The sequence below is a fragment of the Cervus elaphus genome, chromosome 11 (genome assembly GCF_910594005.1).
Source record: "Cervus elaphus chromosome 11, mCerEla1.1, whole genome shotgun sequence".
In the NCBI taxonomy this organism is placed as follows: domain Eukaryota; kingdom Metazoa; phylum Chordata; class Mammalia; order Artiodactyla; family Cervidae; genus Cervus; species Cervus elaphus.
The window spans coordinates 61,749,795-61,821,883 of NC_057825.1; positions in this window are offsets into that span (position 1 = coordinate 61,749,795).

Below are 72,089 nucleotides of genomic sequence, written 5' to 3' on the forward strand. Positions count from 1 at the left end.
GTATATATTTCAGTCTGTGATCTGTGAATGTAATTTCAGGAGTCAAGCTTTAGTCACGTTAGCAATCCTTGTATCTAACATGGAACTTTACATATAGTAGGTATTCCAACGTGTTTCTTCAAAACATAATTTTTTCTGCTCTGAAGCTAACTTAATGAGTGACTTTGGGTAGTTGCTTCACTTGCTTGGGCCCCTTTCACTCCTCTATAAGAAAAAGGAATTGAACTAGAGGGTCTCAAATTTCTGTGGTTCTGTTCTGGCATCTCTTGGATTTTGGAGCTGCCTAAGAAGCCACTAGGGAACATATAGATGAAGCTTATATCAAAAGTTCATTGAAGCATTGCATAGGAGCAACTTGTAGGCAAAACAAGGAGGAGGTAAGGCTAGTGAAAGGGAAGATAAAATGAGAAAAGCCTTAAGGAAGAAAGAATAAGAAAGGTGTCCGTGCTGATCCTCACACCTTCAGAATCTTGTAGTTCTAAAGTAAGCTTTTCTGATGTATCTGCTGTGTGGAAGCCATAGTCCTATTTGCTGTGAGGAGCACAGTACAAATTTAAGATGCGATCATTGCTGTTAGTGAGATTGTGCTTTAGTAAAGACTGTAGATATATAAGATTATGATTACAAGGATATCTAAGGTGAGAAAGAACACAGTCTTTTGAGGACAGATAGACATGGCAGTCAGTAGCATACGTAGTCCCCTTGCGTGGATTAAAAAATGATGCCCTTCCCCTCACTTGGATAATGGAGTGTAGACTGGATTTCCCATCCCCACTCCCCACTGACCAGACCTGTCCAGGGCAAAACCCGCAAAACTCTGTGGAGGTGCTACTCCTAGCTTTCCTCTCCAGGAAAGGCCCAAGGCAAGGCCTTAGAGAGGATGTAACAAGAGCCATTGACACAGTAATGGCCAGATGCTCCTTGAGGATGACTGGTCCAGGGGTTGGCCTCCGTGACCCTGATTTAATCATCCTGGGCTGGCCAAGCCTGTGCAAAGGTCACTGGGAGCTTGGTTCAGTTTCTTTTTGACTTTTCCTTCTTGCCTCTCTCAGGTGAGTCGTAGGACTTGTTGATTTCAGGCAGCAGTCTTATGCCAAAGAGGGGTGATGCTGGTAATGGAACCCTCCTCCCTACTACCCCTCCCCTCTATAAATTTGCTCTGCCTGACTTACGTTGGCCTGCCTAGGACCCTACTGCTGCTGCAGTGGTGGTGGGGCACATCCAGAAAAGGTCCAGGGGCTGGACCATGCCTTTTGCCCTGCTGGACACTCTGGCAGGCCTGGAGCTGGCCAAGGGAGGATCCACTGAGTGGTCAGTGATGGGAAGGAAGTCCAGGGATCAATGTCTTTGCTGTCTGCTGTGGTTTCTGGCAGGTAGGAGAAAGCCTGTGAGCGACGTGAAGGGCCTTCCAGTGGCCTCAGTGACCCTTCTGGGCTGCCAGGCCTCTGTTCTTTCCTCTTCCATCGCTCATTCCTCTCTTTCCTCTCAACTTCATTCCCTGGTGGGCTGGCTGGGAATCAGCGGAGGGAAAAAGTAATTGAAGTGCTTAAGAGAAATTGTTTGGAGGGAGGAGGCGGCAGGGTCAAAAGGAGAACAATTAAGAAGCTATGTGATACAACTGTGCGGGGAAGAATTTAGTATGAATATAATGATCAATTTCCTAATAATTAGATCTCTTAGACGGCGGAATAGTTCCCCAAGAGGCAGTGGTGGGAACCCCATTGCTTGGTCATTTCTAATTAGACTGGAGAAGCATTCACAGAAAATGCTGAGAGAAAATCCCTCATGCAGGAAAGGGTGGGGTGGGGGTGGGTGGGCAGGTGACCCAGGGGGGTGCCTCTGTTATCTCTCATTTCTGTGATTCATTGATGAGCACATAATTCACTGATTAGTTAGGCAGTCAGACTCTAAGGGGTTTATTGGTTTCTCACCTCTGGCCCTTTTAAATTGACCAGGTCTATTATCTTCAAGGGCTTCCCTTGTGGCTCAGCTGGTAAAGAATCTGCCTGCAGTGTGGGAGACCTGGGTTTGATCCCTGGGTTGGGAAGATCTCCTGGAGAAGGGAAAGGCTACTCATTCCAATATCCTGACCTGGAGAATTCCATGGACTGTATGGGGTCACAAAGAGTGGGACACAACTGAGCAACTTTCACTTTCACTATTATCTTCAAAGAGAAGATCCAGGACAGGCAGTGACCTGGCCAGGGCTGCCTCCTTTCTATCAAATAATTTGAAACTGGAAACACCAGCCCCATTCTTTATCGGCTCTGCAGTGGGTGTGAACAGATCAAGGTTTTACCTGGTGGTGTTTCCCTCTCCTTAAGAGCCTGCAGGGTTCTTAGGAGTTTTGCGTAGAGAAGGGATATTCTTCACTAGCATCCATTTGGTAATCAGGTGCCTTAACTAGAGCCAAGACAGTGGGCCATTAAGTGCAGCAGCTCTGGGGCCAGCCTATCCAGGCCTGGTACTGGCTCGGTTCTTTGCTACGTGACCTTGGGTCAGTTACTAAGCTTTCCATGCCTATTTCACCTATCTGTAGTATGGCACCCACAATCACAGATGCCTCATTTAGTTCTTGTAAAAATGAAACAGGTTGATATTGGGAAAGTACATACATAGGATTGTACCTGTAGAGTACTTTGAACCAGTGGTGTCTTGGTTGTTGGTGGCCATTATTATTACTAAATTACCATTACTGTTGGGGAGCATGTCCTCTTTTAGAGCTCTGGACAGTATTAGTGTCCTGTTTACCATATGCTGATAGGAGAAAAGTGACTGTTATCTTGGGTGTCCTTATACATCTGAGCATGTGCCTCAGCAGGTATTAATTGAGCTTACTGGGTGCAAAGGGAGAGAGTCCCTGCTCTCAAAGGGCAAATGATTGTATTTATTTGTTTTGGCTATAATGGGTCTTCACTGTACCTGCGGGCTTTCTCTAGTTGCAGTGAGCGGGGGCTACTTTTAATTTCAGTGTGTTGGCTTCTCATTGCAGTGGCTTCTCTTGTTGCCAAGCACAGGCTGTAGGTGCACGGACTTCAGTAGTTGGGGCTCTAGGGCTTGGAGTTCAGTAGTTGTTCAGCATGAGCTTAGTTGCTCCATGGCATGTGTGATCTTCCTGGACCAAGGATTGAACCCATGTCCCTTGCATTGACAGGTAGATTTTTAACCACTGGACCAACAGGGAGTCCAGAGCAAATGATCTTGTGTGTATGTTTGTATGCATGTGTGTGTTTGGGGTAAAGGAGAGTAAGAATACAGATAACTATCCTAAAAATTTTGTGGAGTTCTAGGAGAGACTTTCTCCTGTGGGAATAGCAAGGACACAGTCATCCCATCTGGTTGGAGTGAAGCTGGTGGTCAGGGAGAAAGTATTAGGAGGTAGAGAAGAGGGTGGCGGGGAGTACTTTGGTTGATGTGGCTCTATGCGTTTGACTGCTTTTGGGGGTTCACAGAGGAGAGGCTGGTTAGACCCATGTGATGATGTTGCAGAGGGTCCCCCATATCAGATGGAGAGCTACTGTTTCCTTTGGTGGGTCACAGGGATGGTGGGAAGATTTCTGAGTGAGGGAGAGCCAGGAGCAGAATAGTGCTCTCCAAAGGCCCATCCTGCAGGGGTGTGGAGAAGGCAGAGCCTGGGTCAGGTCAGACAGGGGGCTGAGCATGGCCCACAGCACTTCATGTGCTTCAGGGCCCCAGGCCTTTGCCTCTTTTGTGTCCTGTCCTTGGCGCCTTCCCTGGGGCTCCCAACCTGCCGAGTGACAGGGACCTGGCCAGAGTGTACATGACTGCCTTTGCGACAGTCTAGAAATCATGAGAATGTGACATTTTGTCTCTTCCTTCCAGGTTTGTAGAGGCAGTGTGATGGGGTGGTCCCAGAGTTGTGGTGCGGCTTTATGGAAATGATTCAGGCATACCCCATCTCTTCTGCCTCCCCCACTTAAGGTAGCAAAAGCTGTTTCCTGTAAGAATCTGACCCAAATATTATTATTTTGGGACAACTGGATACGTTTTTTTGTGTCCAGTAGAAGATAAAAACTCTGTTATAAAGTTCTTGGAGAGAAGAGGTAGCTAAAGTAGTTTACCATTAGAATGAAGGAAATGAAGAAGGAAGGAAGAGGAAGGAAACATTAATTGGACCCCTATTATGTCCCCAGATACCTTGCCATGCATATAGACTTTTGTTTTCTCATTTGCCTCATCGTAACTTGGCCAAGTAAGAATCTACCCATATTGAGGAAGAAAAACTGAGGCTTATATGAATGAACTAACTCCCAAGCCTATATTTCTCTGTCCCATGATGGTTCCTTGCTAGGTGGCTGTGTATCAGAAGAAGATGCCCAGCCAGTGCAGAGAAGGTGGTCCCAGCTTAAGACTAGCCCCCCTGCTCTGTTCTGTCCACTGTGATTCCAATCAGGGTAGCAGAACATGGTGCCAAAGGGTGATGGGTAAGGTCAACCTCACTCCCAGGCATGGTCCCAGGCAGCCCTTGTCTCAGGGTGTGGCCCCCTTCCCCCAACTCCACTTAAGGAAGGAAGGAAAGCCTGCTTCCTCCATTGATTTTCACTGCCAATGGTCTTTGAGGTGCAGGGTGGGAGGGGCATCCTCACCCGAATCTCAGCACCACCTCTCCAGAGAAACCTGAGCCTCCAGTTTGCAGTCTGCAGGATGAAGAGCCCCACGATGCTGCTTTCTTCTCTCTGTACCAGGATGAACCTGTCCAATGTAGGGGCATGACTCTCAAATGTCCTCCAGGAGGCAGACAGACACTGTTGCCCCACCTCCGAGACACTGAGCAGAAATTCGGGCAGCCTCTGCCTGGAAGAGGAATCAGGAGGCTCTAGTCCCCAGTGTGACATTTCCTTTTTTTTTCTTTTTAACTACTTTTAAATTCCAAGATTTTCACTAGCTGTTTTCCTCCCCATTTGCCTGAGATAGAAGTGTTCTTGAAAATTCTCTCTAGTGAGCATCCTGGAGCCCCACACCTTTCTCATGGTTGCCTTTCCCATGCCCCTAAAGCATCACAATACTCACCCTGCCTTTCTCAACATAGGGATGTGGGGCAAGATTCCCCCATGGCTCTAATAAGGTTCAGGTCCTTCTCTTTTATTGCAGAGTTTGTGTGTGTGTGTGTGTGTGTGTGTGTGTGTGTGTGTGGTGAGGCTGAACAGGAGGCCCACTTGGAGGGGAGTGAAAGGTTCTGGTGCTAATTGAGGCCATGCGTTTTGTACTTGGGTGCCGGCTGGTGAGGCAGATTTAGAGGACTATCGGGAATCTTAGATTAAATACCATTAAAGCCAACTTCTTATACCCCTGCTGTTCAGTGCGCACATGGGGAGAACGAAGATCGGATGTTCAGGATTCTTGTTTGGGAAAACCATATGGAAAAACCACACAGCAGTAAGTCTATAATCAGGGCTTACAGCATGTGGTCTGTTGGGTGCCAGGAGTGTTACTGCTCCCCCCACCAGAAGGTACATGGGATTGGTCCTCTGATGAGGAAACTGAGCCCAAGAAAGGAGGTCTTGTTTCCCCACCGAGAGTGAGAGCACACCTCCCCTGTAGTTCTCAGAAGTAGAGTTCTCAAATGTTTTTCCTGTAGTTATTGAAGTTACTGTTCTCAAAAATGTGTTTATACTTGTTACACTGATCCTTATAATGATCCTACTGGAAATAGAGAGTCTCATGTGTCTCTTTCCAGCAGAGAAGGCACCCTCTCTTTGAGAGAGGGGTTTGGTGAACTGGCCCCACAACTAGGGGTTGGCGCAGGGTAAGCGAAGGTGAATGGCCACCAGGATGAGAAAGGCCTGAAATCTGCCTTGTGATCCGCCACTGAGCTGTGTGCTGGCTGTGTCAGCCGGAAGAAAGGGGTATCCTTTTCGGATACCACACAGGCTCGGCGTGGATGAACCAAGCTGGCCCCTGCTCCCGATGGACTAGGCATGTTCTGCTGCATCACACTGCCTCTCCTTTGTCCCTGATTATATTTTGTGGTCCCCAAGGCCTTGGCATTTTCATACTCAGGCTCAGAGCAGCTTTGTTAATTCCATGCTATCAGTGGGATAATTTTTCTTACTAGCCAGGATGGGACTGTGTGGTTGAGCGATGTTCCAGCTCAAGAGGGGCTTATAAGTGGAACTAAAATAAATATAGGGTATTTATCTTAGAGAATATGTGATAACTCAAGTTTAAGGTTTACAACAGCATCTTTACAGTATGCAGACACTTCTGGAAGTAATGAGTTCATTCCTGCTATGCAGAAGACCTGTGCATTCATTTGGTAAACATGAATTGAGGCACTTGACGACCCCTACATCTACTGCAGACATAGTGATAAATAAAAAAGCCCCCGGGCCTACTCTCAGGGAACTTCCAGTCTGATGTGAGAGTTAGAAGGAACATAATGGTTCCAGCAAAAGTACATTAATTGAGAAGGTGGCACCCCTGCTGTATGAGGGCTGTATGATGGTGGCCAGGTGAGAAAGGGCAGGAGTTGAAGCAGTGATACTTGAACAGCCTGGGGCTCAGACAGGTTGCAGAAAAGGCATAAAGCAGAGGTGCAGTGAGAGAATGGGAGGGATAAAGTGGTCTGGGCTGGGTGGGCCCTGGCGAGCTTGCACTTTCTCAAATGGGCAGTGGCTGATCCACAAAGGGCTTGAAGTGGCAAAGCTAGGGGACTATTTTTATGGCTTAGCAGGGAGACCACTCTGGCTGCAGTGTGGAGTGTGAACTGCTTGCAGGACAGCCAGCTCAGGGGCAGGAAGGTTGCTGCGGGGATCAGAGGAGAAAGGCTCAGGATCTGAAGGGATGAGGAGGCAGCGCAGCCCTGTTAATAATTTTTAGGTCAAGTTTTTGAATGTCTGCCAAGTGATAGCATCCATTTCTCATTTCCACCAACTCCCTTGGAATGGATGGACAGACAAGTCAGCACACTTGAGCAGAGGTGAGTGGAGGGAGGGGGGCAGGAGAGAAGAAGAGGGGATGTGACGAGGGAAGGATGGGGGAGCCTCCTGGAAGGGGTGCTTCCTTTTGTGCTGTTCGTAGAGACATTTTTTGTTTTCTTTCCTCCTCCCCTTTGAAAGAAGGGTAAAGACCAAATGAAATATCTGCAAATGGCATAAAAGCAGAAATGGGATTTTTAAACAGAGCACATTAACAACATTAAAAGCTTTTGTCTGCATGACAGCCAAATGAACATATAGGGTTGTGGACTGGAACAGTTTATATTGTAATGGCTTACAATACCCCCTGCAATGAGAGAATGCATCATTTTTAGAACTATTTGATTCACTTAATATACAGGCTGATGCAAACTGTATATAAAAAAACATGTAAAACAGCATCAATGAATTTCAAAGCGAGCGGCAGATTTTTTCTTTGCACAAACCCCTGTCTTCTATGAAAGACTGGTTTTAAAAAATGAACTGTGTTAATGACACGTGTAAGCTTGATGCATACAAAATATTTTTTCTTTTTTTTTTAATGGCCTGCAGAATAAATTTGAGCATCAACACAATGCTTCACAGGCTTAACATTTCTCAGCTGCTATGAATCATCAGCGCTAATGTATTCACAACAGACGAGGACCAACTGCTGCTATCAAAGGACTTGCTTGAATAACTGTAATAACTGGAAAATTATTTTGATAGCCTGAAACAATCTTATATATCACAGAACTTTATTAAAATAATATCAAATCAAATTAGCCTGTATCCCCATAATGAATTAAGTAACAGGTTATGCTGATATTAATCTCAGCTAGCTTGCAGGCATTGCAGTAGGAACATTTAATAAGTTGGTCCCTGTTGCTCTGAACTAGCAGAAATCCTCGAATACCCATGCTTATTCAGAGAAAATACATCAAAAGACTCTCTCTAAATAATGTGCCCATTTTTTTTGTGCCTTTGGTGAAATTATTCATAAGGAGGGAAAAAAAAAAAAATCTTTGGAAAATCTCCTGAGAATTCTGATTAGCTGTTGACCTGTAGAAGAAGCTGTTTTTCATAATCCCCTAAACACTGTCTAATTCTTGCCTCAATCAGCTCTGGAAATGCTGGCTTTACCTTAAAATAATGTGATAATGTTTCCTTATCATCTTTAAGTGAGACAGGCAGTGGCAAGATGGTTCTATCACTTTATTTTCCATATCCCACAGCATCGCTCCAGTTTAAGTCCTGATCTTTGATCCTCAGCCATTTCTGGATGTGCTGGTATGTGGGCAAAGGGGCGGGGAGGGTGAGGCTGTGAGCCTGGGCATGCTCGCTTCATACAGACATTGGTGAAGAAGAGCCTCTGTGTTTGGTCCATCCCTGTCTTGCCCGTCCTGGAAACTTTTCCAGTTCCACCAGCCTCCCCTGTTTCTAAAGAAATAAAAGGAGAAAGTGAAAGCCAGAGATGTTGGTGGAGACTGTGTCAACCCCAATTTTAAAAGACAAATGGATGTTTATGGGCTGCGGAGGAATCTGCTCCCATCCAGTTCCTGCCTGCCTGGGGCTCCTGCCTAGTTCGTTGAGTGGTTTTTCCAGGGCTTGTTGCTCTGACAAGACCCATGTGCCACTCTTCAGAAACCATCACCTCAGCCTTGAGACGAATGGCCCTGGTTTGGTTTCTTTTGTTTTTTGCCTCTGTTTCCCGCATGACAAACAGCACAGCACTTGGTACCCTGGACACTCTGGCCAATACTGGAATGGGGTCACTATTTTCTGCTTGACAAGTGGTGCTGGGACACAATCTTATCCCGCAGGATGAATTAATTGCCCACAGATGGGTTAGAAAATACTAACAATGTTGGTCCCTTCTGTTGAACACCACTCAGGCCACTCTATTTAAACACAGTCTCCATCTCCTCTCCGGGTCCTGCTCAGTGTCCCCACATCCACCCTCAGAGGCCCCCCGGCTCATTGTCTCAGATACCGGCTCCTGAGGCACCGGGTGGGTGCATCTGGGCTCCCCTCTTAGGTCAGCTCACAAGTTGCTAGAGAATAAATGTGTTTTCTTGATGATGAGAACCGTGATGAGACATGGCCCCTGTGCTGGAAGAAATGGGATTGTAAAAACTACCTGAAGTGGCTGAACTTTTAACTGTGCTAATTATCTGTAACTACCCCTGGGAGCTGAGCTCCCCATAGCGAGCTTGCTGGGGCCTCACAAGTTTAGCTATTCTGCGAGTGGCACCAATGTTAGAGTCTAAACAGACGGTGTGACCTTCAGAGATTAATCAGTTAAAGCGTCCCTTATGAAGCTGTTTTAGATTATTCTTGACAGTAGCTGTTTTTGACAGGAGAAGGTCAGAATCAAAGTCCTTTTTCAACCATTGTAGGACACACGTCTGCATCAAATGTAGCAAACATGCAGAAATCATTGAGGAAAGGTGCGGGCGTTGTTTTTAACCCCCCATTTTCATGCTTTCCTTTAAAGCAGAGACGTTTGGAACATGACAAATGGGGAAAAATGTTTTCCACCTGTATGCCCAAGCCTATGTGTGGAGACACATAATACCCTTCTGCACAGAGTCGCTAACATATGTGAACATTTCCCCTTTGATGTTGAACCACGGGTCTTAAGTGCGCTCCCCACTGTCCACTTTTACTCTGTGAGTCAACTTGAAGTTCTTGAAATGGGGCCGATGGCTTTGCTGGAGTGTGAACGTGCTCTCATTCTGTAAGAGAGAGTAGCCCAATCAGTGTTTCAGTTTCTTTTATGAAGTAAGTCACTTTCTGGTGATTGCTGTTTGCTTTTGAAAGCTGGAGGAGTCAATTTGGGGTCTAAGGGGCTGGAGAGGAAGCCCCCAACTGCTGACAATCACTTCTTCCTCTGTGTGGGTTTGAAGCTATTGTCCAGACAAGAGAATGTAGGGTCAGCCTGACCTGATGCAGGGAATTCCATATTTCAAACACACATCATGGCATTTTCTTTCATTCAGTTGGATGAACTTAAGTGCGTAATGGGTTTAAAAATATAAATATAACTCAGTCCCTTATCAGGGATCATTCCAGAACTGATTAATTTTCAAGGAAATAATACATCAGTAGCATTTTCCCTCCAACATATTCAGTTTCTTTCTAAAATATAAGTGCCATTACCATGCTTTCCTTTTGGAAACCAACTTAATTCCACCATCTTGGAAACATTGCAAGGAAATCATGGTGATGTTTCCTGCTTTTAAAGAAATGGGAACATGGTTTTGACTTTGATGTTAGAGGTCAGAGACCCTGAAGTAAAATAAACTTCTAATTCTTTACCTGATTGTGGATGCAGTCAGCAGCATCAAAAACCCTAATCGAGGCTCAGGATACTTTCCCAGGATGTGTTCTCCACCGCAGTGGAGATGCCAGAAAGGAAAGGACCATCTCTTAAGCCCCTAGAGCCTTGATTGACTCCTTCTCAGAAGTAAAATCAGTCAATCTTTCAATCACGAATATATTGGAGTACTTATGTGCCTGAGTCTGTGTTGAGTTCTGGTGAGGGTGGCTTGCAAAATACTGTTTCCTCAAGTCCTGTGTCTACTTTAAGAAGTCAACAAGACCGTGTAATACATAGAGTTCTCCCTCTACTTCCTTTCATGTAGGGTTACGATCCCCAGTCTTTCTGGGACCAGGGACCACTTTCGTGGAAAATAATTTTTCCATGGACACAGGGATGGAGGGGATGGTTTCAGGATGATTCAAGTGCATTGCATTTATTGTGCACTTTCTTTCTAGTCTAATGCTACCCCTCATCTGACAGGAGGTGCCGATCTTCAGTCTGAAGGTTGGGGATCCCTGATGTAGGGAACTCTTACATTCGGAGAAACTGGTCATGAGACCCAGTTAAGGCAGAAAATTTAGCCTTCATTTATATTTCTATCTTTCTGATATTTACTGAGTTTTTTTTTTAAATTATAAAAGTCAGTTTATTTTCCCTTTCTGTGTTTCAAAAGTTTCCCTTTTTGTCAGTAATGAGCAGTTAACTGATAAGAAGTCTGCTTGATTAAATAACAAGTTCATAAACACACATTTGAGAGAATAAAGCAAAAGGTTGAAAAATTTCCCCTGACTCCATGTAGATTAGGCAGCCCTCAAAATTGCACATTTTTTGCCTGCTCACTTTCACAATTTAATATATATAGGATGATCTTAAAATATTGATAATTAGTATAGAATTCACAGCCTTGAAGATGTGTGTTCTACAAATGTCTAAAGAATAGAATCCTAGATACCTCTCAGGTCCTAGTAATCCACTGTGATTCAACATCACGTACTTAATGCATAGAAGGTAAAATGCCTCCATATTGTACCAGGTATTAAGGTAGATGCCCACCAGTTTAAAATAGTAACTTGCATGCAAAGACATGTTGTTTCATTAGAAAACCACACATGAAAAAAATTCAATAACAAAGGAAGGTGGTGTGGAAGGTATACACCACAGATATCCTAAGGATGCACAGGAAGAAAGGGCCTAACTATGAGGCTGAGAAGACAGTTTTAGCTGACTGTTGACATTCAAATTAGGTCCTTAAACTAGCTCTGAAAGTCTTCTTTACAGTCATATAATTGACAGAAAGAAAAAAAATTTAGCTAGGTAAGGAGGTTAGAAGTTGTATTAATGAGCTGATGATGATAAATTGTAATAAAAAACCCAGAAACAATACCAGCTGCCATTTATTAAGCACATGTTCTATGCTAGGCATTGTGTATTGAGTGATTTCCCTGTAAATACTATCCAACTTAATCCTTGTTACAACCTTCTGTGATGGTTATTTTTATTATTCCATTTTACAGATGAGGACATTCAGGATCAGAAAGAATTAACTTGCCTAAATGATAAGTGGCAGAGGTGGGGTTCCCATCAGATCTGTGATTCTGAGAGTCATGACCTGAATGACCAGGATACACCCCTATGTTCAATCTCACGTGGTCCAGGTGGTCATAGCTGGGAGGGGATCTGGCCTCCAGAGTCCTGTGACCCTTTAGCAACTGTCTCTGAGTTACTCAGGATGCGAGCATGGAGATGCTGGTGCACATCTGTCTTCCATTCTGGGACAAGACCACCAATTTAGCTCTGAGCAGTGAGTTTGAGGAAAGGGTAAATGACAATCAAATGACCATAGTATAGGGCTTCCGAGGTGGCACTAATGGTAAAACAAAACAAAACAAAACAACCTGCCTGCCAATGCAGGAGACATAAGAGACGTGGGTTTGGTCCCCGCATCAGGAAGATCCCCTGGAGGAGGGCATGGCAACCCACTCCAGTATTCTTGCCTGGAGAATCCCGTGGACAGAAGAGCTTGGCGGGCTACCGTCCATGGGGTCGCAAAGAGTCAGACACGGCTGAAGAGCCTTAGCACGCGAGTACAAGTATATGCAGACCGAACTTGACTTAGGGAAAATGGAGCCACCAAAGGGTAGGAAAACAAGAAAGTAAGGTCAGAATGCTTGCCAGTGGCGCTGCAGCTTGTTTGGGGAATCGCAAAGGATCGTTTTTACATAAAGTCGCTGAGAGGCAATGGGGATTTGGGCCTCAGCAATCACCAGGGCTTCTACCAACTTTCTGAGAAAACAATTGCTAAATTGCTGAGCTGCCAGCCAATTGTTTAATTTCCCTTTAGGCTAATTGGGCTCTGATCACAAACACCCCACACCTCTGACAAGGATGCCTGTGAGCTCAAAGCTGGGATGAACCATGCCTTGCAATGACCATGTCTGGAAAGTGTGGCTGAGGAAGATCAGGTGTGGGTGACACCTTGTCATTGATTTGAAGCAGCTGTTACCTTCAGTTGCTACCTCTGCTGTTTCCTAGGGGGTGGGGGAGTTGTCAGGGCCCTCAGAGAAAGTTGTTGTCACCTTCAGCTCCTGTGAAGATCAATGAGCCCTGTTCATGGTTGGGTTTTGTGGGCACTTGCAAAAAACAACTTCTTGCAAAACTGTGCTTCCCAGTTTTCAGCAAGTACTCCAAAGATCTACTATGGTAATAAGTATTAATCCAATTCAAAGACTAAAAACATCTGATCAAAAGCTTAATATATGCTTATAGCTGGGTGGATGACTTGAAGTAATAGAACAGTGATGAGCTGCGTGACTTTGAGCTATTTACTAAACCTCTCTGAGCCTCAGTTTTCCTTCTTTTTTCTTTTTTATTGAAGTATAGTTGATTTGCTCAGATGGTAAAGAATCTGTCTGCAGTAAGGAGACCAGGGTTCAATCCCTGGGTCGGGAAGGTTGCCTGGAGAAGGGAAGGCTACCCACTCCAGTATTCTTACTTGGAGAATCCCATGGACAGAGGAGCCTGGCAGGCTATAGTCCATGGGGTTGCAGAATTTGACACAACTCAGCAACTAGCAGTGTTTTCATAGTTGATGTACAATGTTGTATTAGTCTCTGGTATACAGAAAAGTGATTCAGCTATACATATGTATATATATTCTTTCCATTATAATTTATTATAAGATTTGAATATAGTTTCCTGTGCTATACATTAGGAACTTGTTGTTTATCTGTTTTATATATAGTAGTTTATATCTGCTAATGCAAACTTTTATCCCCACCAACCCTTTCCCCTTTGGTAACCATAAGTTTGTTTTCTATGTCTGTGAGTCTGTTTCTGTTTTGTAAATAAGTTCATTTGTGTCATTTTCTAGATTCCACATATAAGTGACATATGATATTTGCTTTTAGGAGCAGGGACATGGTTCACATAAAGATATCACAAGGAGTTATGGAAAACTGCCCAGTTTTTTCAAGATTTTTAAAAATATTTTTCATTAAACATGATGCTTAGATGTGGTGCCTTGTCTTCTGTCTCTTGATTCAGGGTCCAGTGCCCTCTTATAGGACAACCCCACAGCGCGTTTATCCACCTCCATAAGTGGGCAGTTACCACAAGTGTCTGTGCTTGCAATGCCCCTAGATGCCCTGCCGTCCACACCTCTCCGAGACCCACAGTCACTTCAGCTCTCGGGAGCCCTGGGCACTCCTGGTGAATTCTAAGTGTGAGCAGTTTTCAGAAAGCCAAGATGGTAGGTCAGGTTAAGACTCCCGTGCCTTTCTCTTGGATTAATTATAGGCTCTGGTGAGAAAACAGGCAGTTAATATGTGGGGTTCCTATGCTTAAAACACTGAGTGTATATGAATACATATATATATATTTTCTCTACACTTTAAAAATACATATAACACTCTTTGCTTATAATGAACAACATGTCCAAAGTAGTGCTTAAAATACATTTTGAACAAACATAAGCTGCATCTGGAAACATGGTTAGTGGGAAGTACAACTGTTTGGAGGGGTTTAGTTTTTTTCTCCTTTTCCTAAGCAAACGCTCTGAAAAGTTCATTTTATATCAGAACAGCTTTTTCGCGAACCTGTTTTAAAGTTAATTATCAAAAGCTCGCATCTTGTCTCGCTTGCCTGTGGATCCCTGCTGGGTTTGTTGTTTCACTTTCCTTGGGAAAGAGTCACTCTATACAAGATCATCTCCATGATGTCACAGTCCAGGGACTCTAACCGTCCTAGCTAATCAGCTTAGAACATCAGTACCTCCTTAATGTGGGATTTGGGACCTTGTGGATGCAGGGCGAGGAGCTGAACTAGTCTGCAAGCACATCGCTTTATTTCTTTTGCTTTAAGCAAGAATAATTTGCCTTTTTCCCTCTCATCTTTCTCCCTTGTTGTTTTGCCCCTGAAAACTGTGCAGCAAAAGCAACCTCCAGGGTGGACACTAAATCTTCTGATGCAGGCAGAGCAGTGATAACATCTGAACTGAGGGTGCTTTTCCGGGGCATGCTTGACAGATGTAGCAGGGCCTTTTAGGATTTAGTGCTGGAGCATATCTATTACCCGTGCCGCAGCACAGCGTGGCAGGAGCTGTGTGGTAATCTCCCATGAATTCTGTCTGACTTATCAGAGCGGCTGAGCAGGTTGCTGTCGGATGCAGAGACTCTGCAGCCAGTTGGGGAAAGGCAGACTTTTCGGCTGGAAGCTCTTTGAACTCTCTTCTCTGGGCATGTTTCCCAGGTGATCTCCTTCCCGCCCTGGTACGGCTCATCCCCTGGCCCCTTTTTGCTTTTGGAGATACCGTGGCAAATTTGCTCTCACCCCACTGGCTTCTGAGTGTATGGTTTCAAGAGACCGAATTAAATTTCTAATATGGCTAATAGGGCCAAAGTGATTGCTTTAATGGAGTGGCAGCTTGCCTGGGTTTTTGACAGGGGGGAAGTCAATATGATACATGCTAAGATTTCTTTCCTCCTCTCCTCCCTCCCTCCCTTCTTTCTTTCTGTCCTTTCTTCCCTCCTTCCTTGTCTTCCTGCCATCCTGCCTTCTGTCTCTTTCTCTCCCCTTCTTTCTTCGTCTCTGGCTTTAACGGAGGCCCAGCCAAATGGTCTCTGCCCCCAGCTCTTACCCCATGAGCCTCACTTGGTTCTACCAGAATGCGCTCTTGGGTGACTGTGTCCTCCTCTGCTCTAACAATTACCTTGGCATTTTATAAAAATACCAAGATTGATCACAAACACCAAATTGTTTAGATCACAGATTAAAGTTTAATTTTGGAATTTTGCTCTAGGGTTAGAATCAGCTTCAGAGTCTGTGTCGCACAGGAGGTGCTGTAATTTGTTTTAAGGATAAGGCCTTCAGGCAGCTGTGCATAAAATGAGCATGATTCCTTATTCCCACGGTTGATTTTTGAATGGGAGTGCAATTAGAATTTTTTTCACCCAGAAGCACATACAGTCAGAGCAAAGATAATACCTTGAATGCATATCAGCTTAGGAGACCTCTCTTGGAAATTTATTTATTGTTCACCGAGTCCTAATGCAAAGAGATTCATGCTTTCCTTAACACCAATAAACTCACCCTTTAATTTGAAGTCTGGTGTGCTTGTAGAGACTCTTGCAGTGTCCTTGTTATTATCAAGTGAGACTTCAATGGTGAATTTTAATGTTATAGATATATGCAGCTGGTTACTTTGTCTTGCAGAATAGAACCTTATAGAAACCAGTGGCATTTTTGCAAACTCAATGGCCACAGAGATTTTCCTGCCATGTTGAAGAACTCCACCCCGAGTGGCATCAAGCAGCCACCTTCCTCATAGAGCTATAAGCAAATGACATTCTTCTGGTTAATGATGCTGATCACATTTGTCTCTGCGGAAAGAGGAATCAGTGTCCACAGAGTACTCATTTAACCTAGGGAGCAGAGGTGATCGTCTCTCAGTGAAAATGGGGATCTGGCTTCACTGACTGGTCGTTGTATATGGTGGGGACAACTCCACTGAACTCTGCATTTGAAGTGGGGACTTACACATATCCTGTGGAAGAAAATTCTAGCACAAGCATCTATCTGTATTTCTCTCTAATGTATTTCTTTTAAGGAGTAGTGTCTCCAGAGTCTATGCTCTTTGAGGAGGTTTTCTTTCTGGAAATCAAGGGGTTAGAATATCCATATTGATTTAGGGTTTCCAAAATTGAAAGGCTTGTATATATTTTTGGGGGGAAGAAGCTCATTTCACTGAGATATATGGTTTGAGTAAATTAAGTAACAATCATGGCCCATTCTATTGTTGTCTTAAAATGTTCCTTATAGACTAGTTGGTGCCGATTTCTGAAGGAAGTTTGAGACCATCAATTGAGCAATCATCTGCTATCTTTCCAGACCCCCTTCACTCATACTTCAGCAAACTTATTGAGCCAAGTTTTTTTTTTTTTTCAAGTTTTGTTTTATATTTGACAATATATTGAACATAAGTTTTGTTTATGAAATTATAATACATTTGGATGCAATGTTTATGTCACTAGGAACAAAAGACACATTAATAACCATGTCTCCCTGGTAGCTCAGTCAGTAAAAAATCTGCCTGCAGTGCAGGACACCCAGGTTTAATCCCTGGGTCAGGAAGATGCTCTGGAGAAGGAAATGGCAACCCACTCCAGCATTCTTGCCTAGAGAATTCCATGGACGGAGGAGCCTGGTGGGCTATACAATCCATGGAGTTGTAGGAGTCGGACACGGCTTAGTTGACTAAACCACCAACACCTAGAAAATACAAATCCACAGCAGGCCTCCTTTATTGAACACAGATAAACTCAAAGTAAATGGTCACTGAAGGCATTTTTGGTTCTATTGTTTGTGATGGGGTGATTTGGATAATTCACTCAAACCAGCAGCCTATGTATTGAAAGGTGGTGGTTGACCAGCTGACTTAGTCCAAGTGTTCAGTTGACAGGGCAGGGGAACAGAAAGGAAGAGTTGGTGTAGCTTTGGAACCAGGGAGCATGTGGCCTGAGTGACTCTTACATAGGTTGATATGAACATGTGACACTTTTGTGAGCTAGATCTTTGTTCTCCTGGAGATGCTGAAATTGGTGGGAGGGTAGGTTTCAGTCAACTGAAGACTTCCATGATTTCCTTGGAAATCAAAACCCTGTGATGCTTTGCTCTTTCTTGAAAAACTGCTCCTTCAAGTTCTCACTCCTTCATGCAGCATTTCTTTATTTTTTTTCCTTTTTATTTATTTATCTATTTATTTATTTACTTTATTAGTTGGAGGCTAATTACTTCACAACATTTCAGTGGGTTTTGTCATACATTGACATGAATCAGCCATAGAGTTACATGTATTCCCCATCCCGATCCCCCCTCCCACCTCCCTCTCCACCCGATTCCTCTGGGTCTTCCCAGTGCACCAGGCCCGAGCACTTGTCTCCTGCATCCCACCTGGGCTGGTGATCTGTTTCACTATAGATAATAAACATGCTGTTCTTTCGAAACATCCCACCTTCACCTTCTCCCACAGAGTTCAAAAGTCTGTTCTGTACATCTGTGTCTCTTTTTCTGTTTTGCATATAGGGTTATCGTTACCATCTTTCTAAATTCCATATATATGTGTTAGTATGCTGTAATGTTCTTTATCTTTCTGGCTTACTTCACTCTGTATAATGGGCTCCAGTTTCATCCATCTCATTAGAACTGATTCAAATGAATTCTTTTTAATGGCTGAGTAATATTCCATGGTGTGTATGTACCACAGCTTCCTTATCCATTTGTCTGCTGATGGGCATCTAGGTTGCTTCCATGTCCTGGCTATTATAAACAGTGCCATGCAGCATTTCTAATGAACCTAACACTTGTGTTACTTGTACCCTTTATCATTTCTCCTAGAATTTAGAAAATGTCAAGCTTTGTAGCATCTGATTATTTAAAAAATAATAAAGCTTTGTATGCATATATACCATTTACACTTTTTTTTCTTTTTTGCAAATTTGAAGTCTCATTTCTTTGTACACTGTTTTGTTTTTCTTAAGAACATACTTTGATTTTGTTTCCACATCAATAAATATTCTTCTACAGTGTCTTCTTGGATCATAATGTTCTAGTGTTTGACTACAACAAATATTATTTAACCAATCTCCCCAATGTTGGATATTTGGTTAGTTTAATTTTTGTCTTTGATCCAAGGTTATTATATCATACCTTACTATGTATAAATATTTGTGTACTTGATTATTTTCATAGAATAAGTTTCTAGAAGTAGAATAGCTAAAACAAGGTGTATTTAAAAATCGTAGTGCTTTTGAAGTTTTTTTTTTTCAAATTGTCTAACAGAATGATTCTACCAGTTTAAACTTTCACCAGCTGTTATGTATGAGAATGATATTTTTGTCTTGACACCTTCTACATTGTCATTTAAAAAAAATTAGTAATAAGTTTAGAGGTAGAAATTGGTTTTTAGCATTTTGGCTTGCATCTTTTTGAATTTTTTTAGTTTTTCTTAGAATAATATTTGGTGTCATTCTCTAGTTTTTCTATTTTGCACGGTGTGATGTTCTTTAACTTCTGGCTATAGGGACCATGTTTTTCATTTATTAAAATAGGAAATATAGTGCTGAAATGTGGTAGATACTTTATGAATTCTTATCCAATTGAATTAAGTTGAACTGGAAAAAAAAAGATTGAAGACCTTTGTGTCTTTCATAGTCATGATAGTTCAGAAATTGGGGAGAAATTTGGGAGAAGGATTAAAAATGAATGAATTCATAGTAGAAATTAGAAGAATTTGAGAAATCAAGCAAAAGCAAGTTTGAGTGGATTTGGGTCCATAACGTCTCTTACGTATTGCTAATGGTACAGCTGCTCTAGAAAGTCATTTAACTCTATCTCATAAGGTGAACATTTCCCCACCTTATGACCTAGCAAAACCACCTCTAGAAAAACTCTTGCACATTTTCATGAATCTTCATAGCTGTCCTTCTCAGCCTACCAAAAAATGGAAATAACCTGAATGTCTATCAACAAGAAAATGAATAAATACACTGTTATACAATGGAATACAATCAATGTTATAACATGGATAAATCTTACAGAATAATACTGAATAAAAATAGCAAGTTTCAGAAAACCACATATGATATGATACTTTTTTTTTTTTTTTAGTTCTCAAGAGTGAGTACAACAAGCTTAAGCTTACATACATTTGTGGTAAAACCAGCTTTAGAAGAAAAGCAATAAAAATGGACTGTGATTATATCTGGAGGAGGATAGGAAGGTGAAGAAAGGAGAAAAGAGATATATGCAAGTGGGTGCAGGTTATTCTTAAAATGTTCTAAATTTTGGATTGGATGGCAATTCACAAGTGTTCATTACATTGGGCTTTATAAGTTAATATATGCCATTTGTAAATTTGATTTTTTCCAGATGATACATTGAAAAGATAGCAAAGAAAATAAATAATGAGAATAAAAGGGAATCCTGGTAGTAAGAAGACAATGTCTTAAGTTTTCTAGAAGAAAAACCCGTCTTCTTGCTTTGCTATCAGTTCTTAGTGGTTATAGTCGCTAGCTTTCTAAATCCCCATTCCTAAAACCCTTTTTAAACCAGTGAAAGTGCTTATTAATGGAGAAGTATCCAAGGTGGTTTCTTAGTGCCCCTACCTCTCTTTTGTCCTCTGATGATTCCTTCCCGACCAGCGTCGCCGGGTGGGTTGGGGTGATGGGCTGGAATGACTCAGTTGGTCACTAATGCCTTTTTGGCTGGGCTGACACTGTCCTCAGTCACCATACAGGCTGAATGGGTGACTTTTGGAAATCACAGTGATGATGTTGTTTTCTGGTTGACAAAAACTTCTATATTTGGTTCTATGTGTTACTTTCCTGCCTGTCTTTATTTTCCATCTGAATTTAATACATAGCTGGGCAGTTCAAGTATCTTGCTGCAAGGGAGAGGGAGGCAGCTTGAGTGTAACGGGGAGGGACAAAACCCCTCACTGTCTTTAGGAGACTTTCTATTCCTATTTTGGGAATTTTTTTGTTTGTTTGTTTTTCTTTCTGTATATTCAGCCAGGACAACTGGAGGTGATTTGCGGGACATTTGACAGTGCCTGGAGACATTTTTGGTGGTGGTGGTGGTTCTACTGATACCCCCAGGGATGCTGCTGAACCTCCTATGATGCACAGGACAACTCCCACGACAAAGAATTATCTGGCTCAAAATATCAACAGTGCCAAAGCTGAGAAACCCCAACTAGGAGTCTGTTTCCTTTTCTACTTGGGGATGGAGATTCTTCGCACACTTGAAAAATGAAAGTGCTTTTCTACTCAATAGAGTGTAGAGGCATCAGACAGGCAGAGAATGGTCACAGTGCTCTCTAACCCCAAACTGGCATGGATTTGTGGTTCACTTTCTAAAACTTTTCTTCTTCCTAATGCTGTGGTAATTCAGCTAAATTATCTTCCTCCAGTTGAATGTAAGCGCCTTGAAGGCAGGGCCCCTAGCTCATGCTATTTTGTATCTTTCACAGAATCACTTGTAAAGTAGGTACCCCCCCGCCACCTGACATTCTGCTGAATGAATAATGAACCAGTTGCTTAAAAAGTAGAGAACTTTGTCCACAAAGGGTTAGTTAGAAGGAAATTTGAGGGGCTTGATAGGGGTAGGGGTGGGGGTAGAGGACATTCACTGCCTCTCCCAAACCCCTGTTGATTATGGATTTATAGAATGTTGTTGTAGAAGGGATCATCTGAATTCCTTCACTCCTAGAGGAGAAGAGTAAGACACAGAGAAACTGAGTATTTTACACAAGTATGCAGAGCAAATCCTGGCAGATGTGCAAGGATGACTTTATCCTGTGCTTCCTGTTCCTAGCTACTCAACAGGTTCTTTTCTTAGGGACCTGTGTGCGGCCCTGAAATATGGGGCTTATAATTTTCAGGGCTGATGTGTGTACTTCTGAGCGTCTCTGTGTGTGTGAGAGCGTGTATGAAATGTCCCCACGCTCTGGATGTTGGAGCTTAGATATTCCCTGACCTGTTCCTAACCCCTGGCAGTACCTCTCTCCTGGGTCTTGCTAGTGCAACCTGTACTGCCCTGACTTACCACATTTTGTTGGGCTTATGAATTTAACATCTGTCTTCCATGCTAGCTTTGATAGGGCATGGGATGTATTTGTCTTCAGTGATGAACACATGAGAGGTGCTCCATAACTGATTTTCCGTGAGTGCATAAATAAATAAATATTACTTCAGGGATGGCCATTTTGGACTCACATCTGGGGTGGACATTGTTTAGGTGGGTTCTTTGCTGGCGAAGTCACCATTACAAAAAGGGTAGAATTAGTCAAGACAAATTTTGCTTTGGTGACAAATGCTGAGAGCTCAAGTCCAGGCCTGGCTGTGCCTTGTTGGAACCTGAGACCCCTGCTGGTTGAGAGCCCAGTTCAAGAAATAGCTGCATCCTTAGCCTGACTTATTTTTGTTATAGGGGCCATTGATATCTATGAGGTTTTTTTTTGAAAAACCCACCCACAGCTTGTTATATGGAAGATGAGATAGTTCATTATCCTGAAAATTCTTCAATAGCTGCTCGTAATAGGGTCAGTTAAGTACAGAGTGTGTGCTATCATTCAGAATCTTCCTATTCTCATTGTAGTTAAATCCAACATTATTTTTAGACACTATTTGTCTTCATCTCCCAACATGGGGAGGGGGGAATGGAGAATACACAAGATATTAAAATGGATGTCAATTCAAGTTAAGATGAGCAGCTCCTGTCCCCAGTCGCCTTGATGGTTCTGTAACTTCGGATGGACTCAGTTCATTAGGAGACCATTTCAGGTGGATTCTTGGGGGCTCAGTGTTTATGTAGGATAACTCTGCTCTACACAGGGCGCTAAGAGAGAAACAGAATAAAAGGTGGGGAAGGACAAGCAGCATTAGTCTCAATTTTCTGTGGAAACACTTGAAAAAAGGAAGAGACGTCTGAGAAAGTTCCCATCCTTGCACTCACTTAGTTCCCCTCAGTTCTGAGCCCTCTCAGAACCATCCTTTCTTGGATGTTTGATTTCCTTCCTCCTTCCAGGTTCTTGCTCATGCTGTTACCTGTAAGACAGGTTCTCCTTGCACCCTTCACAAATCTAAGCATGAGAATCCCTGGTCAGCCTTTAATACTGGCTCAAATTCCCTGTGGTCAATGACGTTTCCACCAGAGGCAGTACTGGGTTCAGAGGACAGGTGGCATTGCTTGTGGTTTTCTATGTGAGTATCTGAGAGTGGGGAGATAGCAATGCCATCAAAAATCTCTTCACTTTATTATAGTAACATTGACAATTCATGGGCACTTATTATGTACTAGACAAAATTTTAAGCCCTTTTGTGTGTGTGTGTAATTGCTCAGTCATGTCTGATTCTTTGTGATCCCAGGAACTATAGCCTGCCAGGCTCTTCTGCCCATGGAATTCTCCAGGCAAGAACACTGGAGTGGGTTGCCATTCCCTTCTCCAGGGAATCTTCCCAACCCAGGGATCAAACCCAGGTCTCCTGCACTGCAGATGGATTCTTTACTGTTTGAACTACCAGGGAAGCCACCTAGGCCCTTTTTAAGCTTTATTTATTTCTTACATCACCCTTTGAGATAGTTCTACACTATCTCCCCTTTAGAGAGGAGAAATCTAAAGCACAGTGAGCGTAAGTAATTTGGTCAAGGTCATTTAACTAATAAAGGGGGAAGTGAGTTCGAACCCAAGCATCCTGAGCTCAGACACTGTGATCACACGATACTATGTTAGACTCTGTGGTTTAGTTTAAAGAGAGCTGGACCAGAAATCAGAGGACAGAAATGGTCGTTTTTGTTTTGCCTCTCTTTGCTTTTTGTTTTGTATTGGGGTATAGCTGATTAACGATGTTGTCATAGTTTCAGGTGGACAGCAAAGGGATGAAGTCATAATTTACCTGTATCTGTTCTCCCCCAGACTCCCCTCCCATCCAGGCTGCCACATGACATTCAGAAGAGTTCCCTGTATACTTTACTTTAAATACTTTTAGGGAGTTAGATGTTTCTTTTTTAAATTAAAATATAATTCATGTATGGTTTTGCCTCACTTTAACTGTCAGGCTTTGGGCAAGTGACTTTGCTTCTTTTTGGGCCTCAATGTCCTCATTTATAAAATAAGGAAAGAAAAACTAGCAGACATAATGTTACATGTAAAATAAAGGGAATATTCATGAAAGCTATTGCTAAACTCTAAATCCTTATATAAAGTTAAAATTTCACATTACAGTCATCCCTACTTATCCATAGTTTTACCTTCCTCAGTTTCAGTTACCTGTGGTCAACTAACAGTCTGAAAACATTAATGGAAAATTCCAGAAATAAACAATTCATAATTATTAAATTATATACTATTCTAAGTGGCATGATAAAGTCTCATGCCTTCTTTCTTTGTCCTGCCTGGGACAGGAATCACCCCTTTGTCCAGCATATCCATTAGTCCCTCAGTAGCATCTTACTGGTGCTAGAAACGACTCTTGAGAGTCCTTTGGACCACAAGGAGATCCCAAGTCAATCCCAGAGGAAATTGATCCTGAATATTCATTGGAAGGACTGATGCCGAAGCTGAAGTTCCAATACTTTGGCCACCTGATGAGAAGAGCTGACTCACTGGAAAAGACCCTGATGCTGAGAAAGATTGAAGGCAAGAAGGAAAGAAGGTGGCAGAGGATGAGATGGTTAGATAGCATCACCGACTCAGTGGACATAAATTTGAGCAAACTCTAGAAGATAGTGGAGGACAGAGGAGCCTGGTGTGCTGCAGTACATGGGGTCACACAGAGTTGGGCATGACTTAGTGAGTGGACAACAGTGATCTTCTCATTTACCATCTCGACTGTTGTGGTAACACAGTGCTAGTGTTCAAGTAACTCCTATTTTACTTAATAATGGCTCCCAGAGTCCCAGAATAGTGATGCTGACAATTCAGATAGTGTTTCCTTTAAGTGAAAAAGTGAAAGTTCCCAAATTAAGGAAAGGAAAAAAATTGTATACTGAGATTGTAAAGATCTGTGGTAAAAATGAGTCTTTTTTCTGTGAAATTTTGAAGAAGGAAAAAGAATTTCCAAGGAAAACTTGTGATGGCCAATAGGCACATGAAAAGTGCTTGATATCACTATCAGGAAATGCAAATCAAAACCACAGTGAGCTATCACATTGCACCAGTCAGAATGGGTATTATAAAAGAATAACAAGTGCTGGTAAGGATGTGAAGAACAGGGAGCTGTTATGCACTGTTGGTGGGAACCTAAATCGGTGCAGCCAGCAAAGAAAACAGTACAGAAGTTCCTCAAAACATAGAACTGCCATAGGATCCAGTGATTCTACTTCTGCCTTTTATCTGAAGAAAACAAAGACACTAATTTGAAAAGATATATGTACCTCTCAGTTAATTGCAGCACCATTTACAATGGCTCGGATATGGAAACAATTTAAGTGTCCATAAACAAATGAAGGAATAAAGGAGATGTGGTGGAGATCTACAGTGAATTATTACTCAACCACCAAAAGGGCATGAAATCTATTTCCAGCAACATGGATGGACTTGGAGTTTATTTTGCTTAACGAAAGAAGTCAGACAGAGAAAGACAAATGATTTCACTTATGTGTGAAATCTAAAACACAAAACAAGTGAACCAACAAAACAAAACAGAAATGGACTCATAGAGACAGACAACAAACTGGTGGTTGCCAGAAGGGATAGGAGTGGAGGGATGAGCAAAATAGGTGGAAGGGATGAAGTGGTATAAACTTCCAGCTATAAAACAAAGACGTCACGGGAATGTAATGTACAGAATAGGGAAGTCGGTCAATAATATCGTAACAATTTTGTTTGGTTACCAACGGCAAGTAGTCTTATTGTGGTGATCATTTCATAATGTATAAAAATATTGAATCACCTTTAGTGATTAGTTTCAAGTGAAACAAATATAACATTACATGTTAATTATAATTCAATAAAAAAGAAGAAATTCATGCTAATTTTGCTGTTACACCTCAAGCTACATAGTGCATGTTAAATTCTCAGTTAAGATGAAGAAAGCATTAACTTTCTAGAATAATATATATATTATTATATGTATATATATGGAGAGATATATGTATATATGTATATATATAGAGAGAAAGAAGATGACCACATTCATATAACTTTAATTAGAGTGTGTGCTTAGTCACTCAGTCGTGTCCGATTCTGCGGCCCCATGGACTGTATGTAGCTCACGAGGTTCCTCTGCCCATGGAATTTTCCAGGCAGTAATACTGGAGGGCTCAAGCCCATGTCTCTTATGACCCCTGCATTAGCAGGTGAATTCTTTACCATTAGCGCCACCTTGTTCATTATAATTGTTTTATTTTATTATTAGTTATTGCTGCTAATCTCTTACTGTGCCTAATTTATAAATTAAAATTTATTATAGTTATGTATGTACAGGAAAAGCATATATATATATATATATATATAAAATATATATATATATATATGTATAGGATTCAGTACTGAAATCTGCAGTTTCAGGCACTCATTGGCGATCTTGGAACATATCTCCCATGGATGTGGGGACACTGTTTTACTCAGTGTGACATTATTGACTGTTGTTACCTGCTCATGTGTCTGTCTTATAAAGAGCATATTATGCTCTTTGGGGCAAATACTATGTCTTATGCTTAAAATATCCCCTGGTATCACTCACTGTACTGGCCACAATTTACCTTTTAATGGGTGCCTTTAATAGGTTTTTAATAGGTGCCATCTATGTCCTTGGTTAAACCCTAGTCCTTATCAATATCTATAAATGTTCCTTCCCTAAAATCTTAAGTTCTAGCCTCACTTTTTTGAACACTCTATCCTATGTTTTCAGCACCCTGTCTTCATTTCTTCTCAACCTCAAGGGAACCTTCAATCCATGGACTATCCATATTCCTGTCTGTTGTCCTCCTCAGGCTTAGCTGATACAAACATAGTCCTTACATTCTCTGAGGCCTCTTACCTACTCCATCTCCATTGAATTCTCCCGTTAAAACCCCAACTCTCTGCCTATCCTGGACCCATGCTCTAGAAGCTAAATGTGGCTGGAGAAATGACTGTGCTGACTTTACATGTGTGAGGACAAATCTCAGTCCTTCAATCTTAGCACATTCCATTTGTGAATTTATCTGCCTTCTCTTCAAAATGCCACTCCACACCTCTCTTTCAAAAGGCCATCACTCCTTCCTCCATTGTGTGGAGGGCTTCACTTCTTATTTCCTAGAGGCAAATGGAGCAATTGGATGAAGAGCTCCCATTTGCGCACCAGGAGGTGAACCGGCCTCCCTGCAGGGGAAGCTGCGTGTTCCGCCTGGCTGTCGAGGGAGTTGTGTCACCTCTGACGTCTGCCCATTGCGTTCTAGCCAGATTGGCCCTGGGCCTCTTCTTGGGTGTGCCAGGCCTTCCTGCTGCAGGGCCCTCCCGCCTGCTGTTTCCCCATCTCTAGCGCTCTCTTCCAGGAATTCTCATGGCTCTTTCTGATCCACAGGTCTGCTCCCATGTCACATTCTAAACAGGCTCTTCCTGACAACTCTATCTAAAATAATGTTCCCTCTCAGGCCATCACTTTCAATCTCCTTAGTTTCATCATAGCACAAAGCATCTGAAATGGACTCTATTTGTTTACTGTCTGTCTTCCCCCGGAGTGTGTGGGCACAGTGGTGGAGGAACTTGTCTGTCTTGTTCCCTGCTGTGTTCCTAGCACCTGGAAGAGCCCCTGGCATGTAGTAGGTACACAATTAATATCTACTGAATAAATGGACTAACAAAATTAGCATATCTAAATGATCCTCAGTAAATCATTTTTATTGGTGTCAACTTTTCTCATCTATAAAGTAAGAGAATTGGTTCTTTATTGGCTGATATTTATTCTAGGTTCTATTTTTCCTGCCTGAAGATTATTTGGGTAACCACAGTCATTGTCTGAGATCCAGCCATGAGGTTAGTGCGTGCTTAATGCCCACAAGTTCCATGTGAATCCTGAAGGCATTTGCTTGGCTGAATTTCTGCATTGTTTGGCTGGAGTGTTCTAGTCATGGAATTTGAACAGTAGTAGAAGATAAATTGAGGATGCTATGGGCATTTGAGGACATGAGTGCCAAGAGATCGCAAGGGAATTTGGTAAAGGCTGCTGTCGAGGTTAGGATGACTTCACAAAGCAGGCAGGGTGGATTCTCAGCCAGACTGTGGGCTCTGTGGAGTGTATGTGCTGCCCTGGGCTGACCATCCTCTGGGCCGTCTTACAGGGCAGTGTTGCTTGTGACCCATCTGTTCATTCATACCTTCGCCTGACCAGGTGCTGAGCAACTGAAACGTCCAGAGGAACTTTCAGTTTCAGCCTAGGCAGGAGGCAGGCACGTGTGTTTCCAGTTTAGTAAGAAGAGCCTATGAAGTGGGATGTGAATCCCAAAGTTAATGGTAGTAATAGTAACCATAAAAGTGATAATAATAATAAATGCCTTTCCTTACACTTGTGCCCCAGTGTGCCACAGTGCAGGGAGTTATACACATTGTCTCATTTAATCTACTTTATGGAGAAGATAAGTTTAGCAGATGCTGTTGGTGCTCCATCCAGTTCCCTGACGCCACCCCCGAGGTCACCTATGGGTACAGTGGACATTTCTCATGCCTACTAACAGCTTTCTACCTCAAGTCCCCAAGTTTCTCAGTTTCTCTGCCTGAGGGGTTTTCCTCCTTCTGTGTAGTAGCTCACTCTGCCTATGTGAAAGGCAGCTCAGAAGTACAGGGGTCTTAATACTTTTAGAGGCAATACTTGACTAATAAGTGACAAAAGTTTGTGGATACCCCAGGTTCTGCATCCTTTGTTGGGACGATTCTGAGATGCATCACCCATGGGTCCTGAGAGGGTACCCGGGAGAGAGGGCCTCATTGCCCACCGTGATGAGTAGCTTACTTCCTGGCTCGCATCACATTTTCTTTCCTTTCTCACTTGTGTTTCCTACAATCGCCTCCCTGATAAAGTACCCGAGCCCAAATCCTTCTCCCAGGGTCTGCTTTTGGGGAACCCAAACCAAGGCAATAATTGATCCCCGTTTTGCAGATGAAGATATTGCAGAGATAAGTGACAGAGGAATCTCCATGCTTCTAGTTCATGTTTCTCTTGACCAGTTTGGGGCTTCCTAGACTGGCTCCCATCTCCCTAGGTGAACCATAACCATCTTTGGTTACCAGGTTCTTAGGCCTTGGCCCAACTGTTTCTGAGGTCTGAAAGCATGTGACTATATTTGATCTCTGGTAAGGAGCAGGCATCCTTGTGGGGTTGGAGGTGGGACTCACGTTGAGACATGCAGCCAAGACATCTAGACCCACCTGGTTGAAAACAGCATGACACATTCTGGAATCGCCAGCCTCAGTGCCTGTGTAGACATGACTGGACAGGCTGTGTTTGTCCTGCTGTGTTCCATGTTGCAGTGACTCAGGTACAGGTGTGACTTTCCTCTTTTTCAAAGTCTCTTTTCCATCCTCAGAGATCTGGACTGCATGTGGGCACAGCATGTCCTTGGGGGATTATATCAGATGAGAGGGCTGGGCTCTTCCTCATTGCCTGTCCATGGGGTTGGCAAATCACTGAAAGAGAAGATTCTCCCCACCTCCCTTTATGCTTGTGATATGGGACACATAACAGAGGATGCAGGAGAAATCTTCATCTTAGGAAAGGTCTTGGTTATTTAATAGGAGGCTTCTCTTTCCTCCCCATAAACTGAGGGACACCAGTCATAATGGGCTCCTGAGAGGAATGCCAGATTCCAAGATATGGTGAGAATTGTCTGGGGAAGCTGGCTCAAATGCAGATTATCTGGCAGGGCCTGCAGAGATGCAGATTTAGTAGGCATCTACATGTTAATAAGTAACACCAGGTGGTTTTATCTGCTTCTCCTAAGAGACCACTTGGAGGCCACTTGTCAGTGATGCTGACAACACTGGCACCCTCAGATTCATGATTCATGTTGCCTCCTGTTCTCAGAGCCCCACCCCTGGTGTTTGAAGTATCACTGGCAAATAGGAAGTTTTTTTCTTCCTCAATGCCAGATAGCTTTTCCAGGCAAGCCCTTAGCAATAAGCAATGGCTCCCAGCCAGGGACTCCCATCTCATGAGCTTCATCCCCTCCTGAAGACAGTCCCAGGGCAGAGTCCTGGCATCCTTTCAAATGGAATCTACTGCTTTAAACCCATTCTTCCTTCACTCAGATATAGGGGCAGAAAGCTTTCCTCTGACCTTGACCTCATGACTACTTCTTGACAACCCAACTTAAGTGTTCTGTTTCTAGGCCTCAGATTGCATATTTGTTCTTGAGCTGGCCAGGAATGAAGGATGACCCAGCTGTAATTCAGTTTACTTTCATGGATAGGGATGGGAAAAGTCCTGAGGATTCTTGGGGTGAAGGGTTGGCCCCTCTTCCCTTTGTGGGCGAAGACAATCATTTGTAGCTTCTCAAGTCCACAGGCATAAAAGTCCCAGTTGCGTCTCAGCTGGGCTGTGTGGTGAGCTCTGGACATTCACTGCAGGCCGGTAGGACCACACCAGGATTGAGCATTTGACCCCAGAGCCCTGCAATCTGCTTGGTGATTTGCTGAGGGTGGGGTGGGTCTTTGTGATTCCTCTTCAGTCCTGTGCCTTCTGTCACTGGCACTGTTTCCTCTCTCCTCTCTTTCTTCCCTTTCAGTTCTCTCTTTCATTCTCTCTGTTCCCTTTCTGCATTTTTCGGGTCTTTACAATTGAAACATCTGTCTTAAATCTGCAAGGCTATTCCAAATGTTTACTAGGCTTATTTAATAGGAAGAATAATGATAAGTGTTTCTGTTGGTTTTACTAAGTGATCCCCGGGAAGGGAAAAAAGAAAACTGTCTGCCTAGGGGGGAGATAGAATCACCCTAAATTTGTATTCATATGGAGTTTGAGGAAAAGACTAATATTGTGATTATAATCATCACTCATCAGTATTGGTCAAATCCCTCTGTATCATCTCATCAGCTACAAGCTTGCTGCAGATTGAAGCCCAAAGAAGGAGATCATCTTTGGGGGTTGGCCGAGGTGAGGGACCATTGAACTGCCATATCCTTGGCTCAAAGGAAGCCATATGCTTTTTAAAAATGACTCTATTGAGGTATGATTGACATACACTAAACTCTATATTTACAGTGTAAAAATTGGGAACCTTTGATAAATGCACACACCTGTGAAACTATCACCAAGAGGAAGATAGTGAACATACCTACCCCTGAGTGTCCCTCTGTGATTCTTTGTTCCTGTTCCTCTGGTCCCCTCTGTCAACCCAAGCAAACACTGATCTGCTTTCTGTCCCTACAGATTAGTTTGCATTTTCTAAGTTTTTATATAAGTGGGATCAAGAAGCTTGGGCTCTTTTTGTCTGACTACTTTCATTTGGCGTGATTGTTTTGAGGTTCATCCATGTTGTTCTGTGTTGAATAGTTCCTGCTTTTTATTGTTGAGCAGTATTACATTGTATGCATATCCCACAGTTGTTTATCCAGTCACCTCGTGGTGGTTACTTGGGGCATTTCCAGTTAGAGCCATATAATAAAGCTGCTATAACATTTGTGTACAAGTCTTTATATGGATAGTATACAATTTCTTTTCTCTTGGATAAATACATAGGAGTGGAATGCAGAGCCATATGGTTTTTAAGAAGCTGCAGGCATGATTGGAAAGAATCTAAGTCTGGCAGTCAGGAAATCTGGGTTTAATCTCAATTTTTCTAGTTACTAGGCGTGTGACCTTAGGCATGGCACTTAACAACTCTGGGTCTTGTGTTACCTGTCTGTCAAATGAGATGAAAAAAAAAAAAATCTGATTCTCATACACTCAGATGAGAGGAGGACCATGGGACATAACCCAGGACATTGCCAAGTTTCAAGGTCCCATAGAGCATTATGAAGAATAGGCTCCCATAGGAATAATTATATGCTTTAGGTCTTACTTTGCCAAGAAAGGGAGTTGTCCAAGTCTTTGGAGATGAAGAATTGCTTTTGGTGTTTTCCTGTTGCTCCCAGCTGTAATTTCTCTCTATTTCCACTTTCTACATCCCTTCCATCTTCTATTATGGTTCCCCTACAAAGACAGGCCCATTGAACAAGAGTGAACTCTTAGATGCATTGAGTGAAACAAGTCACAAGCAGAATTAATTTTCCTTCTCTGTGTGTGGTTCATAAATCCAGGTGATAAAAGCAAAGCAGAAGGTTAATATCATAGAACTTAGACCTCAGGAAAGCTCTACAGTCCTTAAGAATTTTACCAAGAAAAGGTTGTCAAAGGATGCTCAAATATACAGATCTGGTTTCTTAGGTCACTTTCTCTTGTAAGAGGTATTATGTACAGTGGTTAGTGTCTTCGCAGAATGACAGTATCGCGTTCACGTCTTACTACACATTAGGTCTTACTGCATATTGACTAATATGTCTGGGGATACTGCTTCACCTCTAAGACTCCATTTCTTCATTTTGTCAAATAGGAATGTTAACAATAATGCTTACCCAATTTGATTGCTCTGAGGATTAACCAAAGTAAGATGCGTACCTATGCTTTGAGGGTATAAAGTTCTGCCAGGCCTTTTTTTCCAGACTGCGTGTCTTAAGGAAGGGATGATCCTTAACTGGATGAACTAGGTGAACTTGCACATTTTGTGGGATGGGGTGGCAAAAGTCACCCCTTATTGTCAAGATACCATGCTCCATATCTGAAATCTCTAGTGTTGGTCACTATGAGTTGTCAGTGCGCTGTCTGAAGGTAACTTTCAAAGGACAACTATGCTTACTTTACAGTGATCACCCATGAATTAGTGTGTGAATTATACCATTTTCTTAGTGAAGATCTTCAGAATGTGGGTAGAGAGTGAGTATAGGGAAGAGTGGTTTTGAGTATAGTACCCTGGACCATATAAGGGAAAAAAAAGGTATCTAAATGGGTAGGAATGACAGACTTCACCTTATTTATTTTTAGGATCATTCCTGGCCACGAGGAGGCAGTTTACTCCATCATTTCAGTAATTCTATTAAAGACTTGTTCTTTATCTCCTTTAAACTTTCTATTATTTCCTTTCTTCCCCAAACCCATTCATATATTTGTCTTACTCTATCAGAGGGCAATTTCTTACTAGATCAACCAACACTCTATCAGATAAAGAGAGTTTCTCTCTTGTTCATGTTACTTCATTTATTCTCAAGCCTTTTCTGTGAATCAGTGAAAAAGAGAGATGGTACTGTCCATATTATAAAGATGGAAAAATGGAGGGATAAAGAGGCCAAGGGTCTTTTCTTGGAATCTCAAGTTTAGTGGCAAAACCAAGTGGTCACATGTTCAGAATGTCAAGTTACTGAGGCTGCTGCCTAGATGAGACTGCAGGATTCAAAGACCTTACTCTGATAGGAGCTGATTCTAGTCAGAGGAAGATGATTCCTACCAGAGAAATCTGGAGAGAGGCCCCTCATCTTTTTCTTTGGAGGATTAGCAGTACAGAGTGTTATCAAATGTTGTGACCTGTAGGTCCAAGATATTTCAAGGCTATATCTATCACTTGGATAAACAGAAGAGGAAAATTTTGTCAAGAACATAAGTTCTACACAAAAGACCCCTAGTAGTTAAAGCAGTCTTGAGAAAGAAGAACAAAGCCAGAGTCATCATGCATCTTGATTTCACACTATATTACAAAGCTATAGAAATTAAAACAATGTGGTTTTGGCATGAAAACAGACACACAGATCAATGGAACAGAACAGAGAGCCTAGAAATAAACCCACACACATATATGGTGAATTATGACAAAGCAACTAAGAACAATGGGAAAAGAACAGTCTAGTCTCTTCAATAAAAGGTACTGGAAAAACTGGACAGCCACTTACAAGGGAATGAAAGTGGTCACTATACAAAGATTAACTAAAATGGACTAAAACTTAAATATAAGATTTGAACCAGAAACTTCCTGGAGAGAAACATAGATAGTAAGTTCCTGACATTGATCTTGGTGATGAATTTTTTTGGATTTGACATCAAAAGCAAAGCTAGCAAAATCAAAATCAAACAGTTGAGATTACATCAAAGAAAAAAGCTTCTGCATAATAAAGGACACCATCAACAAAATGAAAAGCCAACCTATGGAATGGGAAAAAATTTGCAAATGTTATATCTGATGAGGGGTTAATATTCAATATATGTGAAGAACTCATATAACTCAATAGTAAAAAAAAAAAATCCAATTAAAAGTGATAGAGGATCTGAATAGACATTTTTCCAAAGAAGATATACAAATGACCAACAGATACATAAAAAGATGTTCATCACTAATCATTCAGTCAGTTCAGTTCAGTCACTCAGTCATGTCCAACTCTTTGTGACCCCATGAATCGCAGCACGCCAGGCCTCCCTGTCCATCACCAACTCCCAGAGTCTACTCAAACCCATGTCCATCGAGTTGGTGATGCCATCCAGCCATCTCATCCTCTGTCGTCCCCTTCTCCTCCTGCCCCCAATCCCTCCCAGCTTCAGGGTCTTTTTCAACGAGTCACCTCTTTGCATGAGGTGGCCAAAGTATTGGAGTTTCAGCTTCAGCATCAGTCCTTCCAATGAACACCCAGGATCTCCTTTAGTATGGACTGGTTGGATCTCCCTGCAGTCCAAGGGACTCTCAAGAGTCTTCTCCAACACCATAGTTCAAAAGCATCAATTTTTCTGCGCTCAGCTTTCTTCACAGTCCAGCTCTCACATCTATACATGACCACTGGAAAAACCATAGCCTTGACCAGACGGACCTTTGTTGACAAAGTAATGTCTCTGCTTTTTAATATGCTGTCTAGGTTGGTCATAACTTTCCTTCCAAGGAGTAAGCGTCTTTTAATTTCATGGCTGCAATCACCATCTGCAGTGATTTTGGAGCCCCCAAAAATAAAGTCTGACACTGTTTCCACTGTCTCCCTATCTATTTCCCATGAGGTGATGGGACCAGATGCCATGATCTTAGTTTTCTGAATGTTAATCATTAGGGAAATGCAAATTAATACCACAATGAGATATCTCCTCACATCTGTTAGAATGGCTATTATAAAAAAGGCAAGAAGTAACAAGCATTGGCAAGGATGTAGAGGAAAGAGATTCTTTGTACACTGTTGGTAGAAATGTGAATTGGTGCAGTCACTACTGAAAACAGGATGAAGTTTCCTCAAAAAGTTAAAAATAGAACTACCATATGATCTAGCAGTTCCACTTCCAGGTATTTTTCTGAAGGAAACAAAAATACTAACTTCAGAAAATATCTGTACCCTCATGTTCATTACACCGTTATTTCTAATAACCAAGACATGGAAATTACCCAAGTGCCCATCAATGGATGAATGGATTAAAAAAAGTGCTATAAATGTGTATGAACACACACTGGAATATTATTCAGCCATTAAAACGAGGGGATCCTGCATTTGTCACAACACAGATAGATCTTGAGGTCATTATACTAAGTGAAATAAGTCAGACAGAAAAAGACAGATGCCATATGATATTCATATGTGGAATCTGAAAAAATAAAGAAAGAAACAAAACTGAACTCGTAGAGAATAGATTGGTGGTTGCCAGAGGTGGAGTGGCAGGTGTTGAGTTAAAATGGGTGGAGATGGTCAAAAAATACAAACTTCCAATTATAAAATAAATAAGTCCTGGGGATATAATGTATAGCATGATGGTTATAATTAATAGTAATATGTTGTGTATCTGAAAGCTGCTAAGAAAGTATATCTTAAAAGTTCTCCCCACAAGAAGAAAATTTGTATGAGTGGTGATAGATGTTAACCAAACTTGTTGTAATGATCATTTCACAGTCTATACAGATATTGAATCACTATTGTACATCTGAAACGAATATGATGTTTTATGTCAATTATATCACAATTTTTAAAAATTCCCTTACCTGGCTGAATTCAAAGCCCTGGGAAAAAAAATTCCTGTAGAATTTCACACACACAAACACACACACATACAGAAAAGAACAACAGAAAAAGAACATGACTTCCTTTCCCTTTAGTTACCTAGGGCTGCCTGTGGAAAGATTATACTGTTTTCCGTTGTCATGTTGGCCAGCAAATCCTGAACAGGCAGGGTGAATGGGGCACCTGCCTGATGTGGCTTCTCTGCATGTGAGCCCTCAGCACCGCTGGAGCTGGACGTGATTCTGCTTTCCTCAGATCCCTTCTGCAGCATGTTAAAGCTGGAAGGGATTTTGGCAAGTTTTAATGAAGGAACTGAGATACAACGAAATGTGGTGACTCACTGGAGGTTATGCATCAAGTTGATGAAAACTCGGATCTCATTTCTGTTTCAGTGCTGGCTCGGCAGCACTATGCATCTCCCTCCCACGCTCTGAGAATTGGGCCTAATGGGCTCTTGTGAATTTACCATCTGGAATCAGAAGCACTGATTTACCATATACTACTGTCCCTCTCCAAAGGGGCAGAGGCCTTGATAGCAGTGTGCCTACTTCTCCTCAGACATGGAAGCCACAGAAGCACTAGAATCTGGTGACTCCTCTGAGAAGATGATTCACTGTCATGAATATCCAAGTCTCTACACCTTTGCCCACCTGCAGGCTTCTGACTCACCCCTTTCCCCGTTGGTGATCCATCAGCTTTCTGAAAATGAAACCATCTCCAGGAAGTCTAGGCTGCCAGAGATCCAGATAGATGATGGAGGGTAAAGAAATGAGCCAGCCCAGGGAATAATTATGAAGTAGGTAGCATTGGCCTTTAGGTCCTATGGTTTGTCATATCTCCCCACCCCCTCTCTTCCCTTTTTGTGCTGCTTTCACGAATACCAGGATACTGACCACTCCTATTCCTCACCTTTCTGGACCTGTCCCAAGTGGGTGCTTAGTGGTCCATGCCTCCTGCATCAAATTACTATTCTTTGTCCTGATCCATTAGTGGTGGTGAACTAGTGCTTTAGTTGCTAAGTTGTTTCCGACTCTTGGGACCCCATGGACTGTAGCCTGCCAGGCTCCTCTGTCCACGGGATTCTCCAGGCAAGAATACTGAAGTGGGTTGCCATTTTCTTCTCCAGGGGATCTTCCTGACCCAGGAATCAAGCCCGGGTCTCCTGCATTGCAGGCAGACTCTTTACCGACTGAGTCATCAGGGAAGCCCGACCCATTATCAGGTAACCAATTAGATGTATTCCAGTGGAAAAATATCCATGAGGATTCAGTGGTTGAGGATACTTTATTGTGCTATGTTCTCTGGGGCATTTGCATTTTGAAGGGAGCCCTAAAGCTTACTGTGACTCAATCAGACTCTTGCAACCTTTATAGCAGGCTGGTGGGGAAGGCTTATCGTGTTAATCTATGTGTCAGAGCACATAGAGGCAGCCTGAGGAATCCAGAAGATGCCACACTTGTTGTGAATACGTGGTTGCCTCCCTCTCACATTTTCGTACATGATACTCCGAGCACCAGCTGATTGGCTAAATTTTCCCCATATTTTCATGACCTTCAAATTCAGTATGACTCTTCTTGAACTTAAAAAAACTAAAAAATGTCATTGTGTGGCTATTTGTACATACTTATATTTCACCTTGGGAGCTAACTCATCTGAGAAGCTGATCATTTTGGGACCGTAGCTATAGCCCTCCTATTCATACTTGTAGAGTGTAAGGCAGGAGTGCAAATGGAGAACCATACAACATATGTCTAAATATTTCATAATGTTGTAAATCAAGCTAATGGACTATTACATTGAATCCGTCCATCTTCCTATCTTGACAATTATACCTTCTTAATGGCAAAATTGACAAATATGTTTAAAGCTATTTTTATTATATGACTGAAGGTTGGCAGAAAATCGAAGATGACAGAATTTAATTGTCCCTCTACATATAGGAATAATTTTTATTACTGATGATGTTTGGCTAATTAATAAAATAAATTCATATATGTATTTTAGTTTACTAATTTTAACAAAATTCACAAATTATGGGATGATAATCAAGATTTTCACCCATTTGATTTTTTTTTATTGATAGTAGTGATCCAGGAAATAACTATAATTGCAATAAAAATGTACAAATGAAAATATTTTCATATAAAATGTAATACACTTTAAACATAAAACCAGAAATGATGAAAATGTATTTACATGTGCTTTCAAAAATTTATGTATAAAGTATTTGAAAGTATTATAAGGCTGAGCCCTGCAAAACTGATGCTTTTGAATTGTGGTGCTGGTGAAGACTCTTGAGGATCCCTTGGAGATTCTCAAGAGATCAAACTTGTCGATCCTGAGGAAATCAACCCCCGAATATTCATTGGAAGGACTGATGCTGAAGCTGAAGCTCCAATCCTTTGGCCACCGGATGTGAAGAGCCAGCTCATTGGAAAAGACTCTGATGCTGGGAAAGACTGAAGGCAAAAGGAGAAGAGGGAAGCAGAGAATGAGATGATTAGATAGCATTACCAACTCAATGGATATGAATTTGAGCAAACACTGGGAAATAGTGGGGAACAGAGTAGCCTGGCTTGCTGCAGTCCATTGGGTCACAAAGAGTCAGACATGACTTAGTGACCAAACAGCAATATACAACATAAACTGTAATTAATGGCATAAATTTTTTATATTGAAATAAAAAGAAAGCTGAAATTTTTAATTTATTTTTTGAAAATGTAATTATATCTTATAAGAAAATAAAATTATTTTTAATTTTAGTGTTTAACGTCCATCTACTTACTATGCTAAAGATTCAGTGTCATGCTTCCTGAATGTTACACCTGTGCTGTGCTGTGCTTAGTCATGTCCAACTCGTTGCAGACCATGGACTGTAGCCCGCCAGGCTCCTCTGTCCATGGGATTTTCCAGGCAAGAATGCTGGAGTGGGTTGCCATTTCCTTCTCCAGGGGATCATCCAGACCCAGGGATCGAACCCACATCTCTTGCATCTCCTGCACTAGCAGGCAGATTTTTTTTTACCACTGTGCCACCTCAGAAGCCCTGAATGTTACACCTGGGTTTTTCTAAATATGTACGTTTAAGGGTTATAGGAATTGTTGAATATGCAGAATGTTTCCTAATCATCCTATGCAGCTGTTTTGAATACTGTGTTTATTCACAAATACCTCTGAAGTCATGAAATAGGACACAAAGAAAATAATGAAAAGAATGCTCAGCAGTGCTGGGAAACCAAAGTTATGCAAGAATCTAAGCTATCTAAGATGAAGATTTGACAAGATAACTCATGTGTCTATTCTTTTAGGCAAGCAATTCTAATGTTCAATTTTTCCACATTCTGAAGTGGTGTCAATATCAATATCTCAGCAGTAATGCATCCCACAAATGTTCATGGCATTCAAACACAGACACGCTGTGTTTTGAGAATAGGGAGAGAGATGTGAAAGGGACTTTCCTTGCGGCCTCAACAGGGTTGATCATGAAAGTGGATGCTTGGGCTTGCTAGTTGTGCCGTGGCAGCAATGAGTGCTGTGTCCTGAATGACAGAGGCACCGATGTGTTCTTCAATAAATGTCTTTTATTTTCCTTATGACATATATATAGGCTGTTTTATAAAGTATGATGCCTACAGCAAGAGTCCTTTTTGTCTAGGACTAGAGTAGTTGTATGTGACCGGGTTATTAGAGTTCTCCAGAAAAACAGATCCAACAGAAGATGTCTATCTATCTATCTAATATATAACAAGTAACTTTGTTCATGTGCTGTGCTGTGCTTAGTCACTCAGTTATGTCCAACTCTTTGCGACCCCATGGACAGTAGCCCACCAGGCTCCTCTGTCCATGGGGATTTTCTAGGCAAGAATACTGAAGTGGGTTGTCATGCCCTCCTCCGGGGGATCTTTCCAAACAGGAATTGAACCCATGTCTCCCGCATTGCAGGTGGATTCTTTACCTTCTGAGTCACCAGGGAAGCCCGACTTTATTCATAAAGCATATAAGATATAATATAAATAAAAGTTAAAACATATGTCAGTCACTTAGTTGTGTCTGACACCTTGTGATTCCATGAATTGTAGCTCGCCAGGCTCCTCTGTCCATGAAAATTCTCTAGGCAAGAATACTGGAGTGAGTAGCCATCCCCTTCTCCAGGGGATCTTCCTGACCCAGGGATCAAACCCGGATCTTCCACATCGCAGGCAGATTCTTTACCATCTGAGACACCAGGAAAGCCACAATAAAATATAATATAAATAAAAAGTAAAATATAATCAATAATAAAATGTGCAATATATCAAATATATAAATAAAGCATATGTGTTTATATTTATAGATAATATTGTATAATAAAATAGTAAGTTAAATATGTTAAAATAAAAATATATAATGAAATATATAAATATAATACATAACATATTAAAAATATGTGAGATATATGTCCTATGTATACAAGGAACTTGCTCATGGCTATTGTTTGGAAGATGGGACATTGTGCAGAAATTCTCCACTTCCAGCATTCATGATGCATAGTGACACTATAGGCGAATCTTGTAACATGAAATCTTCATTTCTGAGCCACCAAACAGATCAGGATACATCTAATAAACTTGGTATAAAAACATGGGTAAAGGCATAAAATGGTAGGAAGCTTGCACAAGCCTCTTATCCTCATCCATCAGAGGGCAGACAGAAGAAGCAAGAACTACAATTCCCAGCCTCCAGAATGAAAATCACAATCACAGAAAGCTAATCAAAATGATCACATGGATCACAGCCTTGTGTAACTCAATGAAGCTATGAGCCATGCCGTGCAGGGCCACACAAGATGGACAGGACATAGTGGCAAGTTCTGACAAAAATATGGTCCATCTGAGAATGAAATAGTAAACCACTTCAGTGTTCTTTCCTTGAGAACTCCATGAATAGTATGAAAGGCAAAAAGATATGACACTGGAGGATGAGCCCTCCAAATCAGTAGGTGTCCAATATTCTACTGGGGAAGAGCAGAGAAATAGCTCAAGAAAGAATGAAGAGGCTGGACCAAAGTGGAAATGACGCACAGTTGTGGATGTGCCTGGTGGTGAAAGGAAAGTTCAATGCTATAAAAATCATTACTGCATAGGAACCCGGAATGTTAGGTTCATGAATCAAGATAAATTGGACGTAGTTAAGCAGGAGATGGCAAGAGTAAACATCTATATTTTAGGAATCAGTGAACTAAAATGGACTAGAATGGGCGAATTTAATTCTGATGACCATTATATCTACTACTGTGGACAAGAATCCCTTAGAAGAAATGGAGTAGTCCTCATAGTCAATGAGAGTCCAAAATGCAGTACTTGGGTGCAACTCAAAAATGACAGAATGATCTCGGTTCATTTCCAAGTCAAACCATTCAACATCACAGTTATCCAAGTCTATGGCCCAAATACTAATGCTGAGGAAGCTGAATGTTCTATGAAGACCTACAAGAACTTCTAGAACTATCACCAAAAAAAAAAAAAAAAAAGACATTCTTTTCATCATAGGAGATTTGAATGCAAAAGTAGGAAGTCAAGAGATACCTGGAGTAACAGGCAAGTTCGGCTTTGGAGTACAAAAGAAAGTAGGGCAAAGGGTAACAGAATTTTGCCAAGAGAACACACTGGTCATACATAGCAAATACTCTCTTCCAACAGCACAAGAGATGACTCTACACATGGACATCACCAGATGGTTAACACAGAAATCAGATTGATTATATTCTTTGCAGTCAAAGCTTGAGAAGCTCTATACTGTTAGCAAAAACAAGACCTGGAGCTGACTGTGGCTCTGATCATGAGATCATTATTGCAAAATTCAGGCTTAAATTGAAGAAAGTAGGGAAAACCACTAGACCATTCAGGTATGACCTGAATCAAATCCCTTATGATTATACAGTGGAAGTGAATAATAGATGTAAGAGATAAGATCTGATAGAGTTCCTGAAGAACTATGGATGAAGGTTCATAACACTGTACAGGAGGTGTTGAACAAAATCACCCAAGAAAAAGAAATGCAAGAAGGCAAAGTGGTTGTCTGAGGAGGCCTTGCAAATAGCTGAGAAAAGAAGAGAAGCAAAAGGCAAAAAAGAAAAGGAAAGATATACCTATTAAGTGCAGAGTTTTGGAGAATAACAAGGAGAGATGAGAAAGCCTTCCTCAGTGAGCAATGCAAAGATATAGAGGAAAAAAATAGTATAGGAGTGAGAAAGACTAAAGATCTCTTCAAGATATTTGGAATTACCAAGGGAACATTTCATGCAAAGATGGGCACAATAAAGGACAGAAATGAAAGGAGGTAACAGAAGTGGAGGAGATTAAGAAGAGATGGAAGAATACACAGAAGAACTATACATTGTCTTAATGACTTGGATAACCATGATGGTGTGATCCTTCACCTAGAGTCAGACATCCTTGAGTGTGAAGTCAAGTAGACCTTAGGAAGCATTGTGACAAGCAAAGCTAGTGGAGGTTATGGAATTCTTGCTGTGCTATTTCAAATCCTCAAAGATGATGCTGTGAAAGAGCTGCACTCAATATGTCAACAAATTTGGAAAACTCTGCAGTGGTCCCAAGACTGGAAAAGGTCAGTTTTCATTCCAATCTGAAAGAAAGGCAATGCCAAATAATGTTCAAACTACTGTACAGTTGTGTTCATTTCACATGCTATTTAGGTAATGCTCAAAATCCTTGAAGCTGGGCTTTAGCAATATATGAACTGAGAAGTTGCAGATGTACACACTGGATTTGTAAAAGGCAAAGGAACCAGAGATCAAATTGCCAACATTCATTGGATCATGGAGAAAACAAGAGAATTCCAGAAAACCATCTACTTCTTCTTCATTGACTACACTAAAGCCTTTGACTTTGTGGATCACAACAAACTCTGGTAAATTCTTAAAGACATGGCAGTACCAGACCACCTTACCTATCTCCTGAGAAATCTGTATGTGGTGGGACAAGAAGCAACAGTTAGAACCTTACATGCAACAACTGACTAGTTCAAAATTGGGAAAGGAATATGACAAACCTGTATATTGTCACCATGATTATTTAACTTGTGGGCAGAGCACCTCATGCAAAATGCTGAGCTGGATGAATCACAAGCTGGAATAAAGATTGACGGGAGAAATATCCACAACCTCAGATAAGCAGATGATACCACTCTAATGGCAGAAAGTGAAGAGGAACTAAATAGCCTCTTGTTGAGGGTGAAAGAGGAGAGTGAAAAAGCTGGCTTAAAACTCAACATTCAAAAAACTAAGATCATGGCATCTGATCCCATCATTTCATGGCAAATAGATGGGGGAAAAGTGGAAATAGTGACAGATTTTCTTTTCTTGGGCTCCAACTTCTCTGCGAATGGTGACTGCAGCCATGAAATTAAAAGCCATTTCTTCCTTGGAAGAAAAGCTTTGACAAACCTAGGCAGTGTATTAAAAAGCAGAGATGTCAGTTTACAGACAAAGATCCATCTAGTCAAAGCTATAGTATTTCCAGTATTCATGTATGGATGTGAGTGCAGGACCATAAAGAAGGCTGAACACCAAAGAACTGATGCTTTCAAATTTTGGAGCTGGAGATGACTCTCGTCCCTTGGACAGCAAGGAGATCAAACTAGTCAATCCTAAAGGAAATCGACCCTGAATGTTCATTGGAAGGACTTTTAATGAAGCTCCAATACTTTGGCTACCTGATATGACATGCTGATTCATTGGAAAAGACCATGATGCTGGGAAAGATTGAAGGCAAAATAAGAAGAAGGTGGCAGAGGATGTGATGGTTAGACACCATTATTGACTCAATAGACATGAATCTGAGCAAACTCAAGGAGATAGTGAAGGACAGGGAAAGCTGGCTGCTGCAGTCCATGGGATTGCAGAGTCAAACATGGCATAGTGACTGAACAGCAATAACGAAAAGTGGGGAAATGCTAAAATGTTAGAAATAGCTCATCTAAAACTCTCTCAAGAATCTGAAGCATATTCATAATACAGGAGAGTTCAGTTATCAGGAATATTTGCAAACATTGGTAGCTTACTTCCCAGTGACTCCAGATCAGTGAAATGCCTCTTTATGTATGCACTCATTGTATTACAAATACACCTGATACCTTAACTGAGTGCTAACTAAAAACAATGTGCACCAGGTTTTCTTTTGTAAAAAGAAGTAAAATCATTGACTCTCATAAGGTGCCTACAATTTTATGGAGAATTCAAGGGAGATCCAAATATGTATCTATAAACACAGGCTGTAGAAATGCTCTGTTGTATATATAATTATATACACTTCATTCTTTGGCTTTCCACTCATTTATAACTGGTGGTAACTTAGACCTAGGGCATGCCAAACTGATGATGATTTTTTTCCTTTGGCCAAGGATGGGATTTTCAAAGAAAACATAAAAGGAAACATTTCCTAGATCCCAGTGTATGTCAGGTACTAAGATGGTTGTTTGACATGCATTATCTCACTTAATCCTTACAATAGTTCTGTGAGGTGAACTTTTTACAAATGAGGGAACTGAGTCTCACGGCAGTAAAATATAGATTCAAATATAGATCATCCTCTGATAGCTCAGTTGGTAAAGAATCCGCATGTAATGCAGGAGACCCTGGTTCAATTCCTGGGTCAGGAAGATCTCCTGGATAAGGGAAAGGCTACCCACTCCAGTATTCTGGCCTGGAGAATTCCATGGACTGTATAGTCCATGGGGTCGCAAAGAGTTGGACTCGACTGAGCGACTTATACTTTCACTTTCACTTCGTAGATCACCCCAATTCTAAAGCTACATACCATTCAAACAAACTAGCCAGAGAATGCTTAATCAGCATCAAAGGTCAATCATTTGGAGACTATAGAAGTTCACATGAACAAATATCGATAAATCCAATAGAGATCATCCTATCCTTTTGTTAGAGTACCGAGGGGTACCAATCAACTACTGACTGACAGCCTGTTTAAATTTATCAAATGCAAGCTGGATAATACTACCATTATATAATAACTTGACTTCTGGCTTATTTCCAGGCTGAGCTGTCTTCCATTTTAATCGGAACAAATTGAATTTGACTTTTGGGTTTGAATTATGGAGAGCCCAAGTGTCCTAGAATGAACATTTTTGTGAGTTGACGGCCCTCAGAGACCCCCGCCAGAATGGGTGTCAGGGACAGAAAGTCATTGTTCCTTTCTAATCATTACAAGTAATTAGACTAATGTGTGCCATTAATATAAGACAAACATCTTGCTGATTTTTGAAAACCAGTTCATAACGATGATGCAGTCCAGCTAGATCCTCCCCTCTGCCCTTGATCCCAGCAAGAATGCTCAGAGTTATAGATAATGTTACTATATATAATATTATTATTATATGATATTTTTATTATTATATTTATAAAAGGCTATTATATTTAATAAAATAGCAGTCATCTTGTACTATTAAAGGGACAAGGCTCAGAGACATGTGGATTCAGCAGTGTGCTTAAGTTAAGTGTTGCTGATGACTGGAGTAGAGTGGGTATGCTGAGTTGGACTCTATTTTGAACCTGGGTCAGAATTAGAAAAAAATTAGAAAAACAATGCAAGAATGGACGCGCTGCTTGAGTTAAGATTTCTTTTTACAGTATCTTGCTACCTGGATAAAATAGAGGCTTTGTGTTCACCATATCTTTGCAGGTAATTAATGTCAATGATTTGTCTCAGAGAAGTCACATTGTTCCTGAATTCTGAGATGTAACTGGTTATTTGAGAATTGGCTGGCGTGGTTTAGATTTTGATCTGTAGCTTTGGTTTTCTTATGATTCATATTGATTGTTCCAATTTGTATGCTGTTTTGCTCTGTAGGTTCTTGATCCACTTGTTTCTCTCCTTTTTGGCCGTGGTTATAGGTTTATGTTTCTAGTTTTCGATTTTCTTTTGTTCTTGGATTTTCAGTGTTTGTACTCAAGGCAGCTTTATCTTTTTTTAATAGTTCTTGCTTTTTTTATATTTGCCCTGCTATCAGGTCTATTTGGCCGTGTCCATGGGATAATGGAAATGAAAACATTTTGTAAGTTGAAAGTACTATTTAAAGGTAAGAGATGATTGCTTTTTTATTAAAAATAATAATCTTTTTTACAGCTCTGAGTCTTAAAGCTATAATCCAGGGCAAAGAAGAGCACCTGACTGGATAGGTGGGCCATCTTTTTATGCACTGAGATCCTAGTTTGAGATGGCTCTACAAACCAATGTCATGAATAGATTCTCTGAGAACGTGGATTGCAGCTGGTGTCTGATCTTGAGAATGGGGGCATGAGCCTAAAAAGGAGACAGAGGGCTCACAGCAGCCAGCTCCAACAGCCTAACTTGTCCTACTTAATCCCTGGTGGCTCAGATGCTAAAGAAATCTGCCTGCAATGCAAGAGACCTGGATTCGATCCCAGGGTCAGGAAGATCCCCTGGAGAAGGAAATGGCTACCCATTCCAGTGTTCTTGCCTGGAGAAGGGCTACAGTCCATGGGGTTACAAAGAGTTGGACACATCTGAGCGACTTTCACCCTGGTTTTGGAGACCTGAAATACTCCTATTGCTGGACCAAGACTAGGCCTAGATCCTGTCTTTACCTCTTATGCTCTCTCAGGGATCTTGTTGTAGGCTCTATGGCAATATTGGGGAATGTCTTTGATGACTCTATTAGTTCACATGAAAATTCACACCACCTTTTAAAAATCAATCCTAAAGTGGTTTGAAGATAGAACTTTAATCCTGATTAAGTAGCTCTGCCTCCTTATCAAGAAGTGCTACATAGATAGCTAGTGGAAAATTATTATATAGCATAGAGAGCTCAGCCTGGTGTTCTGTAATGACCTAGAGCGGTGGGATGGGGGTTGGGAGGGAGGCTCAAGAAGGAGGGGATATGTGTATACTTATGGCTGATTCATGTTGTTTTAAGGCAGAAACCAACACAACGTTGTAAAGCAATTATACTCCAATTAAAAATAGAATTTTTTAAAAAAGTAATACTGAGTTTAAGTCTGGCCTAAAACCATTCCCCATCTATGGTTTTTCTGTTTCAGATGGTATAAGATCAGGACCAGAATGTGGCTGTAGATGCCTTTAATGTGCTAATCCCTAACTTTTGAAAAGTTGCTCTTTGTTTCAACTAAGACATTAGTAGTGGAATCCATCCCAGTCTTGGAGAAAAAAGTCCTTATTGGCTCCTCTGTAGATTAGAAATACAGAAGTATTCTTCTAGGGAAAGGAAAATTTTTAAGTATCTGCTAAAAAAAAAAAAAAAGTGTGGTGTGCCAAGGAGGGGAGGGGGGTTGGGGATGTGGGACAGCATTTTGTAAAAGGAGATAACTCTGTGATTGGATATCTTTAGGATCCTCGAGACACCCTCATGAAGTAGGCAGTATGTGAATCCATCTTTGTTATCACATCTCTACCTTGTCCATTCATTCCATCAATACTTATTGAGCACTAATTTTATGATAGGCAGATACAGTATTAGATGATGGGGACATCATTTCTGATGGTTGTCCAGATCTGGAGGTCATCTGAACTAGAGTTTGTATGTGGGCCTTAGGCCAGACAAATCCGGCTTGTAGAACCTTCTTCTCTTTTGTTGCTTGTGTTACTTTGTAAACCTGTGTAGTAATTTTTTCATCTAAATTCTACCTATACATCTGTAAAACTGGATAACAGTTACCAAATAGAACTGCAGTCAGGGTTCTGTGCTGCACACATAGTAGATCTCTTACTTCTTTTTTTTTTTTTTTTTTTAATTTTTTTAATTATTATTATTATTTTTTTCCAGTGGGTTTTGTCATACATTGATATGAATCAGCCATGGATTTACATGTATTCCCAATCCCGATCCCCCCCTCCCACCTCCCTCTCCACCCGATTCCTCTGGGTCTTCCCAGTGCACCAGGCCGGAGCACTTGTCTCATGCATCCCACCTGGGCTGGTGATCTGTTTCACCATAGATAGTATACATGCTGTTCTTTTGAAATATCCCACCCTCACATTCTCCCACAAAGTTCAAAAGTCTGTTCTGTATTTCTGTGTCTCTTTTTCTGTTTTGCATATAGGGTTATCGTTATCACCTTTCTAAATTCCATATATATGTGTTAGTATGCTGTAATGTTCTTTATCTTTCTGGCTTACTTCACTCTGTATAATGGGCTCCAGCTTCATCCATCTCATTAGGACTGGTTCAAATGAATTCTTTTTAATGGCTGAGTAATATTCCATGGTGTATATGTACCACAGCTTCCTTATCCATTCATCTGCTGATGGGCATCTAGAGGAGAACATAGGCAAAACACTCTCCGACATAAATCACAGCAAGATCCTCTATGACCCACCTCCCAGAATATTGGAAATAAAAGCAAAACTAAACAAATGGGACCTAATGAAACTTAAAAGCTTTTGCACTACAAAGGAAACTATAAGTAAGGTGAAAAGACAGCCCTCAGATTGGGAGAAAATAATAGCAAATGAAGAAACAGACAAAGGATTAATCTCAAAAATATACAAGCAACTCCTGCAGCTCAATTCCAGAAAAATAAATGACCCAATCAAAAAATGGGCCAAAGAACTAAACAGACATTTCTCCAAAGAAGACATACAGATGGCTAACAAACACATGAAAAGATGCTCAACATCACTCATTATTAGAGAAATGCAAATCAAAACCACAATGAGGTACCATTACACGCCAGTCAGGATGGCTGCTATCCAAAAGTCTACAAGCAATAAATGCTGGAGAGGGTGTGGAGAAAAGGGAACCCTCTTACACTGTTGGTGGGAATGCAAACTAGTACAGCCGCTATGGAAAACAGTGTGGAGATTCCTTAAAAAACTGGAAATAGAACTGCCATATGACCCAGCAATCCCACTTCTGGGCATACACACTGAGGAAACCAAATCTGAAAGATCTCTTACTTCTTAATTGACAGTTGCATTTTCTGCACTCATCTTCTTCGTCCCATCTGAAACTCACTAACTGTTCTTAGCTTGGGGCAACTTGGCCGCAAGTAGAATTTAATAGCATTTACATTTATTTGAAGAGATGTATGGATGAAATATTTTCAGTAGACATAGATCTCAGTTCAACATTTCCTTTTGTCAGCTAATTAAATAGCTGGGCTTTTTAAAAACTTGAATAATTAAATTAATCAAAATGATCATGTTGGTAGGCTGGGTAGCCATTAAAATAACCAAACAAAGACCTGTACATAGCAATCACAACGGAGATATAATGGAATCATAAAAATACTTCATCCATAGAAGAGAGAAAAAAAGGAAAGAGAGAAGAAAAGCAGATAATTCAAATATAAAATGAATAGCTATATGGTGGATTTAAACTCAACTGTATCAAAAAATACATTAAATGTAAATGGTCATAGCACTGGACATGTCCAGGGTAAAAAAAAGTAAGGTCCACTATGTGCTTTTTTCAAGAAACCAAACCTCCTTTAAATAGCAAGACATAAATATAAGCAAATTGATGGAAAAGATAAATCATATTAAAAATAATCTAAAGAGAGCTGGTGTGGCTATACTAATATTAGAAAGATTAGATTTCAGATCAAAGAATATTATTAGGGATACGGAGGCTCATTTAATAAAGCAGTCTCCTCATCTATGGGGTTTCCCAGGTGGCGCTAGTGGTAAAGAAAATGAAGTCGCTCAGTCGTGTCTGACTCTTCGTGTCCCCATGTAACCTACCAGGCTTCTCCGTCCATGGGATTTTCCAGGCAAGAGTACTGGAGTGGGTTGCCATTTCCTTCTCCAGAAGATCTTCCCATCCTAGGGATTGAACCCGGGTCTCCCTCTTGTAGGCAGACGCTTTTACCGTCTGAGCCACCAGGGAAGTAAAGAACCTGCCTGCAAATGCAGGAGACATGAAAGATCCAGGTTCTATCCTGCATTGGGAAGATTACCTGGAGGAGGGCATGGCAACCCACTCCAGTATTCTTGCCTGGAGAATCCCATGGACAGAGAAGCCTGGTGGGCTACAGTCTTTGGGATCACAAAGAGTTGGGCACTACTGAAGTGACTTAGCACACACGTCTCATCTACAGGACATAACAAACTTAAACATTTATGCACCTAATATTGTGAACATAACAGCTTCCAAACATGAAGCAAAAAGTTGATAGAACTGTTAGGAGAAAAAAACAAACATAGAGTGACTATCAGAGATTTTTAGCACCTCCTCTTAATAATAGAACATATATATATACATATGTGTATATATATAGAAAAGCCAATATGGATATAGAAGAACTAAATAATGCTAAAAAAGTGAAAGTCTCTCAGTCATGTCCCACTCTTTGTGACTCCATGGACTACACAGTCCATGTAATTCTCCAGGCCAAAATACTGGAGTGGGTAGCCTTTCCCTTTTCCAGCGGATCTTCCCAACCCACGGATCGAACTCAGGTCTCCCGCATTGCAGGCAGATTCTTCACCAGTTGAGCCACAAGGAAAGCCCAAACAATGCTAACCTGACATCAACTAATTTGACATAATTGACCTTTAAAGAATACTACATTCAACAACAGACGAATACACAGCACTCTGCATCCAATAATCTAGCACCTGCCCTATCATTCTAGTTACTTCTGTCTGTCAACAGCAATTACTATTGTTCTAGGTCATGAAAAATCCCACAGGATTCCTGTTGGAGTGGTACCGGTCACTCCTTGGGGAAATTCTGTTGAATATTCTAGTAGCAGCTTCAGAAGAATGTCATTGTCTCAAGAGCAGACCTCACCTGCTCAGGATGAAGTCAGGATGAAGTCAGAGGTTGAATCTGAACCAAATATCTAGCCCACATATTGTCATCTGGTTTGGGAGAACAGAAGCCTTTAAACTTTTGTCCAGACCTACTAAAATATAAATATTATTGCCCTTAGGGGCATGGCATTGGACAGATATGATAAGAATGTCAGAGTTAGGCCCATGCAGATTTTATACCACTTATTTTTGTATATCTGAACTGTTGAAATCAAACAATAGAGATCCCTCCCCCAAAAAACCTTCCTGAAAGATTTTACTCTCTTAAAATAATGTATTTCAAGATAAATTTTCCTCCATCCTACCTTCCCAAAGGGAGAGAATTTGAAACCATAAGAATTAAGGTCAAGTACACATGTTAGGCATCCTTCCCCATCACTTTATGCAAATAGATGGGGAAACAGTGGAAACAGTGGCTGACTTTATTTTTCTGGGCTCCCAAATCACTGCAGATGGTGATTGAAGCCATGAAATTAAAAGGCGCTTACTCCTTGGAAGAAAAGTTATGACCAACCTAGACAGCATATTAAAAAGCAGAGACATTACTTTGTCAACAAAGGTCCGTCTAGTCAAGGCTATGGTTTTTCCAGTGGTCATGTATGGATGTGAGAGTTGGACTATAAAGAAAGCTGAGCACCGAAGAATTGATGCTTTTGAACTGTGGTGTTAGAGAAGACTCTTGAGAGTCCCTTGGACTGCAAGAAGATCCAACCAGTCCATTTTAAAGATCAGTCCTGAGTGTTCATTGGAAGGACTGATGTTGAAGCTGGAACTCCAATATTTTGGCCTCCTGATGTGAAGAACTGACTCATTGGAAAAGACTCTGATGCTGGGAAAGATTGAAGGCAGGAGGAGAAGGGGACGACAGAGGATGAGATGGTTGGATGGCACTACCGACTCAATGGACATGGGTTTGGGTGGACTTTGGGATTTGGTGATGGACAGGGAGGCCTGGTGTGCTGCGGTTCATGGGGTCGCAAAGAGTTGGACACGACTGAGCGACTGAACTGAACTGAACTGACACATGTTATCAGCTTTAAATTGTGAAACATAAATAAAGTTTACCTACAGTATAACAAATTATAATTTGATCAAGGAATGAGAAGATAGGTAGCCCTACCATTATCAAACTGCAATGAATTGTTTCTCTTGGAAATCAGATGCACTAATGAAGGATAGAGGGAAAAAATATCTATAGCCGCACTGTACCTTGTACACTTGTACACTTCACCATGAATGTTGGTTGTATCATGTGCTTTCCATATGGACTTCCTCCACAAAACTGGCCCTCCTGTGAACATGAGACAATGCCCAGATTATAGCACACATGATTCATTACAATCTACCACTTTAGGTATAGTACAAAAACTTTACAGTGGTGTACTTCTATTTCTCTCCTCCTGGCACTTGTGCTACTGTTGTTATAAATTTTATTTTTGTGTAAGGTATAGATCTAACAAAGTGCTTAATTACTTTTTGTTAAATTGTCAATTATCTTTTAAAGTAATTTAAATAATATGTTTAAAAGTATATTTTTACCCATTTAGTTAATATTTCTAGTACTCTTCATTTCTTTGTGTAGCTTCGGATTTATATCTGCTATCATTTTCCTTCTGCTTGAAGTAGTTCTTTTAATATTTTATAATGCAAATCTACTCATAATGAATTCTTTTACCTTTTGAATGTCTGTAAAGTATATTTATTTTCACTAGATAAAGAATTATATGTTGACAGTTTTTCACCATTCACTCCATTGTGTTCTAGTTTGCATCACTTCCAAGGCAAAATCTGTTTCAGTTTTTTATCTTTGTTCCTCTGTATGTAATGTGTTTTCCCCACCCTGGCTGCTTTTAAGGTTTCCTCTTTATCATTGAATTTAAGGAATGTGATGTGACTTTGTGTGGTTTTCCTCATGTTTCTTGTGCTTGGAGTTCATTGAGCTTCTTGGTTATGTGGTTTATAATTTTCATCAAATTTGGATATTTTTCAGCCAATATTCTTTTTAAATATTATTTTATACTTTTCTCCCTTCCAGGGACTTAAATAACATGAATATTCAGCTTCTTACAATCTTATGTCTCTCTCCCTTTCAGATATTTAAATAATATGAATATTCATCCTTTTATAGTTGTCTTCCAGTTCACAGGTTCTTTTTTTTTTTTCCATTTTGGAAAGTTTCTATTGCTATATTTTCAAGTTTACCAATGCTCTCTTTTGCAATGTCTAACCTGTTCTTTATCTAATCTGGTATATATTTTATCTCAGTTTTTATGTTTAGAAGTTAGATTTGAGCCTTGTCTATACCTCTCATGTCTCAATTAACAAGCTAAATTATTCCTTTACCTTCTTGAACATATGGAATATAGTTTCAACAATTCTTTTAATGTCCTTGTCTATAAATTATATTGTCAGTATCAATTCTGAGTCAATTTTAATTTATTCTTCTTCTCAACTGTGGTTATATTTTTCTGCTTCTTTGCATGCCTGGTCATTTTGAGTTGGATACTAGATACTGAGAGTTTTATCTTGTTTGGTGTTATATATTTTAGTATATCCTTAAATATTTATGAGCTTTATTTTCTGGGACATTATTGAACTACTTGAGAATAGTTTGAGACTTCACGTCTTGTTTCTATGATTTATCAGGCAGGATTAGAGTAGTATAGTCTAGGGCTGATTTTCCCTACTACTAAAGCAAAATTCTTCTTTGTACAATTGTTAGGTTTTTGCACTCTGGCTGGTGGAAGGGGTGCTGTTTCTTTTCAACTCTAATTCTAATGAACTCCCCCTGCTGGCCCCATTTTGCCCCACCCCACCCCCGCCCCCAGCCCCAGTCTTGGATAGTTTCCTCATACACTTTAGCTGATCAGTACTCAACTTAACACTAGAGGGCTCAAACTTCTTCAGATTTTCAGAATTCTCTTTCTGTACATCTTTTTCATCTCTATTACTCTGCCCTGAAAACTCAATTATCTCCAGGACTCTCAGCTCTGTGTCTTCAACTCAGGGAGACCACGGGGCTCTGTGTGGATCCCTCTCCTTCCACCATGACCTGGAAATTCTCTCCAGGAAGTTAAGTTGGGCCAATGGTAGGAGCATCTCTCAGGGATCTTTGACCTGCAGTGTCTGACATCTAGGGTTTTGAAAACCAGTTTTTAAAATGTATGTTGTTTGCTTTTTGTTGTTGTTGTTTTAGGCAGTAGGGCTAATCTAATCTCTTTTACTAAATTTTGGGTAGAAAGAAAGCCAATAGTATCCTTTATATTAAAAAAAAAAAGTCTTATGCCTTTTCTCTCTCTTTTTTTTTTTTTTTTTTTTTTTAATGGGAGTAGGGGAACTTCCAGAGAGAAACAAGAAAATGTTCCCTTAGATAAAATGCTAGAGGGATTATCTGAATCTAATAGTAACAACACTGTATACCTTTCAGGGTTGTTCTGAACATTAAATGAAATAATATATATGAAGAGCTCCATGGGGTCTTGCAAAGACTACTGCATTAACATAACTTATTTCTATGATATTTCCTCAAGGACATCATGTTCTGCTTCTCTGCCTTCTGGCCCTTTAGACATGGTTTTCCCATTGCCTGTGTTCTCCTTTTCCTGCTCCCTACACTCTTCCTTGCGATGTCCTACTCTTTTCAGATGTACCTCTAGTCCCACCTCATGTGGGAGACTTCCCCTGATTCTGATCTTAGTAGGATGCTCTCCATGTTCCATGGTGCCTCATTAATGCTTTGAAATATTTTCCCCTCTTTCATCTCCACACAAGGGGATGGAGATTGTGGCTCATGGTGAGTGACCAATTACATTAATTGAATGAATGAATGAATGCATGAAGATTGACTCTTAAAAATTGTTAAATAAAATGATATAAGGGACATTTACATAACCCTGACATAAAATGTTCTTTGAATGAACACCAGCAGAGACCTCTAAATTCCTAGATGAAATTGGGAGAAATTGAGAAGTAACGTGTTCAGGGACAAGACTGCACGGCCAGTCACCACTGCCTTTTGAGCCTGTCTGTGAAACTGCCACCAGACGCTGCAGTTCAATGAGAAGTAATGCTCCTTGGCAAGAAAAAGAGCAAAGTCTGGTGATGAGAAGAAAAAAAAATGCAAGAAAATGAAAATCATGAGCCAAACAATGTGAGAACAGCCTCCTACCCCTGTCCTCACCCCATGGCCCAGGCACCCAGCCTTGATGGCATTATCTCTGCACAGCCGGAATTTTAGGAAAAGCCTGCCAATATTGACATTACCCCACATAATGAAATCAAGGTGGATTGGTGAACAAATCACTTTAAAAGTTAATTGTTAAAAACCCGCAGGTTAGAGCTCTTAAGCTAATGCCTGTTGGCTTGATGGCAGTTGTGGTGCTTGCTCTTTTTGTCATTGTTTTGTGTTTGGCCTCTCTTGTTCTCTTGCTTTTGATGGCAGAAAGTAGAGCTCTTTTTTATTTTATTTCCTAAGGCAGGGTAAGGGACGTCCTGCTTGGCTTTTCTGAGCAGTATTTTCTTTCCTCCCCTCCACTCCCTGATTTACTTCCCTTCTCTCTTCATTCTTTACTAGCCCATTAGCAGTCCTTGCCTCTCGTCCTGCATTCTTGTACAGACATTTGGGCATCCTGGTATACCCAGTCCCTACTATCTTGAGCCTTCCTGGAGTCCCTGGAGGCTGTGCTGAGGAGATGCCTCAGGACTGAGTCACTTGGTGACATGCTCAGAGCTCTGCCAGCATCCCCTCTTCCTGGACTCATTCCCCAGATGGTCCTGGAAAGAATCAGAGATAGGAGCCCTTTCTGTCCCCCAGATGGGAGGCAGTTACAGGGATGGCACATCTCAAGGAGAGCCTCACATCAAAACTGATGTCTCTCTCCCCCAGCCTCTCAGACCTCAGGCTGAGGTGAGGGAACACAGGGGATTTTAGGAATTCTTACTTGAGGCAGCAAATTGACAAGGGGTACATCTTTTCTTGACCAAAGCCTGGCATGAATTTGGGTCTCTCAGAATATTTCCATTTATTGATGAGCAGATCACAGACTAGCCTGCGGGCATGTTTTCAAACTTAATGAAGAAAAGACAGTTTCTGCCACAAGAGCTCTTCATCTGACTGACAGCATCAATCAAGGGCTCCTCTGACTCCTGGCTGCGCTCAGTAATGAAACCTTTCTCCTAAAAACTAGAGAGGCTGGGGAGATGAGACAGTGGGCCACAGAGGGAGGGGCAGAAGAAGACTACAGTTTATCTAAACTACATCTCCTTTACCTCACTGGGCCATGGGAGAGCCTGAGGGAGGCCTGAGGGTAAGGTGTGGTGGCACCTGGAAGGTCTTGGAAAGCAGACAGTAGGGAGTCTTTTTTCCTGAGGGAAATGATGCTGTGGCAGCTGCTTGAAACTTGGAGGGGTGTGTGTGTTTTAATCCCCTTTGGTGGAGAGCCATCATCTAGGAGATTCTCTTTTCCGATTTAGTCGCTCAGTCATGTCCGACTCTTTGCGACCCCATAGACTGTAGCCTGCCAGGCTCCTCTGTCTATGGAGTTCTCCAGGCAAGAATTTTGGAGTGTGTAGCCATCCCCTTCTGCAGGGGATCTTCCTGTTCCAAGGACTGAACCTGGGCCTCCTGCTTTGCAGGCAGATTCTTTACCATCTGAAATGCCAAGGAAGCCCCTACTTCATGGTGGAGAGCTGGCAACCTAGGAGATTTTTCTTTCTGATGTTTACTGTCCTTACCATTTAGGAACCCCAAGTAGAATCTCTGTTCTGTTCAGAGATCCGAGGCCTGCCTTGGGGACAAGTATTTACTTACTTTTGCTGTGAATCATTTTGTTTTTCTCCCCAAAGGAAAGCAACTGCCTTTACAATAACCCATCAGGCAAACACATCAAAAAGAGAAATAAGAATTTGGTGGTTTGGGGTGGAGTGAAGTGGAGGAAGGTGTATGTTGGGATGCAAACCCCAGTGGCTATGTAGACGCTCCAGAAAACTTGGTTTCTGAGAAGCACCAGAAGCCATGAATCTAGTTTCTTGCCCTCAAATTGAGGAGCATAGAAGTTGTGAGTCTTACTGAAGGCCAAACCTATAAATCCTGGTGGAACTGGTCTTCTGACTTCTCCTTCTCTCTTAAGATGGGGCATTCGCTTTGTGCCAAGCCGTCTGACATTCACCAGTGATTCAGAGAGCGGGGAGAAGAGGGTGGTGTGGGGAAAACAGGCTGTGCATGGATTCATGGGACTTCTGGCCATCCTTGAGAAGATGTGTCTTTATAGATAGGTCCTCAACACATCCCTCTAGCCCTTTCCATTGCTTTCCAGCAACAGTGCTCTCTACCTAAAATAATTCATATGCCTATGACAGAGGGCTTCATACTTCTGCTTTCTAGGAGAAATAGTTTGCTCTCATTGGCTTGAAAACTACAAGTTATTCCTAATTACCTTTACCTCCCTCATCTTCCATAAGCATTCCAATGCAACCCAGATATGTTGCATTACCACCTAAATCATCTGAGTCAGTCCACTTGGCTCTGTCATCATTTGAATACCCTGATCCAAGTCACCATAACCTTGTTGGAGCTGGCAGACCATCCCCTTACTGGCTCCCCTCTTTCATTCTCATCTCATTCAAATTCCTTCTTCACATGCAAACCAGCAGGAGATTTTTGAACTGCAGCTCTGGTGTGTCACTTCCTCTATCAGTGGGAGCCTGAGAAGACATGCTCAAGACTTCAAGAAGAAGTCACAGGCTATATCTTCCTACTAATTTTGGCACAACTCTGTTCATTAGTTGATGTTTTTAAAATGACCTTCCTCAATCTTGCCCTTTGCTATTGGCCACTCTGGAAACAGTACAGTATTCTTAACAGTCCAAAAGAATTTGAGTCCAGAATTCAAGAGGACAGAACATCTTTTCCCCTTTCCAACCTCTGAGTCCCATTTATTCTGTTTGAGAAAGGCTGAATATGGCAGATTATTTGAGAAGTGGCATGTGGTGCAAAAAAATCAGTGGATTTGAAGATTGACAACTCTGGGCTGCCACCATTGTTATTCCCTGATATCCTCACTGGAGTATTTCTCAAAGTCTTGTCACCATTTTATGAAGAGGAAGTTACCTAAGCTAGAACCCCCAGAAGTATTGCTGCTATCCTGGAGTTCTTGGTCCTTGGCAAACATAGTTACCACTGGCCATGTCCTCAATAGCCCTTGGAGCTAGAAACCTCAGTCATGATGGTGTTTCAGCCAGGAAGGAGGTGGAGGCTGTGGCTCCCAGCACTTGTTTTCTGTGGAATGTTTTGGGCTTTCCAGCTCTGTGGTCACCATCAGATGACCCTATGGTAGATAGAACTTGGTCACTTTTCCTGCAATAGGTACTCAGGCCAGAGTCCTGGTAGAGAATGCTTGATGGGTCTTTCTTTGGAGCTCCCCTCCCATCCCCAGGGTCTGGCATAAGACATAAGTCTACTAGCCACTTGCCTGTATCCTTTCCTATCCGCTTCTCCTGTGCTGTTTTGGTCATTGGTTGATCCCTAACTTCTCATCCTTTTCTCAGCTGCCACATCTGTAATGGAGGGTTTTTACATACTCAAAATACTCTCAAATACACGCTCAGGTTTTGAGCATCTTCCCAAGGAAATTGTGGGGGAGATAGAGCCTTATACTAACTTATAATTGCCACATATCTCCATTGTGTTTCAGTAGTCCTTTTCTCTGTGGCCAGTGGCAAAAACCAGATGTTTCTCAGATTTGGCAGTTCCCAGACACTAGCAAGTATTCCCTTGCTTTCTTTATCACTCAAATTTAAAGAGTTTGAGTGAGAAATTTAAGCTAGACTTTTAAATAATGTGTTAAGAAAGTTTTTTTAATTTTACAGTCTTATTGTTAGTAGGAAATTACTGTGATCTGCCCACAGATGGTTAAACACATAGGCAAGGACATGGACTTAAGGTGAGAAACCCAGCGAGAGTCTTTCTATGTCATCAGGTGTTTCAGTGAAGGGTATCTTCATCAGTTGCCTAGACATTTGTAGACTCTTGGTATAACTGGGGCCTAATGCCTGGGATTGAACGTGGGTCTTACCTGAGGTGGGCAGGCATTCTTATTCAGCCTTCTGGAGACAGGTTTCAGGGAAATGGACTGCTTAATGAAATTGAACTCTGATCCTGCAAAGCTGGCAATAGAAGGGCAATAATGGCATGGTGGCAGAGTGGTCTTGAAGTGGCTCCACTTGGAGCCACATTCCCATTGCAGGACTCACTCACCCATGCTGCTCCTACAGGGAGGATGTTAGTAGACAAGATTTGCTTCATCAAACTCAGTCCTACTCTCTTTTATACTTCCTCCCTCATCATGTCCTCATCATATCACCTGGTGGGTCCTTTTACTTCTTTCTTTGATGCCTGAACCCTTGTGAGCTGCCGTAAGAACAAGGACAGGGGCTGTCCTGGGGTGGTATGGACGCTGCACTTTTTCTGTAGCCTCCAACCCAGCTGGAATATGAATAGTAAATGCTGCCTCCTCTTGTGCTACTTATCATCTCTCTTCTAAGACCAGGCCATGTTTCAGAGCCTAGCAGGACTGAACCTGTGGCCATGCTGAGGGAAAACGGCAGTCTTGCCTTTTGAGGGGGTGAGGGCATTGTGGCCAGGTGGTGGAGTTTAGCCAAATATTTTGTTTGGCTTCACACCCACTTACTCCTCCCCCCCCATCCCCCTCCCCACTGAACTCTGACCAAGGAAGTTCCTCGAGGCCCAGGCTTTTGGGACTGATGGAGACAATGACTCTGTGTCCTCTGAGTCTTCAGCAAGGCTTGGAGCTTCAATGCCTGTCAGTCTTGGTTGTGGCTGCGGGATGGAGGGACGAGGTGCCCCTGTAACCTCTCTTCCCCACTACCCCTGCCCTGCTGATCCCCAGAGCAGTAAAGAAAGACTCCCGCTTTGAAGATGGGCCTAGCCAGTTATGAATCCTGCAAACAGGTGCTTCTGGCCATCAGAGTCTTGAAGCAGTTAAACTTGCTTTCACCTTTGTTGCAGTTCCCTTAAAAGAAAATAGAGAGATCTTCGAAAGGTGGAAGGGGTGGCAGGCCAGAAACGTAAAGTGTGTGCAATCACTCAGATACAAGTGGCACCACTAAAAATTGCCTTCATATATCAGCTTATGGTTTACACACTCTGGCAGAAAGGACACTAAAAGGTCAGTGGAAAAAAAATTTATATGTCAGGCCTGGAGCTGCGACTCCAAAGGTGGTGAGAAGACACGAGCTGGAAAGGGTTCTAGAGGGACCGGCTAAGTGCTTGATGTGGCAGGATTCTTTTTTTCACTCTTTATTTTGTTTTATTTTTAAGGAAGTTCCTTGCAAACGTCAGCAGAGAAGCTAAGGTATAGACTTGGAGTAACCTCTCACTCCGACCCCTGGTGACAAGACGGATAGTTCCATTCATCTATGGGTGAGCAGCGGAGGCTCCCTGCATTTTTTTTTCCCTTTTGCTTGGTTTCAGGGTATATTTGTTTGCAGAGAGGGATGTCACGCTTGTGAATGCACTGCTCAGTCATGTGCTGGGGGTGAAATCAGAGGAGAAGAGAAGAGGAGAGACAGGAGGGAGGGAAGAGGATGGGGGTGGGTTGGGAGTGGGGAAAGGCCGCACTATACTCTGGGGGCTTTAAGTGATGCTAGCTCTGATCCAGGAACATATCTTCAACCAAATGCTAATGGTGAATGTGCCTTCCAACCAGTAGTATCAGCAAATACACTGTAAATTAATAATGCACCCTTTTAGTAGCAATAGCCTTGCGAAGAAGTCTGGAGGAGGGTTATTTATCCACTCTCCCTTCCATCCCACCTCCCTTAAGAGAAGGAGCTAGAACAGGGTAGCTCCCTTGGAGTTTTGTTTAAGACTGACCCTCCCCCACCCTTACTTTATTAACCATGTAACATTTTCAGGTTGCTTTTTCCTCCCTGTCTCCTCCAGCAAGTCTCTATTGATCACTGTTTACAGTTATAATCCCTTTCAAATTTATCATCCATGACTAACACCCCGTGTATTGATTAGTGGTGACGGATGTCCCTCTGCAGTATAGAACCACCACGATCCCAGCCCGTGATATGGGAGGGGTGGAGGAGACAGAAATACTCGTTTCCCCTTCTTCATTTTCTTTGGGTAATTTTCTGCTCCCTGTTTTGTTCATAGCTTAGGTGACTTCTTTCCTACCTGTGTGAGGAACTGCTTTGTGTATTTTAGGGATAATTCCTGTGCTTTTAGTGAAGTATTTTTGGAGGGAAAGGAAGTACCCTTGTTGCCCCTGGGTGGTTCCTGGGGGGTCGGGGTTGCCAACAGGTCCTGAAGGAGATCAGATATTTGAGGGACATCCACGTGTCTTAACCTAAAGCCTCAGGTACCAAAGATATAAAGGCTGGTTGTTAGGGATAAATTACGTGTCACTTGTGACTAAGAACGAGGTGTCTAAAACATAGACTCTAAATGGAGTCGTTTGTCAATAGTGCCACGTTGGGGCTCTTTTTTCCATACTGTCCATAACATCCCCTTGGCCTCTTGTGGGCGAAAGGTGAGTGGCGGCTGGGTTGGGAAGCTGTGTCTTCATCCACCCTGCCTGAGCACGTGGTCAGGCTTCCTGTCTTGGAGAGTTCTGCTCATGCCTGTGAGGTACCGACCCCACCTGCCCACCAGGTTGGCAGTGAATTGTGGAGGGGTCCAGCCACCCGTGAGTGAGCCAGCATGCAGGTCCTGAGCTCAGCGGCCTTCTCTGTGCAATGGAGCTAACAGTACTTTCCTTGCCCACCTAACAAGGAGTACATGATACCAACCATGAGAGTGCTTCAAAAAACCCCAGAGGGCTGTGTGAACCAAGAGGTTGTAATGATTACTCTGGCAACTTCCTCCTTGCTCCTTCTGGGTCTCAGTCTCTCTCCCTACTACAAGAAGCTTTTGTTACTTTGCAAGGTTTTGCTTCTACTCCAGGGAACTTTACCAAAGGGCCCAAGGACTGGTCTTGAGAATAGAAGGAAGGATAGAATTCACCGGGAATTTGGTGGTCTTCTAGCTCAGTTCAGTTCAGTTGCTCAGTCGTGTCCAACTCTTTGAGACCCCATGAACTGTTGCACGCCAGGCCTCCCTGTCCATCACCAACTCCCGGAGTTCACCCAAACCCATGTCCACTGAGTCGGTGATGCCATCCAACCATCTTGCCCTCTGTCGGCCCCTTCTCCTCCTGCCCTCAATCTTTCTTCTAGCTCAACTCTTTCATTTGACTTGTGAGGAAACTGGTGAAGCCTAAATTTTGGAATACCTTATTCAATGTGTGAAGCAGAAGCCTAGAAAGAGATCTCAGTTTTCTGACTCTTAGGCAAGTATCTTAGCTCCTCTTCCCTCACACATGCTGCCTCTCCATCTCCCCGCAGCTTCCTCCTCCCTCTCTGTCTCTCCTCCCTCCCCACCTCTCTCCTTCTATCTCCATCTCCCACTCCCTCTCCCACTCCACATCCTCCTCCTCCTCTCCTTCCATCCCACCCTCCCCTGCCTAGCTCTCACCTCTCTCTATGCCTTTCCCTCTTGCTTTGTCCAGCTCCCCCAGGAGCCTGAGGTCTGTGGTAGAGATACAAGCTATTTGCTGTTGAAGTTCATTTTTACTTTGGAAGACAGAAGCATTGTCTGAGAAACCCTAGGGTTTCTTCACTACAGAAAATTCACACAGAAAAAGTTAATTTTCTTTCCAAAGGAAAAAAAGGCAGGCCAGATCAGCCCCTGGGGCGGGGGGTGGAAGGGGGGACTCCTATCTGCAGAGTGTGCCATTCTGTCATGCTGTAGCGCTTTTGAATAGCTATTTAGTTGACTCATATGTAAATGATATTTTGTCCTCCCTCATTGCCTCAGCCCCCACTATTGACAATAATTTGATGGGATGTTTTTTGCCTCTTAACTTATCTATTTTCCAAGTTTTCATGGTCTGTTTGTAATAGTGTTTTTGGTTCTTTGCACTACTTTAAATTAAGTTTCTCATGTGGGTCTTATTATACCTGAATACTGCTCAGTTATTTGATGACATAGCTGTAAATCCTCAATAAAAAGATCTTTAATAATCAGTTGGCATTTATTTAATACACCACCCATCTTATTAAATCTAAGGAGTTAGTTTATTGTATCTTTGCATTGGAATAGCGATGCTATAGTTATGCTTGAGAAAGCACTTTCATTATAAACTCCTGTTTTTAGGCACTTATAATTTTCTCAAGTAGCACATTTATTTCAATGTGCAATCATTTTCTGTTCTCGTCTCCCTCCCTCTCTCCATTTGTACCATTTCTTTCTTTTTTTTAAAAGTCTAATAAGGAAGTGTATCTCAAACTTTAGGGAGAAAAGCTGTGTCATTGGCTGAGAATAGCTGAGCAAATCTGTCAGGCTCTTGAAATCCAGATTCTCGTTTGGTACCTTCAGTCAATTTCATGCAAATGTTGGTGAAGGAGGCTGCTGGTCCCAGGATTATGCTCCTATAATGTGGGCAATGTTCTCCCAAGTGCTTCAAGTGCATTTGTTCCTTTTCAGGGGTTTATACATTCTTCAGTTTTTGCTAGTGGCAGGAAACTGGGAATTGAGCAGGCAGGATGCAGAGCAGAATGGACTAAAATGGAGACAGACCTTCCAACTCCTCACCTGCTGCTTTCTGCATAAACCATGGTGGGCTGCGCGCCACTGTCTGGCTGTCTGCTCACTCTTTGCCTGGTAGTGGTAGTTTAGTTGTTCTTGCGATCCCATGGACTGTAGCCCTCCAGGCTTCTCTGCCCATGGGCTCTCCAGGCAAGAATACTGGAGTGGGTTGCCATTTCCTTCTCCAGGGGATCTTTCCAACCCAGGAATCAAACCCAGGTCTCCTGCATTGCAGGCAGATTCTTTACTGACTGAGCTACAAGGGAAGCCATATCACTTCATCCTTGAGATCCTAGCACAAGCATTACTTCCTCAAAGTTGCCTGTCATAGCCATGCAGATGGAGTCTGGTTCTCTTGTTAGGTGTCTTGTAGAATTAGAATGAGGTTCACTTGCTTTAGGACACATATCTCATTTCCACTTATTATTATCAGTGATGCTCTGGGATGGGTTCATACTGTCTTATGAGAGCTCATTTTGTATATCTCTTCAGTTATACATAATCAACTCCACATTTAGTTACAGAACTATGATATACTGAATCAGTCACAGTGGATGTTTGGATGGGCAAATGCTACAAATTAGAGCTTACTTCACCCACCAGCTTTCTACCAGAGAGCTAATTTTTAAACCATCACCAGCATAGCATTATGTGATGATTTGTAAACGCTATCCTCTCCACTAAACTCTAAACTCCATGAAAGCAAGGACTTTGTCTGCTTTGGTCTGTGCTATATTTGAATCAGTGTCTGGAATATAATAAATGGTCAAAGAACTAACATTATGAAGAGGTTTGGGAATAGACAGAATCTTACTTAAGCAAAGAGGCTAGACCATTCAGAATCTAAGTCTCACAAGATCAAGGTTTTCTGTGATTTACCTTTAAGAGTAATTCATCCTGCACCAGAATCTAGCTTCCTAAGAAAAAGAAGATTCTTAGGTATTCAGTTGGTCCCATTGGTAAAGTGATTGTTCATCAGGGGAAGCACTTGAAATTGTTTAGCCAGGTATAGTAAGGATGATTCTGGTTAGGCATGGGAAGAGGTTGGATGAGACGCTCTGCCTCTTTTGAGTTTATTTGATTTAAAACAGCAAAAACAAACAAACAAAAACCTCTTGTGTTCTTCTGGTTGGCTGCTTGCATGGGTTTCATGTCCTGATTATACGAGAACGAGATATTTTCCTTCTGCTTCCTCACCATACTCCTACTTAGGCAGTCACTAGCTCTTCAAGAGTGTCTGTCATTTAGTGAAATAGTGTCTGGACATGACATCAGAGAAATCTGGGTTCACATTTGGGGTGTGCCTTGGAAACTGATTTCATTCTTAGAGTCTTAGTATTATCATGCCTAAAGTATGATACATTATAAAATTATTACAGTACATGAGATCAATCAATATGTGGTTCAGTTCAGTTCAGTCGCTCAGTCGTGTCCAACTCTTTGCGACCCCATGAATCGCAGCACGCCAGGCCTCCCTGTCCATCACCAACTCCTGGAGTTTACTCAAACTCATGCCCATAGAGTCGGTGATGCCATCCAGCCATCTCATTCTCTGTCATCCCCTTCTCCTCCTGCCCCAAATCCCTCCCAGCATCAGGGTCTTTTCCAATGAGTCAACTTCACATGAGGTGGCCAAAGTATTGGAGTTTCAGCTTCAGCATCAGTCCTTCCAATGAACACCCAGGACTGATCTCCTTCAGGATGGACTGATTGGCTCTCCTTGTAGTCCAAGGGACTCTCAAGAGTCTTCTCCAACATCATAGTTCAAAAGCATCAATTTTTCAGTGCTCAGCTTTCTTCACAGTCCAACTCTCACTTCCATACATGACCACTGGAAAAACCATAGCCTTGACCAGATGGACCTTTGTTGGCAAAGTAATGTCTCTGCTTTTTAATTTGTTATCTAGGTTGGTCATAACTTTCCTTCCAAGGAGTAAGCATCTTTTAATTTCATGGCTGCAGTCACCATCCACAGTGATTTTGGAGCCCAAAAAATAAAGTCTGACACTGTTTCCACTGTCTCCCCGTCTATTTCCCATGAGGTGGTGGGACCAGATGCCATGATCTTAGTTTTCTGAATGTTAAGCTTTAGCCAACTTTTTCACTCTCCTCTTTCACTTTTATCAAGAGGCTTTTCAGTTCCCCTTCACTTCCTGCCATAAGGGTGGTGTTATCTGCATATCTGAGGTTATTGATATTTCTCCCAGCAATCTTGATTCCAGCTTGTGCTTCTTCCAGCCCAGCATTTCTCATAATGTACTCTGCATATAAGTTAAATAAGCAGGGTGACAATATACAGCCTTGACGTACTCCTTTTGCTATTTGGAACCAATCTGTTTTTCCATGTCCAGTTCTAACTGTTGCTTCCTGACCTGCATACAGGTTTCTCAAGAGGCAGGTCAGGTGGTCTGGTATTCCAATCTCTTTCAGAATTTTCCACAGTTTATTTTGATCCACACAGTCGAAGGCTTTGGCATAGTCAATAAAGTAGAAATAAATGTTTTTCTGGAACTCTCTTACTTTTTGAATGATCCGGTGGATATTGGCAGTTTGGTCTCTGGTTCCTCTGCCTTTTCTAAAACCAGCTTGAACATCTGGAAGTTCATGGTTCATGTATTGCTGAAGCCTGGCTTGGAGAATTTTGAGCATTACTTTACTAGCATGTGAGATGAGTGCAACTGTGCGGTAGTTTGCGCATTCTTTGGGATTGCCTTTCTTAGGGATTGGAATGAAAACGGACCTTTTCCAGTCCTGTGGCCACTGCTGAGTTTTCCAAATTTGCTGGCATATTGAGTGAAGCACTTTCACAGCATCATCTTTCAGGATTTGAAATAGCTCAACTGGAATTCCATCACCTCCACTAGCTTTGTTTGTAGTGATGCTTTCTAAGGCCCACTTGACTTCACATTCCAGGATGTCTGGCTCTAGGTGAGTGATCACACCTTTGTGATTATCTGGGTCGTGAAGATCTTTTTTGTACAGTTCTTCTGTGTATTCTTGCCACCTTTTCTTAATATCTTCTGCTTCTCTTAGGTCCATACCATTTCTGTCCTTTATCGAACCCATCTTTGCCTGAAATGTTTCCTTGATATCTCCAATTTTCCTGAAGAGATCTCTAGTCTTTCCCATTCTGTTGTTTTCCTCTGTTTCTTTGTATTGATCGCTGAGGAAGGCTTTCTTATCTCTCCTTGCTATTCTTTGGAACTCTGCATTCAAATGGGAATATCTTTCCTTTTCTCCTTTGCTTTTCGCCTCTCTTCTTTTCACAGCTATTTGTAAGGCCTCCTCAGACATCCATTTTTCCTTTTTGCATTTCTTTTCCATAGGGATGGTCAAGATCCCTGTCTCCTATTCAATGTCACGAACCTCTGTCCATAGTTCATCAGGCTCTCTGTCTATCAGATCTAGTCCCTTAAATCTATTTCTCACTTCCACTGTATAGTCATAAGGAATTTGATTTAGGTCATACCTGAATGGTCTAGTGGTTTTCCCTACTTTCTTCAGTTTATGTCTGAATTTGACAATAAGGAGTTCATGATCTGAGCCACAGTCAGCTCCCAGTCTTGGTGTTGCTGACTGTATAGAGCTTCTCCATCTTTGGCTGCAAAGAATATAATCAGTCTGATTTCGGTGTTGACCATCTGGTGATGTCCATGTGTAGAGTCTTCTCTTGTGTTTTTGGAAGAGGGTGTTTGCTATGACCAGTGCGTTCTCTTGGCAAAACTCTATTAGCCTTTGCCCTGCTTCATTCCGTACTCCAAGGCCAAATTTGCCTATTACTCCAGGTGTTTCTTGACTTCCTACTTTTGCATTCCAGTCCCCTGTAATGAAAAGGACATCTTTTTTGGGTGTTAGTTCTAAAAGGTCTTGTAGGCCTTCATGGACCCATTCAACTTCAGCTTCTTCAGCATTACTGGTTGAGGCATAGGCTTGGATTACCATGATATTGAATGGTTTGCCTTGAAAACGAACAGAGATAATTCTATCGTTTTTTGAGATTGCATCCAAGTACTGTATTTTGGACTCTTTTGTTGACTATGATGGCTACTCCATTTCTTCTAAGGGATTCCTGCCCACAGTAGTAGATATAATGGTCATTTGAGTTAAATTCACCCATTCCAGTCCATTTTAGTTTGCTGATTCCTAGAATGTCGACATTCACTCTTGCCATCTCCTGTTTGACCACTTCCAATTTGCCTTGATTCATGGACCTAACATTCCAGGTTCCTATGCAATATTGCTCTTTACAGCATCGGCCCTTGCTTCTATCACCAGTCCCATCCGCAACTGGGTATTGTTTTTGCTTTGGCTCCACCCCTTCATTCTTTCTGGAGTTATTTCTACACTAATGTCCAGTAGCATATTGGGAACCTACTGACTACTCTTAGTGTTTAAGCTTTTTCATCTTTTCTCTAAGACAAAATTTTGACTTTGTTGTTATAGTTGGAGAAGCAAGGGACAGAGTAAGGGAAACTTATTAATATTGTTGATTCATAAAAAACATTTCCTGTTAAGAGTCTTGGTTTCTGTAATGGAAGACAGAATGATTTGGACATCCACCCACTGAGAACAACTAGAAAAGCTAGAAAGGCATGATAGAGCTAATAAGACAGTGCAAACTGATTGGGCCAAGATCTGGGAGAGTAATGAAGCAAACATATAGGCAAGCCTGGAATTTGGAGCAGTGTCCCCCAGTGGCAACTACTGTAGTCCTAGAAGAAGTTATCTGGAAGCTGAGACACTAGGCACAATTCTCAAGAGTCTCACAGGATGGGGGAAAGGAAGAGTTCAGGGACTGCAAAGGAATAGGGACTCTAGAAAAACATTAGGCTTTCAGTTGGGGTATATTTTCTAATTGGTGCATTTGATCTGAATACATGTGGTATAATTACTGATATATTTGCATTTAGGTATGTATTCTTCCTGTTTATCCATTCATACAACCATTTTGTTTTTATATCATCTTTTTCTATCATGTCTTGCTTTCTTTTGGAGTGACTGAGTATATTTATTTCATATGCCTTCTATTATATTGTTATTCATTCTTTTAGTATGAGTGTATTGCAGTGTATGAGTGTATTAGTAGCTACCTGTATGGATTGCTGCTGTTGTTCAGTTGCTCAGTATCTGACTCTTTGTGACCTCATGGATTGCAGCATGCCAGGATTCCCTGTCCAGCACCAACACCCAGAGCTTGCTCAAAGTCATGTCCATCGAGTCGGTGATACCATCCAATCATATTGTCCTCTGTCACCCGCTTCTCCTCCTACTTTCAATCTCTGCCAGCTTCAGGGTCTTTTCTAATGAGTCAGTTCTTATCAGGTGGCTAAAGTATTGGAGTTTTAGCTTTAGCCTCAGTCCTTCCAATGAATAGTCAGGACTGATTTCCTTTAGGATGGACTAGTTTGATCTTCTTGCTGTCCAAGGGACTCTCAAGAGTCTTCTCCAACACCACAGTTCAAATCATCAATTCTTTGGCACTCAGCCTTCTTTATGGTCCAACTCTCTCATCCATACGTGACTGTTGGATAAACCATAGCCTTGACTAGATGGACCTTTGTTGGCAAAGTAATGTCTCTGCTTTTTAATATGCTGTCTAGGATTGTCATAGCTTTTCTTCCAAGGAGCAAATGTCTTTTAATTTCATGGCCGCAGTCACCATCTGCAGTGATTTTGGAGTCCAAGAAAATAAAGTCTGTCACTATTTCTGTTGTTTCCCCATCTATTTGCCATGAAATGATGGGACTGGATGCCATGATCTTAGTGTTTTGAATGTTGAGTTTTAAGCCAGCTTTTTCACTCTTCTCTTTCAGTTTCATCAAGATGCTTTTCAGTTCCTCTTCATTTTCTGCCATAAGGGTGGTGTCACCTGCATATCTGAGGTTATTGATATTTCTCCCAGCAATCTTGATTCCAGCTTATGCTTCATCCAACCTGGTATTTTGCATGATGTATTGTGCATATAAGTTAAGTAAGGAGGGTGACATATACAGCCTTGACATACTCCTTACCCAATTTGGAACCAGTCTGTTGTTCCATGCCTGGTTCTAACTGTTGCTTCTTGACCTACATACAGGTTTCTCAGGAGGCAGGTAAGGTGGTCTGGTATTCCCATCTCTTTAAGAATTTTCCACAGTTTGCTGTGATCCACACAGTCAAAGGTTTTAGATATAAATACATATTAACTATAAGATGATAATGTCATGTAGGAAGAATAAATTTATAGAATTAAAAGGTACTATAACAATAGCCTATAAGTAGTTAAAGTGTATTGGGACACTTGAATCTCTCAGGAAAAAGTGAAAATCTGAAATTACATTTGGCTCAGATGATAAAGCGTCTGCCTGCAATGCGGGAGACCTGGGTTCAATCCTTGGGTTGGGAAGATCCCCTGGAGAAGGAAATGGCAACCCACTCCAGTACTCTTGCCTGGAAAATTCCATGGACAGAGGAGCCTGGTAGGCTAGAGTCCATGGGGTCGCAAAGAGTCGAACACGACTGAGTGACTTCACTTCACTTTGATAAATCAATGGTATATATTTTTATCTCTAGGTAGCTACTAAATGCAATACATACACTTATACTAAAAGAATGAATAACAATATAATAGAAGGCATATGAAATAAATATATTTAGTCACTCAAAAAGAAGGCAAGACATGATAGAAAAAGATGATATAAAAACAAAATGGTTGTAGGAATGGATAAATAGGAAGAAGACATATCTAAATGCAAATATATCAGTAATTACACTATGTCTCTTCAGATCAAATGCACCAATTAGAAAATATAAGTTGTCAGACTAAATAAAAAAACAAACCCAACTATTTGTTAGTTATGGGCATACAACATACATATATAGATACAGAAAGGTTTAAAATAAAAGAATAAGAAAATACCTACTGAAAGAAAGCTAACATAACTGTGTTAATATTAAAGAAGACTTTAAGACAGAAATATTACTAGAGTTGAAAATGGACACAATCATAATGACAAAAGGGCCAATTCACTGGGAGATATAACAAGTCCAAATATATGGTCACTTCGTAGAAAGCCCCAAAATGTACAAAACAATTCAGAGGAGATCTGAAGAAGAAATAGAGAAATTCAGAGTCACAGCAGGAAAATTTAGCATTCCTCTTGCAGTAACTGAATGATAAAGAAAATATCACATATCAGACTTTTGTGATGCAGTTACAGGTCTGACTAGAGACAAATATACCACAACAGATCCTTACAGGAAAAGAAAACAGACAGAAAATGAACAATTTAAGTATCCATATCAGAAAGTTAAAAAAAAACCAAAAAAACCAGAAAATTAAACCCAGAAAAGGAAAAGAAACAATAAATTAAGGTCAAAGCATTAATGAAATGGAGTACAAATATACAATATAGAAATTCAGTAATGCCAAAATTTAGTTCTCTGAAAGATTGAAAACTGATAAACCACAAGTTAGCTGATTAAGAGGAAAAAAACCAAAAACAGGGAAAGCACAAATTAGCAATATCAAAAATGAACAAGGAATTTAATACAAACACCATAAATATTAAAAGAATTATCAGGAGGGGAATATTTTATATCAAAATTTTTAAAATTTTGATAAATTGCATAAATTCTGAGGAAAATATAATTTATTAGAATTATAAGAAATACATCAATTAAGGAAATTTAATTCATACCTTAAATTATTCTATAAGGAAATTTTCATACTCACATGACTTCATAAGTTACTTGAATTCTTTTAAAGTTTTTAAAGTTTGTTTGTTAAACCAGAATATGGCCTATCTTGGTAAATGTTTCCTGTGGGTTTTTTTTCTTTATGGTAAAAAATTCATTAAAAAGACTTCAATCTAAATAATTTCTAAGTGTATATAGTTCAGTACTGTTAAGTATATCATATTGTTGTATAGAATTCTCCAGAACTTTCTTGACTTGCAAGACTGAAACCCTATGAAACAATTAAATCCCCATTAGACAATTCCTATTTCCTTCTTCCTGGCCCCGACAACCACCATTTTACTTTCTCTTTTTGTCAGTTTGACTACTCGAGATAACCTCATGTAAGTGGAATCATACAGTGTTTGTCTTTTGGTGACTGGTGTATTTCACTTAGTATGATGTCCTAAAGGTTTATCCATGTTGTAGCATGTGTCAGAATTCTCTTCCTTTTTAAAGGTGAGTAATATTTCATTCTTCATATACATAGTCCCACAGTTTGTTTATCCATTTTTCTGTCAGTGGACATTTGGCTATTGTGACTAGTGCTGCAGTAAACGTGAGTGTGCATATATATTTCTCTTTGAGACCGCATTTTCAGTTCTTTTGGGCATATACCCAGAAGTAGAATTGTAAGAACATACACTAATTTTATTTTTTTTAACTTTTTAAGAAATTGTCATGCTGTTTTCCATAGTGGCTGTACCATTTTATTCCCACCAAAGGGTCACAGGGTTCAAATTTCTCCATATCCTTGGAAACACTTTATAGCAGCCTTTCTAATGGGTGTGGAGTAATATCTTATTGTGGCTTTGATTTGCACTTTTTCAATCATTAATGATATTGAGCATCTTTTAATATGTTTTTTGGCCATTAGTATCATTTTTGACAACAAAGGTCCGTCTAGTCAAGGCTATGGTGTTTCCAGTGGTCATGTGTGGATGTGAGAGTTGAACTGTGAAGAAAGCTGAACGCTGAAAAATTGATGCTTTTGAACTGTGGTGTTGGAGAAGACTCTTGAGAGTCCCTTGGACTGCAAGGAGATCCAACTAGTCTATCCTAAAGGAGATCAGTCCTGGGTGTTCATTGGAAAGGCTGATGCTGAAGCTGAAACTCCAATACTTTGGCCAACTCATGCGAAGAGTTGACTCATTGGAAAAGACCCTGATGCTGGGAGGGATTTGGGGCAGGAGGAGAAGGGGATGACAGAGGATGAGATGGCTGGATGGCATCACCGACTCGATGGGCATGAGTTTGAGTAAACTCCGGGAGTTGGTGTTGGACAGGGAGGCCTGGCATGCTGCGATTCATGGGGTCACAAAGAGTCTGACACAACTGAATGACTAAACTGAACTGAACTGAACTGATATCATTTTTGGAGAAACTCTATTTAAGTCCATTGATTAATTTTTGACTGGAATACTTTTTTTTTTTTGGTTGTTGTTGAGTTGTAGAAGTTCTTTTATATGCTCTTATTATTATCCTCTTTTCAGGTGTATGATTTCCAAATGATCTCTCATTTCATAGATTGCCTTTCACTCTGTTTATTGTCTCCTTTGATGCACAGAGTTTATTAATTTTAATGTAATCTAATTTGTCTATTTTTATTCTCTTACTTGTGCTTTTGGTGTCATATCTAGGAAATCCTT